The 72,089-nt window shown below is 41.4% G+C and overlaps 1 protein-coding gene and 2 non-coding genes across 3 annotated transcripts; all 3 read right to left on the minus strand.

The window, feature by feature from the left end:
* Positions 1–514: 514 nt before the first annotated feature.
* MRPL19 (mitochondrial ribosomal protein L19) lies at positions 515–8,824 on the minus strand. Its single transcript, XM_050754320.1, has 6 exons — positions 8,690–8,824; positions 8,381–8,498; positions 3,971–4,089; positions 3,568–3,702; positions 1,328–1,509; positions 515–1,187 (listed from the first exon to the last, which is right to left on the minus strand). Exons 1-6 carry the CDS (start codon positions 8,790–8,792, stop codon positions 966–968), a joined length of 879 nt encoding a protein of 292 aa, XP_050610277.1. The 5' UTR covers positions 8,793–8,824; the 3' UTR covers positions 515–965.
* A 27,526-nt stretch (positions 8,825–36,350) lies between these two features.
* LOC126934570 (small nucleolar RNA U13) lies at positions 36,351–36,456 on the minus strand. The gene has a single exon (XR_007719033.1). It is a non-coding gene; the product is annotated as a small nucleolar RNA U13 (small nucleolar RNA).
* Positions 36,457–43,442: 6,986 nt separating this feature from the next.
* LOC126934592 (small nucleolar RNA U3) lies at positions 43,443–43,657 on the minus strand. The gene has a single exon (XR_007719045.1). It is a non-coding gene; the product is annotated as a small nucleolar RNA U3 (small nucleolar RNA).
* Between the last annotated feature and the right edge of the window lie 28,432 nt (positions 43,658–72,089).

Here is a 72,089-nt window from a genome sequence, read left to right on the forward strand (position 1 = left end):
AAAAAAAAATACAAACACTATATTGAATACCCTTTATCTATGAGCAAATCCATAGATAAAGGCTTTTTGGTTATAAGAAAAGGAACTTTTACAAATCAAGAAGGGGTCTTTAAGATTTTTAAATACAATAGCAAAGAGTTGGAAGATCGAGCTAAAGAGCTAAAACACAAAGATATTGGGGTCAAGGGAGGGAGGTAAGGAAATAGATACCCAGTGCTGGATATCCAGCATCCAAAAAATAGTTTGGAGAACAAAGCCACAGAGAATAAATCATCAACCAATGCTAAGTGTTTCCCAGAACTGACAGAAGTGAGTTACTACCTTGGAAGGGTTCACCTAAAACCCAATACAATGCATAAATACAGACCCACACCAAGGCACATCATCATTAAATTTATGAGAAACAGAAATCAAAATGGCATTGGATTTCTCCATACAACAAGGGAAACAAAGAAAATGGAGCAACAATATTTTTAACTCAATAAAATTGCAGATACACCAGAATCTTCTGAGATCTTATTAAATGTTTTATTTCTGAACATTCTTAGATATTATTACTAAATGTTCGATTTCTTAACCTGATAGTGGGTACATGAATGTTTATTTTATTATTCTGTAAATCATACATTATTGTGCTTATGAATTGTTTCTCAATTTACAAAAAATCACCCCAACTATTCCCCTTGCTCGGGTTCCATGCTCATTAAAGAACATTCTGGTGATGCTCTGACTTCTATTGTAGCTTTACCTCCAATAAGCAAATGGACATCGGACCATTTGGCATGTGTAATTCTCTTTTTAGAGTAATAAACTGGTGTACAAGTTTTATTTTACAAAAAAGTATTAAAACAATGAATGTTTAGGTCACTTAATTACTATGTTCTTATAAATGAATTAAATTGGTCTCAAAATATATCCTCTTAGAGCCAATAATCTTCTGCAACTAACCAAATTCATTCTCAGAATCAAGACCTTTTCGACGCTTCAATTTCCTTCCATATTGCAGCTTCAATTTTTGAAGTATCATATTCCCTCATCATATCAAATTCAAGCCATGGCTGACTCCACTTCTGAGCTTCTTCCATTTGCTCTTCAGTTAAACAAAGATCAAATCTGATTCCTTTAATATCAAAATTTGGACGTTCCCAGCGTTTAGACCAGGGCTTAGGCTTCATTTTCACTTTCAGCTAAGGAAGATTAAAAAAAAAAAAAAAAAAAGGAATAATTAGGCTGATAGGCATAAGCAAAAATTCTTCTGAAGTTTTCATTAAGATGATTCTTTCTTATTTTATACTTGAACTTCTAGTTTCAAATGTATAACCCATACCTCATTAACAGGAACTTTCTGGGTAGGCTCTTGTGCTACTGGCTTCATATTCACATCAAAAGTGCTATATTCAGGAAGGGCATCTCGTAAGTACAGCAAGCTATCATCCAGCCGTTTCTCTAATTTGACCACTTCAATCTCGTGGACCCGAGGATTATAAAGTTCAAAGCAAATCTCAACACCTAAATAGAAAATAAAATACATTCTTACAATCTAAGTCCACATTCCTATACATGTTTCATACTACAGTAAAAGGGTTTCATAAAGGAATTAGCACAAAGTTTTGCATGTAGCAAATGTGCCATTAATTTGAAATGTTTAAGATAAAGATTACTGAAAGAAATAGAAATAAGCTAAAATCCATTTAAATATAAAGTGAGAAAGTCTGAATTGGAATGATAGTCTAAAAAAGAAAAAATGGCTTCTAGAAATATGTTGAGTCACATATCTCTTAATTCTCATAGTAGTAACATCAGAGAAAGTCTGAATTTTTCCCTATGTCATGTTTTTATCTCCCAATTACTTGAAGAAAAATCAATCTTCCATGTTAAGAGTAATAAGATTAATGGTGCAAAAGAAGTAAAATATTAAGTTCCAACTTTGGTTAGAAGCTCCTTTGATTAAGGATTAGTGGATTAAAGGGCTAGAGAGAACTAGTTTTGCTTTTTCCCTTTCACCTTTCACCATGTGAGGGCACAGTGCTTGGCCCTTCCAGAGCACACAGCAACAAGGCACCATCTTGGATGCAGGGAAGGAGGCCTCACCAAATACCAAACCTGCCAGCACCTTGAACTTAGATTTCCCAGCCTCCCGAACTGTGAGAAATAAATTTGTTCTTTCTAAATTACCCAGCCTGTAGCATTTGGTTATAACAGCACAAACAGAATAAGACACCAGAAATGTAAACCAGAGACCTGTAGCATTTTGTTATAACAGCACAAACAGAATAAGACACCAGAAATGTAAACCAGAGACTGCACAAATGCAAGCAGATGATGGTGACATGGATGAGGGTGACAGCAATGTAGAGGGAAGAACAGACAAAACTGTGATATATTTTTTGGAGATTGTGCCAAGAAAACTTGATTGACTGCATGTGTGAAAGTAAGTGGGTAGGCAGTGGTACCATTTATGGAAATAGAAAAGACTGTGAATGGAACACCATGCAAGGGGAAATAAAGGGTTCTGCTTTCAACTTATGCTGGTAAGACATCCAAATAGAGTGTTGATCAGATAGTTGCAAATGCAAATCTGGAACTTAAAAAGGGTCAGTCCTGGAGTTATAAATCTGGAAGTTATCATTATAAAGATGGTATACAAGCCATTGGACAAGAAGGAAACACTAATGCAGGAAGTAGTCATGGGGAAGGTTGAGGCAGGTTACAACAGTCAGACATACTATAGAGAATGGCAAGAGGGAGCTAATCCTTTTGGAGTATTCTGTGTCCAGTACTTCAAATTCAGTATCTCACAGTTGATTGGCTAGAACCATGTAGAGGAGAAACTATTACTATCTTAATGCTTAAAGAAAATCAAATGACTCACTCCTATGCTCATTTACTTCTATTACAAGGCCTCTCCAAGTATTTGACCTGATTTAAGGCACAAATCAATTAAGTCCTGCTGAATTCCTACACGCACAGCCCACCAGGTCATTACAGACAGCAACTGCTTTCACATTTTCAATTTCTTTGAAAACAAGAATACTTGTTGTTGGAACTTCATGAAGCATTCAACTTGATAAACTTAACTGTTCCTGCCATTTTAATTAATAATCTTGCTAGAGTTTTACTACTTGTTCCTCTGCCTATAAGGCATAGTATACAAACACAATTTTGTCATATAAGACAGTGATATTCATTTTAGGAGCAAGTAATTCATGAAGACATTATATGTTTGTCTTAAAGTTTTACTCATGGGTTATTTGCTCCTAAAATGAATATCCCCATACTGCTTTATAGTGATTTATTCCCCCCTTTGATGTTGCCATGGTTTGCAAAGTCTATTTCTAATGACTGTTGCTCCAATAATATAAGAAGCCTTCAAGAGAAAGATGTCCATCAACCATATTTAATCATTAACATCAAATCTCAATCCATTCTAAAGCCAGAGGCTCCACATCTTCCCTCAGAGTCCCCTTTTACTTTCAAATTTCAGATTTCTTATCCCAGGATGGAGAAACAAAAAGGAATCCTGAGATAACATTTTCTAGACAATAAAAATGATGAAATAAAACTTACCTTGTCCTTCGATAACATTCCTAAGGATAAAAGTAGCTCCAAGGCCTCTTCCTGATCTCTGGATGCAAATCCCCAGAAACTGGCTGATTTTTCCACTGGCATATGGGTCAGCTGTAGTAACACGAAGAATACTTCCTACAAATTCAAAAGAGAAGTGAACTTTTTTTCCAGCACACTCAGCTGAAAAGTAAACTTTATATAAGATGCAGAGACAAACAAATAGCATTGCTAGATAACTTCTTCACTTCCTAAATCTTTTAATTTAGGAATATATACTTCATATGAGCATAACCCAGATATGTAAAAAAAAATCTTCTTTTGTTTTTTAAGAAAACTAACCATCCAATCACTAAGAAACTAACCACGCAATCACTAATAATAAAAGCATATAGCTCTTACTGACCAACATAGAACTCTGGGATGTGAAGTACTTTTCTCCTTTCTAACATATCTTTTCTTTCTATTTGAAATTTCAGAGGATCTGTTCTTCCCCTTCGAGGAATGAATTCAGGACTCAAGAACCTGTGAAAAATACAAATAAATTAATTAATTAAAAGTAAACTTAAAAGGCTGCTAAAAGAAAAATTGCTGCTTTTCAAAGAAATTAAAGAATATGATATTGACGTGTTTTATTGTTCACTGTCTAAATAAAGGTCAATCTTATTTCTAAAATTGTTAATGCTCATGAAAACAGCTAACGATTCCTGAGTACTCACCTGGTATTTTGTTAAAAGCTTTGTGAAACATCTATTGCATAAATTAATCCTTCTAGCAACTATGTGGGTTTGGTGTCATCTGCTTTTTACAGAGCAAGAAACTGAAGCTTGAAAAAAGTAAATAACTAACCCATTGCTACATTAGCTATAAATCTGTCAAGTCAAGATTTAAATGTAGGTATGTTTGTCAGTCTCCAAAGCCTATAACCATTACTACAGGTCTCACACTAAGCTATACATGCTACAATAAATTATGTCAGAAAAGACATCAACATATAAATTACTAATTATAAACTGACTTTTAAAATGATCTTCCTGATCAGAGAAGATGGCCCTGGAGATGGTGCTGAAGGGCCTGCGGCATCTGCAGGCTTGTTTGCTGTATCTGCTGGCCAAGACTGTAGACCAGTTTGAGTATGATGGTTGTGACAACTGTGACACCTATTGGTAGTCCTGGTGTCTCGTGGTTATTATCTTTCTGCCCTCCTGGTACAGCAGTATCCCTTGAAGAAATCCTGAGGCTTTGTAGTGCTCTTTGCTCCCTGCCATGCTTAATAATTCTTGCTTTTCCCCCTCCTCATCTGTTTTCTTCTGTTTACTGCTCTTCCTGTACCTTAGGCCAGTCCCGCATCCTTGCATTTCACATTCTCCTAACTGGAGACCCTTGGGCCTTAGGCGACTGCTGGGTCCTAGTCTGCCTTGTTTGTGCCTCTGTAGGAGGGAAGTCCTTGCTTTTCTCCTCTGGCCTAGTAGGGGACCTTGGGTAATGTCCCATTTTTGGCCAAGATGAGGTATTTGTTTTAGAATAAAAAATTCACCATAAATTCTCATTTACTTAAATTTCCACAGAAATCCTGTTCGTGTCCCCATTTTGATTTCCCTAAGTTGCTGGTTCTCCCTCTGTAAAAAGAGAATGATTAGACCCTGCCTGTTTACCTCAGGATTGTTGTGATTGTAGAAATGAAGCTATGTGAAAACTGTGTAAATCTTATAAAGGTGAAATCCTTTTGCTTAAAAAATAATAATCTTCCTTTTTTTCTTCTTTAACTGATTTTAAGCTCATTAGAAATATTTACTCTACATAAAAAGTATAAATGACAGTACAATGAATATTCATGTCTCTACCACCCACCTCAAGAAATAAATTATCAATATTGTGGAAGCCCCAGTGTATCCCTTCCTACTCTGTAGAGTTAATTACTATCCTAAATTTGGTGATTATTCCCATGAATTTCTTTCTCTTCCTCAATTTTCTACTTTGAAAATTTTAAAGCCTACCAAAAAAATAATACAATGAACAACTGTAGATCTTTCATCTACTTTTACTAACTGCTAAAATTCTGCTGTATTTGCTTTATATATACATATCATTTTTTTCTGAACCATTTGACAAAGGTGTGGTGGCTTACATCTGTTATCCCAACACTTGAGAGGCCGAGGAGGGTAGATCATTTGAGCCCAGGAGTTCCAGACCAGGCTAGGCAACATAGTGAGACCTCATTCTCCAACAAAAAAAAATGTTAAAAATAGCCAGGCATGGTGGCGGGCACCTGTAGTCCCAGCCACTTGGGAGAATGAGTAGGGAGGGGCCTAGGAGTAGGAGGCTGCAGAGCCAAGATCATGCCACTGCACTCCAGCCTGGGTGACAAAGCAAGGCTCTGTCTCAAAAAAATGGAACAGCAAGGCATTTCATTCCTCAATAATTTAGAAGGCTTATGCTAAGAATAAGGACTTGCTCCTATATTATCATGATACCCTTATGACACCTATAAAAGTTAGCATTAATTTGATAACATAATCTAATACAGAGGTATCGAATCTTCTGGCTTCCCTGGGACACACCGGAGGAATTATCTTGAGCCACACATAAAAGACACTAACAATAGCTGGTAAGCTTAAAAAAAAAAAAAAGTCACAAAAAAATCTCATAATGTTTTAAGAAAGTTTATAAATTTGTGTTGGGCCACATTTAAAGCTGTCCTGGGCTGCGGGTTGGACAAGCGTGGTCTAATATAGGGTTCATACTCAAATGTATGCCAATATCCTGGGAAGGTATTTTACATCTATTTGTTGCCCAATTCAAAATACAATCAAGCTTCACACATCATATTTGGTCGTTAGTCTCTCAAACTAAGACTTTTCCCCATCTTTGTATTTTTATAACATTAACTTTTTTGAACAGTCAAGGCCTACTATCTTATCCCTAGATTCTGGATTGTTTCCACAGGCCTGGACTAAGGTTAAATAATTTTAGTAAGAATATCACAGAGATGATGATGTGAACAACTTATTCTGTCACATCAGGAGACACATAATATCAGCTGGTACCACTACTGGTAAAGTTACGTTTGACTGTTTGGCGAAGTTTCAGAAGGTCCCCCTTAAATTTCTTTTTACTTTACATATGCATGTATGTCTGGGCAACATATACTATTGTTTAGTATAGTTTTGTTTCTGTTTTTTCTGAGACGGAGTCTTGCTCTGTCAACCAGGCTGGAGTGCAGTGGCACGATCTCAGCTCACTGCAACCTCCGCATCCTGGGTTAAAGCAGTTCTCCTGCCTCAGCCTCCTGAGTAGCTGGGATTATAGGTGCATGCCACCACGTCTGGCTTTTTTTTTTTTGTATTTTTAGTAGAGTCGGGGGTTTCACTATGTTGGCCAGGCTGGTCTCGAACACCTGACTTCGTGATCTGCCCTCCTTGACCTCCCAAAGTGCTGGGATTACAGGTGTGAGCCACTGCACCTGGCCTATAGTTTTAAACTTCATAAAAATAGCATCCTACTACATTAATGATTCTAAAGGTTTTTTCCCACACATATTTGTGAAAATCATCCATGTTTAAAAGTTAGTTCTAGTTCATTCACTTTTCACTGCTGTACAATAAATATTCTGTCATATGAATGCATTTGCCTATTCACCTACTGTTGGTTATCTATTCTGCCTCTAAATTTTTGTTATAAAAAATACTTACATTCATTCTTGTACTTGTCTCCTTGTACATACATGTAAGAGTTTAGGTTGTGTGCTTTCTGAGTGAGAAGGTATACACAACTTAAACTTACTAAATTCTGTCAAATTGTTCTCCAGAACATATCATTTACATTCCTGTTTAAGTGAATTCTATTAAATGCCACCCTTTAAGAGATATTCCATTAATACCTTCAAAAAAAAAGCTTTATAAGGACATATTTTCTGAATTTCTAGGTTATCTAACTCCAAGTTTACTTCTATTTAAATCCGTGGAATATTTTAAATGTTAAAAATAAAATAAAATAAAATAAAAAGGGCAGGCGTGGTGCCTGTAGTTCCAGCTACTCAGGAGGCTGAGGCGGGAGGATCACTTGAACCCAGGAGTTTTGAGGCTGCAGTGAGCTAAGATCACCACTGCACTCCAGGCTGGGTGACTGAACCACACTCTATCTCAAAAATTTAGGAAACAAAAAAAAAAATCCCAGAGGTAAACCAATCAACAACCTACAGTCCTTTCAAGAAGCCTATAATCATAGCAGGTTTTTCCTCTGAAAACTGTTTTTTTAAAAAGGTTGTTACAAAGCTCTCTTTTCAGATCTTAAGTACTTTAAATTTACATGTACCTCCAAGATTACCACCATTCATTTTAGTTTTTATTCACACTGTTTTGATAAGTTTCAGACACACTTTAGAGGCAATTTTTACTGTGCCTTGTCTGCCAAAACTTCCAACCTAACCCACAACAAATTTTTTAAGTTGGCCAATCTATTCCTATCCAGGGTTGGGGTCTTTTGAGAGAAAAGAACGGCTCTTGGACGTAAACAGGTATAAACAGGATGTACCTCAGAGAAAAACTCTGGTATAGGACATATACCACAGAAGAGCTTAAAATATGGGGAATCCTTACTTGAAGTTCTGACTCAATAAAACTGCAAAGAAGTTCAATGCTGGCTTGGGGAGAAGCGAGGAAGACAGAACACTGTGGTGCACGGGTTCATGAATCCTACACACCAGCTCGTGCAGGTGAAGGTGCAGCCCCCACCTTAGAGCCAGTACCTCCAACGCGAACGCGCTCAAGCGCGCACCGACCCCAGTTGCCGGCCTGGCGCTAGGGCAGTGCCTCACCTGCGTTCCTGTTCCGCCGGGCGGCGCTTGTCCATGATGACCGGCTTCGGCGGCGGCTGGAACGCGCCGGGCTCGGAAGGCCCAGTGCTGTGCTGCCGGACAGGCCCCGCGTGGACCCCTGCGGGAGCGGACGACGAAGGTCAGGACTCTAGTGCCAGCCCTGAGATCCCGCAGAGCCCCGCAATCTCCCCCAACCCGGTGTCCCACGGAGGACCAACTCTGGGGTTGCCTCTCATCTCCAGGCTCGCCTCCCCCATCCTGACCCTGGGCCCCTAACGCGCCCCAGCTCGCAAGTCCCGCTCCTCTTACTGCAGGCGAAAGAGGCCGGCGCGGGGAACAAAGTCCTGGCGGCTTGGAAACTCCGACCTAGGCCCATTGCAGCCCCGTGCCCCGCTGCAATGCAGGACGCCATGCCAGGTAGCTTACGTCAAGACTACAACTCCCAGTAACCAGCGCGACGAGGTTGTAGCTGCGTGCCACTAGATGGCGGCTGCTGTGGGACAAAATAGATAAGTCTCTCCCCCTGCTCCTTTCCTGATGTCTTGGGAAAAGAGCAAATTTCTCTAGTTCCCCATAAGGAGCTAAGTTACACCCCTCCACAGGGGTGTTCTCCCGGCCTAGAAAGCTCTTTCCTACCTCTCTGGATCAACTCTATCTTCTCAGGCAAGCTCTCACTATGTGAAAATCCCGTTGTAGGCCTTCATTCCCACTAGATGCCTTTGTTGGCAGCTCTGATCTCATTTGCAATTCTTTCTTTCTTGTGTAATTATTAGATTAGTATTTAAATCTGCTATTATACTATAACGAGGCAAGGGAAGGGAGAAAGTCTTCTTTTTTCTCACTGTTTTATCCCAGCACCTAGAACCTACCTGGGCCCTCACTCTTTGTTTTTATTTTGTTTTGTTTTGTTTTTCTGAGACAAGGTCTTTTTCTGTTGCCCAGGCTGGATGGAGTGCAGTGGCGGGATTATGGCTCTGCAGCCTCCAACTCCTGAGCTCAGGCTGTCCTCTCACCTTAGCCTCCAGAGTAGCTGAGACTACAGTCTTGCACCATCACGCCCAGCTGATTTTACGAATTCTTTGTTGAATGCACAGAAAGGAGAATAGAACAGTTCCTGACAGAACTGCTGGCCCGTAATCCTTGAGACTACAGAAAGCCTAAACCCTTTGAGGAACCCAAATGAATTTGGGCTGGGCAACAGTGGGTATGGATAGGTGGGAGAAGCAAAGCTGAAAAGTCTTGTTAAGAAATTTGGAAAATGACTGGGCGTGGCCAGGTATGCCTGTAATCCCAGCACTTTGGGAAACCGAGGCAGGAGGATCCCTTGAGTCCATGAGTTGGAAACCAGCCTGGGCAACATAGTGAGAACTTACCTCTGCAAAACAAACATAGCCAGGCACGGTGGCTCACGCCTTTAACCCCAGCATTTTGGGAGGCCAAGGTGGGCAGATCGCCTGAGGTCAGGAGTTTGAGACTAGCCTGGCCAACATGGTGAAACCCGTTTCTACTAAAAATAAAAAAAAATGTATCCTAGTTTGGTGGCAGGCTCCTGTAATCCCAGCTACTTGGGAGACTAAGGCAGGAGAATCTCTTGAACCCAGGAGGCAGCGGTTGCAGTGAGCTGAGATTGGGCCTTTGTACTCCAGCCTGGGCAACAAGAGTGAAACTCCATCTCAAAAAAAAAAAAAAAAAAAAAAAAAAAGGAAAGAAAAAGAGAAACAAACACACAAAAAAAGAAATTTGGAATTTGTTAGCAATGGTGACACAGTATAAGGATTGAACACTTAGAGTAATGTGATTATTTAACTACATATTAGTCATTTCAGTTGTATTAATGTCCCAAATTTACCTCAAATTCAGCATATCCATACTGAGTTCATCTTGTTCACCTCCAGACTTCCTTCCCAGTATTGGCTATCTCAGGGAATGACTTCAGCATCCACTCTCTTGCCTAAGCCAAAAATTTCAGTGCCAACCTTGATTCTTCCCTATCTCCCCTTGGATGAAGTTCCAAAAAGTATGCCTGGCACCATCAAATATTTCAGGAATCCATGTACCTTCTCATCTTTGCATCCATATTACCAGTCTAGGTCACCATTTTTTCCCCTCAGGATCCCTGGAGATCCCTGCAACAGCCTTCTCATTAGTCTTCCTTCCTGTAGTTACCTCCAGTCCTTGACACAGCAACCAAAAAAGATGGCACAGAAATGAATACCCTGTTCTTGGGTTTCCCCAGTTTAAAGCCTTACTGTTTACTTTTGACAGAAATCAAATGCTCAAAAAAGCAATCAACCTCTGCAGCTTGGCTCCCATACTCCAGCTTGGCATCCTGAAAAACATGAGCTGTTACATCAGCCTGAGGAACAGGGCCATGTTTTGAGCACAGAACTCAGGGTGCTGTGAAGAAAGACAGGGCCTTGTATTTTAACTCTAGCTTCTTCAATTAGAACAAGAATTTATTCTATAAATGACAAGGAATCACACAACCAAAATTTCAGATGAGCAATATTTTGGCTCTTCTACCTACCCAGAAAAGTAGACTTCAAACTGTTAAGAGTAAAAGGGAGGAGAGGCAAAGATAATCATGACTGGCAGTGGTGAAGATTTTTCTGTATTAACCATGCCCAGAACACTTGGCCTTCACTCTTGCTAGGATTGGTGCTATGGGCAGGGGCAGAAAAATAAAAGACAGACCTTCACAGGAAGACGGCAGAATTTACTAGACATTGCCAAGCCATGCCTGCTGCCCTCCCCACTTCTACAGTTGAAGGAATAGTTGTGTAGAGTTTTACAAAACTGGAAGAATGAACCTAAAGAATCTTATTTAATTTTCTCCTATATTCTTGCTCACCCAACATCCATCAGGCCATTTTGACCTTATCTTAATGTGGAGAACAAGCTGGAGTTTAAATTATTCCACCAAACAACTTCATAGAGCAAAATCAAAGAGCACAGAGCTGGCTCAACCATTTTGTGAGCTGATTACAGGAATAGAACTTTAATTATTTACTTCTGTGTTTTACAACCATGGAAAGGAGATCATGAACATCATTATATAATGTTCAGCCAAGGGAAGAAAGTATTCCAGGCAAACTGGCTGCTTCAGGTTATTGTGACATCAGGATCTTTGTCTGTTTTGCTCATTATTACATCCTCTAGTAGAATATCTGGCACCCAATAAATATTTCTAAGTAAAATTAGGTAGATCACTCTGATTGTACTTTAGAAAACGGATGAGAAGCAGGAAATTATTGTAATATTCCAAAAGAGAGAGGTGCTAACCTGGAACAGAAAAAAAAAAAAAAATGGTTCTTAAAGTCATCTTAAAATCATCCCTAATAAGAGCCTTGACTAGCAACGTCAGCACAACCAGGGAACATGTTAAAAATACAAATTCTCAGGCCCCACCCCCAGACTTACTGAATTTAAAACTTTGGGCACAGAACCCAGTGATCTGTGCTTTAACAGATCCTCCAGGTGATTCTGATAGTTGTTCCAATTTGGGAACAATCGAGGTAGAGGCAATAGAAATAGAAAGTGTTATTTGTTTTTCTATATCTCCATCTATTTTTGAGGTAGAGTCAATAAAAAAAAAATTTCTGTAATGTACTAGCTGTGAGTCTTTGAGAGAGGTTCCCATCTCTGCTTTTGCTTCTTCATGAGTAATAGGATAGAGGTATACCTACCTCATTGAGTTGGTATAAGGATTAAATTGAGATAATGCATAAAGTTTGGGGATAAATATATAGATCATAATAAGTTATTTTTTTCCAACTTCATTGAGACATGATTGAAGATAAAATTTGTATATATTTAAGGTGTACAACATCGTGATTTGATATATGTATGCAATGTGAAATGATTACCACGGTTGAGCTAATTAACATATCCTTCACCTAATTGAAAAAAAAAAAAAAAAAAAAGCTTTTTGTAAAACTTACTTTAAAGATGCCAGCAAGAGAAAACTATAATCTGATTCATCTGTTAAATAGATTAATTTCCAAAAAAAGAATCTCCTATACCTAGAAAACCCTAAAGGTGCTACCAAAAGACTCCTAGACCTGATAAACAACTTCAGTAAAGTTTCAGGATCCAAAATTAATATGCAAAAATCTGTAGTATGTCTAGTCTATACACCAACAATATTCAAGCTGAGAACCAAATCAAGAATGCAGTCCCATTTACAATAGCCACCAAAAACATAAAATACCTGGGAATACATCTAACCAAGGAGATGAAATCTCTACAACAAGAACTACAAAACACTGCTGAAATAAATTATAGATAACACAAACAAATGGAAAAACATTCCATGCTCATGGATTGGAAGAATCAATGTCACTAAAATGTCCATACTACCCAAAGTAATTTACATATTCAACAACATTACTATTAAATTACTGTCAGGAGAAAAAAACAATTCTAAAATTCATATGGAAACAAGAAAGAGTCCAAATAGCCAAAGAAATCCTGAGCAAAAAGAGTAAAGCAGGAGGAATGACATGATCTGACTTTACACTGTACTACAAGGCTACAGTCTCCAAAACAGTATGGCACTGGTACAAAAAGAAACAAATAGACCAATGGAACACAATAGAGAATCAACAAATAAAGCCACATACCTACAACCAACTAATCTTTAACAGAGTCTACAAAAATTAGCAGTGGGGAGATGGCATCGTATTCAATAAATTGTGCTGGGAAAACTGGCTGACTATATGCTGAAGAATGAGACTAGACTGCTACCTCTCACCACATACAAAAATTAACTCCAAATGGGTTAAAAACTTACATGTACGACCTCAAACTACAAAAATCCTAGAATAAAGCCTAGGGTGTACTCTTCTGGACATTCGCCTAGACATAGAATTTATGATTAAGTCTAAAAAGCAAATGCAGCAAAAAACAAAAATTGACAATTGAGATCTAAATAAAGAGCTTCTGCACAGCAAAATAAACTATCAACAGAGTAAACAGACATCTTACAGAATGGGAGAAAATATTTGTAAACTATGCATCTGAAAAATGTTTAATTCATATTCAGAATCCATAAGAAATTTACATAATTGAACAAGAAAAAAAAACACCCTTAAAAAGTGGGGAAAGGACATGAACAGACACGTCTCAAAAGAAGACCTATAAGCAGCCAACAAACATATAAAAAGAAAGCTCAACATTACTAACCATCAGACAAATCAAAGCCAAATGAGAAACCATTTTCGCACCAGTCAGAATGGCCATTATTAAAAAGTAAAAAAATAACAGATGTTGGCAAGACTGTGAAGAAAAGGAAACATTTACACAGTGTTGGTTAATAAATTAGTTAAGCCCCTGTGGAAAGTAGTCTGGAGATTTAAAATAACTAAAAATGGAATTACCGTTTGACCGAGGAATTCCATTACTTCTACTGGCAGGGCACAGCGGATCACGCCTGTAATCCCAGCACTTTGGGAGGCCGAGGCAGGTGGATCACGAGGTCAGGAGATCGAGACCATCCTGGCTAACACGGTGAAACCCCGTCTCTACTAAAAATAAAAAAATTAACCGGGCGCGGTGGCGGGCGTCTGTAGTCCCAGCTACTTGGGAGGCTGAGGCAGGAGAATGGCGTGAACCTGGGAGGCAGAGCTTGCAGTGAGCCGAGATTGCGCCACTGCACTCCAGCCTGGATGACAGAGTGAGACTCTATCTCTAAATAAATAAATACATACATACATACATACATACATACATACATACATACATACAAAAATAAAAATCATTCTACCAAAAAGCCGTATGCACTCATATGTTCATTGCAGCATTCTTCACAATAGCAAAGACATGGAATCAAACCAGGTGCCCACCAATGGTGGATCGGATAAAGAAATGTACATATATGCCATGGAATACTACATAGCCATAAAAAGAATGAAATCATGTCCTTTTCAGGTACATAGATGCAACCAGGGGCCATTATCCTCAGTGAATTAACACTGAAACAGAAAACCAAATACTGAATGTTATCACTTCTAAGAGGGAGCTAAATGGGTACTCAGGGACATAAAGATGGGAACAATAGACACTGAGTATTCCAAGAGTGGGGAGGGTGTGAGGGGGATAAGGGCTGAAAAAGTATCTATTGGGTACTATGTTTACTATTTGGGTGATGGGATTTATAGAAGCCCAAACCTCAGCGTCACCCAATATATCCATGTAACAAACCCACACATCTAGCCACTGATTTTTTTTAATTTTTATTTTTTATGTTATTTTATTTTTGTGTGGGGAGACAGAGTATTGCTCCGTTGCCCAGGTTGGAGTGCAATGGCACGATCTTGGCTCACTGCAGCCTCCACCTCCTGGGTTCAAATGATTCTTGTACCTCAGCCTCCCAAGTAGCTGGGATTACAGATGCACACCATTACACCTGGCTAATTCTTGCATTTTTAGTAGAGGCAAAGTTTCATCTTGTTCCCCAGGCTAGTCTTAAACTTGTAGGTTCAAGTGATTCACCTGCCTAGGCTTCCCAAAGTGTTGGGATTACACCTGTGAGCCGCTGTGCCTTGCTAGCTGCTGAATGGAGGAGGAGGAGGAGGAGGAGGAGGAGGAGGAGGAGGAGGGAGGAGGAGGAGGAGGAGGAGGAGGAGGAGGAGGAGGAGGAGGAGGAGGAGGAGGAGGAGGAGGAGGAGGAGGAGGAGGAGGAGGAGGAGGAGGAGGAGGAGGAGGAGGAGGAGGAGGAGGAGGAGGAAAGAAAGAAGAAAAAAGAAGGAAGAAGAAGAAATCTCTCATTCCAAAGAAGGGGGGGAGGAGGAGGGGTGGGGGAGGAAAAAAAGAAAGAAATCTCTTATTCCAAAGAAGGGAGGGAGGGAGTGAGGAAAGGAAGGAGGAGGAAGAGGAGGAGGAGGAAAGAAAAAGAAGAAGGAAGAAGAAGAAATCTCTCATTCCAAAGAGGGATTAGTCATAATGGTAGTCTGGAAAACCAGTTACAACATGAAAAGTTAGCCAGTGCCCAGCCAGAAAAGGAAAGAGCCTTAGACAAGTAATTTGGGGAATTTCCAGGCCCACTGATGAGTCCATCCTGGGGCAGACATAAATGAAGGAAGTTGTAGACAACAGTTGTCAAGTTGTCTGATTCCATGGATGAAATAATCCCTAATAGGAGACTTAGCTTGTTGCCAATAAACACTTGAAACCTGTATTAAACTCCCTTTGTTCTGTGTTCATCAAGCAATCCCTTCCATATTTGACATTAAATTTTGCCTTCAAGGAGAGAAAGTGGTGGTCACAAAGACATAAATGTTCTGGTATTCTGGTCAGCATATTATTTTTTGTTCACTTATAAGTTAATAAACTAGCATTTAGTTTTGTCATATCAATTTCATAAGTTTGGTTCATGTAAGTCTGCCCTAAATGATGTATCTATTTCATGCTGTGCTGAAAATCAGGTTCTGGGCTTTCAAAATCAAAAGTCAGACCCAGGGCCATGACAGATTCTCCAAAGTCAATATTATCTGTGAAGCCTTGAAGTATATATTTTGCCTGGATGAAGGAACTTCGTATTGCCTCATAAGCTCACCCCCACTACACATACACTCCTTTATTCACTATCTATAACTATTTAATAAGTTGCTTCTAAATTTAACAGCCTAAAACAACAAACATTTATTGTTGTATGGTTCTGTGGGTGAGAAATCCAGAAGTAGCTTAGTTGAGTGATTTTGACACCAGGTCTTTCACAATGCTGCAATCAAGAGGTTGGCTGGGGCTATAGTCAACTCAAGGCTCAACTAAGGGAAGATCTGCTTGCCAGCTCATTCTGTGACTAGAAGCAGCCTTGCTGGCTATTGGCTGGGGACATTGGTTCCTTGCTGTATGAACCTTTCCATACAGCAGCTCGTAACAGGTACCTGGCTTCCCTCGGAGTGAGCCAACAATGGAACAAGAAGGTGAACAAGACAGAAGTCACAGTCTTTTTGTTACCTAATCTCAGAAGCAACGTGCCATCACTGTTACCGTGATTCTGTTCATTAGAAACAAGTCACTAGGTCCGGCTTACACTCAAGTGAAATGCACCCCAAAGCCAGAAATACGAGGAGGTGGGGATTATTGGAGGCCATCTTACAAGCTGCCTGCCACAAAATCATTTTCATATTCAAATGTACGAAAGTATAATATTTTTTCTACAAGCTAGCCAATGTTTCATTGCAATGACTATTAAACAACAACGCCATAGCACTTCATATTTGCTAGCCTTTTATATTTTTAAATTACATATGTAATACTAAAATATTCTTAGTATTTGTGAGCTAATTCTCTCCAGCCATCCTCAACTTAGTAAGAAATATTTATTTCCTTTTTTGCTTGGTGAATATCTTGAGCTGACTAGGATTTTTACACAGATTTGGACTTTGAGCCCTAGTCAGAAATGGATGTAGGCCTTGTTGGAAATATAGCCCATTCTTGTGGATAATTCATCACACACTGATGGCAAGTATAGGAGAGAGGGACGGTGGGGAAGACCATGATGGTGATGGAAGTAAAATGTGAGAAGAGACAGTCTAGGATGGCAAGAGAAGGTAGAGCAGATATTTCTCAATCACTCTTTCATTCATTCATTTATTCATCTGGTCGGTCAGCCTTCTATTTTATTTAACAAGTTTTATTGTTCACCTATCATGTGCCAGGGACTGGGCTAGATCCTGGAGATACAAAGTTGATAATCCTAGTGTCTTCATAATAGGATGCTATAGTGTAAAGGAAAGACTGTCAAACAATGACAACATTACCTGCTAAATAGGGAGAGAGAGGCATAGAGCACAGTGGGAATATGGGGGTCAGGGGAGTGGGAGCTGGTGATGTAATCTGATGATCTGATCTGAGTTTAAAAGTATGAATGGGGCTGAGTTCTGCAGGGTTGTAACTAAGTAAATATCTAGCCTGGAAACATAGTCTGTTCCATTGCTTCACAGAGGAGCAAACCTGGAAAAAAGGAACAAGAAAAAATGTTATTGACACAGGAAGGACAAAGTAGGAATAAAAATTTTAAAAAACCAATTTAAAACAGTTACACATGTGTATGAGAATTTATGATGTGAGTAAACTGGCACTTAAAATCAGTGTGGAGGCCAGGTGCAGTGGCCCATGCTTGTAATCCTAGCACTTTGGGAGGCTGAGGCCTTTGGGTCACTTGAGGCCAAGAGTTTAAGATCAGTCTGGCCAACACGGCGAAAATTCATCTCCACTAAAAATACAAAAATTGGCTGGGCGTGGTGGCACACACCTGTAATCCCAGAACTTTGGGAGGCTGAGGCACAGAATCACTTGAATTGGGGAGGTAGAGGTTGCAGTGAGCTGAGACCGTGCCACTGCACTCTACCCTGGGTGACAGAGCGAGACTCTGTCTTAAATAATAATAACAATAAATAAAATAAATGTGGAAAGGATGGAAAAACGATGTTCAGACAATTAGATATCTGGTGGAAAAAAATATGAATTGATCCATACTTCACAATTTTGGAAAATCAGTATCTTATATTTCTATTTACTTGATATGCATAAAGAACTTCTGGAAGAATATCATATATATAAGAATATATATATAAGAATAATATCATATATATAAGATTTATATATATATCCCACAAATGAAAGAACTTACCTTCCCTAGGATAGAAAAGGCTTAGAAAAAGAAGAAACAAGGTTGGAGCTAGCACTTTCACTGTATGCATTTTTGTATTGTTTGACTATGAACCTTATAATTATCTATTCTAGAAATTGAATTTTGAAAAATGAAAACTTATGGATGGAATGAAGACATAACTATGAGAAAAAAACATGCAAGACATTGTAAGTAAAAATAAATTGTAACGCCTTTTTAAATAGAATGAAAAAACCCCAAAGCCATGAAGAGAGAGATTGATAAGTTTGACCCCCTTACCACTGAAATCTTCTAGATGAAAAACAGATATCATAAACAAATTTTAAACACTAGTGATTGCCAAGTGCAGTGGCTCATGCCTGTAAATCCCAGCACTTTGGGAGGCCAAGGTGGGTGGATCATATGAGATAAGTAGTTTGAGACCAGCCTGACCAACATGGCAAAACCTCGTTTCTACCAAAAATACAGAGATTACCCAGGCACGGTGGCACATGCCTGTAGTCCCAGCTACTCGAGAGGCTGAGTGAGGCAGGAGAATCGCTTGAACCTGGGAGGCGGAGGTTTCAGTGAGCCGAGATCGCACCACTGCACTCCAGCCTGGAGGACAAAGCAAGACCCTGTCTCAAAAAATAAATAAGTACATAAAACACCAGTGATCAACTTGGAAACATTTCTTTCAAATTGTAGAAGAGATAAATGATTAATATTAAGAAATTACACCATTGACTGGAAAAAATATTGAAAGATTGACGATGTCAAGCGGAGGAGACATAAATTATAACATTTTAACCCAGCTGCTCTACCTCTTATTCACAGTAAATATAAACTCACCGCAAGCTCTGAAATGTTCTAGTGGATGACAGTCATGCCAGAAGTGTTCATTCAATTGTTCAACAAAATCTTGGGGGAAAAAAAACCAGTGTTCATTATAATGGGAATGACTAACCCAAATGTGGCAATTCAATAATACAAAAAATTATGACAGAATTAATAATTAACTGGATCTATATATCATTTTTATGATAGTTATGGTGATATAAATTATGATAAAATCATAAATAACATATTTACTTACTTTATTACATCTATAAGTATAAGCAACCAAGGGCAAAATCACCCATTTCTGGGAATGATAAAGCCCCTAGTCAAGACATGCACTAGGGCTTAACCTACAAATCTTGGTATTGAAATGCATTTAGAATGTTATTTCACAGTAGAAAGGCATTCCCTTTAGAGGTGCGGCCAAGGCCCACCCCACAGAGTCCTGCAGCTTCTATCTGTACAGAGGAGAGGGCTGAGTAATAGTATCAATTCATTATTGTTTAGATGGAGTTTTTAGACTTCAAATAGTTATTAATCACAAAGTTCTATTCCCAATGTCACAATTTGTACATCTTCTCCTACGAACTTACCCGGGAAAATATCAATTATATTTCTTGATAATTGCTTGCAATTGGCTCTTGGGGTAAACTTCATAAAATTTTACTTGATAAAGTCTACAATTCTTTTTTTTAAATTTTTTTTATGATTATAATTTAAGTTCTAGGGTACATGTGCGTAACGTGCAGGTTTGTTACATATGTATACTTGTGCCATGTTGGTGTGCTGCACCCATCAACTCATCAGCACCCATCAATTCATCATTTACATCAGGTATAACTCCCAATGCCATCTCTCCCCCCTCCCCGCTCCCCATAATAGGCCATGGTGTGTGATGTCCCCCTTCCAAAGTCCAAGTGATCTCATTTCCCACCTATGAGTGAGAACATGTGGTGTTTGGTTTTCTGTTCTTGCAATAGTTTGCTGAGAATGATGGTTTCCAGCTGCATCCATGTCCCTACAAAGGACACAAACTCATCCTTTTCTATGGCTGCATAGTATTCCATGGAATATATGTGCCACATTTTCTTAATCCAGTCTGTCACTGATGGACATTTGGGTTAATTCCAAGTCTTTGCTATTGTGAATAGTGCCGCAATGAACATATGTGTGCATGTGTCTTTATAGCACCATGACTTATAATCCTTTGGGTATATACCCAGTAATGGGATGGTTGGGTCATATGGTACTTCTAGTTCTAGATCCTTGAGGAATCGCCATACTGTTTTCGAAAATGGTTGAACTAGTTTACAATCCCACCAACAGTGTAAAAGTGTTCCTATTTCTCCACATCCTCTCCAGCACCTGTTGTTTCCTGACTATTTAATGATTGCTATTCTAACTGGTGTGAGATGGTATCTCATTGTGGTTTTGATTTGCATTTCTCTGATGGCCAGTGATGACGAGCATTTTATCCATGTGCCTGTTGGCTGTATGCATGTCTTCTTTTGAGACATGTCTGTTCATATCCCTTGCCCACTTTTTGATGGGGTTCTTTGTTTTTTTCTTGTAAATTTGTTTGAGTTCCTTGTAGGTTCTGGATATTAGCCCTTTCTCAGATGAGTAGATTGCAAAAACTTTCTCCCACTCTGTAGGTTGCCTGTTCACTCTGATGGTAGTTTCTTTTGCTGTGCAGAAGCTCTTTAGTTTAATTAGATCCCATTTGTCAATTTTGGCTTTTGTTGCCGTTGCTTTTGGTGTTTTAGACATGAAGTCCTTGCCCATGCCTATGTCCTGAATGGTATTACCTAGGTTTTCTTCTAGGGATTTTATGGTATTAGGTCTAACATTTAAGTCTCTAATCCATCTTGAATTAATTTTTGTATAAGGAGTAAGGAAAGGATCCAGTTTCAGCTTTCTACTTACGGCTAGCCAGTTTTCCCAGCACCATTTATTAAATAGGGAATCCTTTCCCCATTTCTTCTTTTTGTCAGGTTTGTGAAAGATCAGATGGCTGTAGATGTGTGGTATTATTTCTAAGGACTCTGTTCTGTTCCATTGGTCTATATGTCTGTTTTGGTACCAGTTCCCTGCTGTTTTGGTTACTGTAGCCTTGTAGTATAGTTTGAAGTCAGGTAGTGTGATGCCTCCAGCTTTGTTCTTTTTGCTTAGGATTGTCTTGGCAATGCAGGCTCTTTTTTGGTTCCATATGAACTTTAAAGCAGTTTTTTTCCAATTCTGTGAAGAAAGTCATTGGTAGCTTGATGGGAATGGCATTGAATCTATAAATTACCCATTTTCACGATATTGATTCTTCCTATCCATGATCATGGTATGTTCTTCCATTTGTTTGTGTCCTCTTTTATTTCACTGAGCAGTCGTTTGTAGTTCTCCTTGAAGAGGTCCTTTATATCCCTTGTAAGTTGGATTCCTAGGTATTTTATTCTCTTTGAAGCAATTGTGAATGGAAGTTCATTCCTGATTTGGCTCTCTGTTTGTCTCTTACTGGTGTATAAGAATGCTTGTGATTTTTGCACATTAATTTTGTATCCTGAGACTGCTGAAGTTGCTTATCAGCCTAAGGAGATTTTGGGCTGAGACAATGGGGTTTTCTAAATATACAATCATGTCATCTGCAAACAGGGACAATTTGACTTCTTCTTTTCCTAACTGAATACCCTTTATTTCTTTCTCCTGCCTGATTGCCCTGGCCAGAACTTCTAACATTATGTTGAATAGGAGTGGTGAGAGAGGGCATCCCTGTCTTGTGCCAGTTTTCAAAGGGAATCCTTCCAGTTTTTGCCCATTCAGTATGATATTGGCTGTGGGTTTGTCATAAATAGCTCTTATTATTTTGAGATATGTTCCATCAATACCGAATTTATTGAGAGTTTTTAGCATGAAGCGCTGTTGAATTTTGTCAAGGACCGTTTCTATGTCTATTGACATAATCAAGTTGTTTTTTGTCTTTGGTTCTGTTTATATGCTGGATTACGTTTATTGATTTGCGTATGTTGAACCAGCCTTGCATCCCAGGGATGAAAACCACTTGATCATGGTGGATAAGCTTTTTGATGTGCTGCCGGATTCGGTTAGCCAGTATTTTATTGAGGATTTTTGTATCGATGTTCATCAGGGATATTGGTCTAAAATTCTCTTTTTTTGTTGTGTCTCTGCCAGGCTTTGGTATCAGGATGATGTTGGCCTCATAAAATGAGTTAGGGAGGATTCCCTCTTTTTCTATTGATTGGAATAGTTTCAGAAGGGATGGTACCAGCTCCTCCTTGTACCTCTGGGAGATTCAGCTGTGAATCCATCTGGTCCTGGACCTTTTTTGGTTGGTAGGCTATTAATTATTGCCTCAATTTCAGAGGCTGCTATTGGTCTATTCAGGGATTCAACTTTTTCCTGATTTAGTCTTGGGAGAGTGTAAGTGTCCAGGAAATTATCCATTTCTTCTAGATTTTCTAGTTTATTTTTGTAGAGGTGTTTATAGTATTCTCTGATGGTAGTTTGTATATCTGTGGGGTCGGTAGTGATATCTCCTTTATCATTTTTTATTGTGTCTATTTGATTCTTCTCTCTTTTCTTCTTTATTAGTCTTGCTAGCAGTCTATCAATTTTGTTGATCTTTTGAAAAAACAACTCCTGGATTCATTGATTTTTTGGAGGGTTTTTTGTGTCTCTATCTCCTTCAGTTCTGCTCTGATCTTAGTTATTTCTTGCCTTCTGCTAGCTTTTGAATGTGTTTGCTCTTGCTTCTCTAGTTCTTTTAATTGTGATGTATAGTGTCAATTTTAGATCTTTCCAGCTTTCTCTTGTGGGCATTTAGCGCTATAAATTTCCCTCTACACACTGCTTTAAATGTGTCCCAGAGATTCTGGTATGTTGTATCTTTGTTCTCATTGGTTTCAAAGAACATCTTTATTTCTGCCTTCATTTCGTTATGTACCCAGTAGTCATTCAGGAGCAGGTTGTTCAGTTTCCATGTAGTCGAGTGGTTTTGATTGAGTTTCTTAGTCCTGAGTTCTAGTTTGATTGCACTGTGGTCTGAGAGACAGTTTGTTATAATTTCTGTTCTTGTACATTTGCTGAGGAGTGCTTTACTTCCAATTATGTGGTCAATTTTGCAATATGTGTGATGTGGTGCTGAGAAGAGTATATATTCTGTTGATTTTGGGTGGAGAGTTCTGGAGATGTCTATTAGGTCCTCTTGGTGCAGAGATGAGTTCAATTCCTGGATATGCTTGTTAACTTTCTGTCTCTTTGATCAGTCTAATGTTGACAGTGGGGTGTTGAAGTCTCCCATTATTATTGTATGGGAGTCTAAGTCTCTTTGTAAGTCTCTAAGGACTTGCTTTATGAATCTGGGTGCTCCTGTATTGGGGGCATATATATTTAGGATAGTGAGCTCTTCCTGTTTAAATGATCCCTTTACCATTATGTAATGGCCTTCTTTGTCTCTTTTGATCTTTGATGGTTTAAAGTCTGTTTTATCAGAGACTAGGATTGCAACCCCTGCTTTTTTTTGTTCTCCATTTGCTTGGTAGATCTTCCTCCATCCCTTTATTTTGAGCCTGTGTGTGTCTCTGCATGTGAGATGTGTCCCCTGAATACAGCAAACTGATGGGTCTTGACTCTTTATCCAGTTTGCCAGTCTGTGTCTTTCAATTGGACCATTTAGTTCATTTACATTTAAGGTTAATATTGTTCTGTGGGAACTTGATCCTGTCATTATATTAACTGTTTTTTTTGCTCATTAGTTGATGCAGTTTCTTCCTAGCATCGATGGTCTTTACATTTTGGCATGTTTTTGCAATGGCAGATACCGGTTGTTCCTTTCCATGTTTAGTGCTTCCTTCAGGGTCTCTTGTAAGGCAGGCCTGGTGTTGACAAAATCTCTAAGCATTTGCTTTTCTGTAAAGGATTTTATTTCTCCTTCACTGATGAAACTTCGTTTGGCTGGATATGAAATTCTGGGTTGAAAATTCTTTTCTTTTAGAATATTGAATATTGGCCCCCACTCTCTTCTGGCTTGTAGAGTTTCTGCTGAGATTTCTGCTGTTAGTCTGATGGGCTTCCCTTTGTGGGTAACCCGGCCTTTCTCTCTGGCTGCCCTTAACAGTTTTTCCTTCATTTCAACTTTGGAGAATCTGACAATTATGTGTCTTGGAGTTGCTCTTCTCGAGGAGTATCTTTGTGGTGTTCTCTATATTTCCTGAATTTGAATGTTGGCCTGCCTTACTAGGTTGGGGAAGTTCTCCTGGATGATATCCTGCAGAGTGTTTTCCAACTTGGTTCCATTTTTCCCCTCACTTTCAGGCACCCCAATGAGACGTAGATTTGGTCTTTTCACATAATCCCATACTTCTTGAAGGCTTTGTTCATTTCTTTTTCCTCTTTTTTCTTTAGACTTCTCTTCTCACTTCATTTCATTCATTTGATCCTCAGTTGCTGATACTCTTTCTTCCAGTTGATCGAGTCAGTTACTGAAGCTTGTGCATTTGTCACGTATTTCTCGTGTCATGGTTTTTATCTCTGTCAGTTCGTTTATGGCCTTCTCTGCATTGATTATTCTAGTTATCCATTCTTCCATTCTTTTTTCAAGATTTTTCGTTTCTTTGCACTGGGTACGTAATTCCTCCTTTATTTCTGAGAAGTTTGATGGAATGAAGCCTTCTTCTCTCAACTTATCAAAGTCATTCTCCATCTAGCTTTGATCCATTGCTGGCGATGAGCTGCAACTCCTTTGGAGGGAGAGATGCACTCTTATTTTTTGAATTTCCAGCTTTTCTGCGCTGCTTTTTCCCCATCTTTGTGGTTTTATCTGCTGCTGGTCTTTGATGATGGTGAGGTACTGATGGGGTTTTGGTGTGGGTGTCCTTTCTGTTAGTTTTCCTTCTAACAGTCAGGACCCTCAGCTGTAGGTCTGTTGGAGATTGCTTGAGGTCCACTTCAGACCCTGTTTGCCTGCATATCAGCAGCAGAGGCTGCAGAAGATAGAATATTGCTGAACAGCAAGTGTACCTGTCTGATTCTTCCTTTGGAAGCTTCGTCTCAGGGGTGTACCCCGCCATGTGAGGTGTGGGATGTTGGTCTGCACCTAGTGGGGGATGTCTCCCAGTTAGGCTACTCAGGGGTCAGGGACCCACTTGAGCAGGCAGTCTGTTCGTTCTCAGATCTGAACCTCCGTGTTAGGAGATCCACTGCTCTCTTCAAAGCTGTCAGACAGGGTTGTTTGCATCTGCAGAGGTTTTGGCTGGTTTTTTTTGTTATTGTTTAGCTGTGTCCTGTCCCCAGAGGTGGAGTCTACAGACACAGGCAGGCCTCCTTGAGCTGCAGTGGGCTCCAACCAGTTGGAGCTTTGCAGCAGCTTTGTTTACCTACTTAAGCCTCAGCAATGGCGGGCGCCCCTCCCCCAGCCTCGCTGCTGCCTTGGAGTTAGATCGCAGACTGCTCTGCTAGCAATGAGGGAGGCTCCGTGGGCATGGGACCCTCCCGGCCACTTGTGGGATATAATCTCCTGGTGTGCCATTTGCTAAGATCGTTGGTAAAGCGCAGTATTGGGGTGGGAGTTACCCGATTTTCCAGGTGTTGTGTGTCTCAGTTCCCCTGGCTAGGAAAAGGGATTTCCTTCCCCCTTGCACTTCCCAGGTGAGGCAATGCTGGTCTCTCTCACTGGTCAGACTGCAGCAGCTGACCAGCACTGATTGTCCTGCACTCCCTAGTGAGATGAACCCGGTACCTCAGTTGAAAATGCAGAAATCACCCGTCTTCTGTGTCGCTCGTGCTGGGAGCTGGAGACTGGAGCTGTTCCTATTCTGCAATTCTTTCTTTCTTTCCCCTCCTTCCTTCCTTCCCTCCCTCCCTCCCTCCCTCCCTCCCTACCTCCCTCCCTCCTTCCTTCCTTCCTTCCTTCCTTCCTTCCTTCCTTCCTTCCTTTTCTTGAAATGGAGTCTCACTGATGCCAGGCTGGAGTGCAGTGGCATGATCTCAGCTCATTGCAACTTCTACCTCCTGGGTTCAAACGATTCTCCTGCCTCAGCCTACCAAGTAGCTGGGACCACAGGCATGTGCCAAAGTCTATAATTCTTTCTAATAAACTTTCCATTGCTCAAGGAGTTTTCTAGAGGGGTCTATGAAAATATTTTTTTCCAAAATAGTGAGATTGCAACCAGCTAACCCTTAGTGAAATGTGTATCTAAAAAAATGCCAAGGTAGGAGGATTCATATCAATTATGCCTACACTTTTAGAGAGGGAGAGAATGTGAGCTGACCAGTTACCACCTATAATGGTCATATACAGAGAAACTGTTGAGTTTCTTTCTTTTCTTATTTCATTAGTGGGTTTTCCTGATGGCCAGTGATGATGAGCATTTTTTCATGTGTCTGTTGGCTGCATAAATGTCTTCTTTTGAGAAGTGTCTGTTTATATCCTTTGCCCACTTTTTGATGGAGTTCCTTGATTTTTCTTGTAAATTTTTTTAAGTTCTTTGTAGATTCTGGATATTAGCCCTTTGTCAGATGGGTAGATTGTAAAAATTTTCTCCCATTCTGTAGGTTGCCTATTCACTTTGATGGTAGTTTCTTTTGCTGTGCAGAAGCTCTTTAGTTTAATTAGATCCCATTTGTCAATTTTGGCTTTTGTTGCCATTGCTTTTCGTGTTTTAGTCATGAAGTCCTTGCCCATGCCTATGTCCTGAATGGAATTGCCTAAGTTTTCTTCTAGGGTTTTTATGGTTTTAGATCTAACATTTAAGTCTTTAATCCATCTTGAATTACTTTTTCTGTAAGGTGTAAGGAAGGGATCCAGTTTCAGCTTTCTACTTAAGGCTAGCCAGTTTTCCCAGCACCATTTATTAAATAGGGAATCCTTTCTCCATTTCTTGTTTTCGTCAGGTTTGTCAAAGATCAGATGGTTGTAGATGTGTGGTATTAATTCTGAGGACTCTGTACTGTTCTGTTGGTCTATATCTCTGTTTTGGTACCAGTACCATGCTGTTTTGGGTCCTGTAGCTTTGTAGTATAGTTTGAAGTCAGGTAGCATGATGCCTCCAGCTTTGTTCTTTTTGCTTAGGATTGTCTTGGCAATGTGGATTCTTTTTTGGTTCCATATGAACTTTAAAGTGTTTTTTTCCAATTCTGTGAAGAAAGTCATTGGTAGCTTGATGGGGATGGCATTGAATCTATAAATTACCTTGGGCAGTATGGCCATTTTCACAATATTGATTCTTCCTACCCATGAGGATGGGATGTTCTTCCATTTGTTTGTGTCCTCTTTTATTCCGTTGAGCAGTGGTTTGTAGTTCTACTTGAAGAGGTCCTTCACATCCCTTGTAAGTTGGATTCCTAGGTATTTTACTCTCTTTGAAGCAGTTGTGAATGGGGGTTCACTCATTTGGCTCTCTGTTTGTCTGTTTTTGGTATACAACAATGCTTGTGATTTTTGCACATTGATTTTGTATCCTGAGACTTTCCTGAAGTTGCTTATCAGCCTAAGGAGATTTTGGGCTGAGATGATGGGGTTTTCTAAATATACAATCATGTCGTTTGCAAACAGGGACAATTTGACTTCCTCTTTTCCTAATTGAATACCCTTTATTTCTTTCTCCTGCCTGATTGCCCTGGCCAGAACTTCCAACACTATGTTGAATAGGAGTGGTGAGAGAGGGCATCCCTGTCTTGTGCCAGTTTTCAAAAGGAATGCTTCCAGTTTTTGCCCATTCAGTATGATATGGGCTGTGGATTTGTCATAAATAGCTCTCATTATTTTGAGATACGTCCCATCAATACCTAGTTTATTGAGAGTTTTTAGCATGAAGAGCTGTTGAGTTCTGTTGAGGGGCTTTTCTGCATCTATTTAGATAATGATGTGATTTTTGTCTTTGGTTCTGTTTATATGCTGGGTTACGTTTATTGATTTGCGTATGTTGAACCAGCCTTGCATCCCAGGGATGAAGCCAACTTGATCATGGTGGATAAGGTTTTTGATGTGCTGCTGGATTTGGTTTGCCAGTATTTTACTGAGGATTTTTGCATCAATGTTCATCAGGGATATTGGTCTAAAATTCTCTTTTTTTGTTATATCTCTGCCAGGCTTTGATATCAGGATGATGCTGGCATCATAAAATGAGTTAGGGAGGGTTCCCTCTTTTTCTATTGATTGGAATAGTTTCAGAAGAGATGGTACCAGCTCCTCTTTGTACCTCTGGTAGAATTCAACTGTGAATCTGTCTGGTCCTGGACTTTTTATTGGTTGGTAGACTACTAATTATTGCCTCAATTTCAGAGCCTTTTATTGATCTATTCAGGGATTCAACTTCTTCCTGGTTTAGTCGTGGAAGGGTGTATGTGTATAGGAATTTATCCGTTTCTTCTAGATTTTCTACTTTATTTGCATAGAGATGTTTATAGTATTCTCTGATGGTAGTTTGTATTTCTGTGGGATCGGTGGTGATATCCCCTTTATCATTTTTTTATTGCATCTATTTGATTCCTAGCTCTTTTTTTCTTTATTAGTCTTGCTAGTGGTCTATCAATTTTGTTGATCTTTTCAAAAAAAGAGGTCCTGGATTCATTGATTTTTTGAAGGGCTTTTGCATCTCCATCTCCTTCAGTTCTGCTCTGATCTTAGTTATTTCTTGCCTTCTGCTAGCTTTTGAATGTGTTTGCTCTTGCTTCTCTAGTTCTTTTAGGTGTAATGTTAGGGTGTCGATTTTAGATCTTTCCTGCTTTCTCTTGTGGGTATTTAGTGCTATAACTTTCCCTCTACACACTGCTTTAAATGTGTCCCAGAGATTCTGGTATGTTGTGTCTTTATTCTCATTAGTTTCAAAGAACATCTTTATTTCTGCCTTCATTTTATTATGTACCCAGTAGTCCTTCAGGAGCAGGTTGTTCAGTTTCCATGTAGTTGTGTGGTTTTGAGTGAGTTTCTTAACCTGAGTTCTTATTTGATTGCACTGTGGTCTGAGAGACAGTTTGTTATCATTTCTGTTCTTTTACATTTGCTGAGGAGTGCTTTACTTCCAACTGTGTGGTCAATTTTGGAATCAGTGCACTGTGGTGCTGAGAATAATGTATATTCTATTGATTTGGAGTGGAGAGTTCTGTAGATATCTGTTAGGTCTGCTTGGTGCAGAGCTGAGTTCAATTCCCGGATATCCTCGTTAACTTTCTGTCTCATTGATCTAATGTTGACAGTGGGATGTTGAAGTCCCATTATTATTGTGTGGGAGTCTGAGTCTCTTTGTAGGTCTCTAAGAACTTGCTTTATGAATCTGGGTGCTCCTGTATTGGGTGCATATATATTTTGGATAGTTAGCTCTTCTTGTTGAATTGATCCCTTTGCCTTTATGTAATGGCCTTCTTTGTCTCTTTTGATCTTTGTTGTTTTAAAGTCTGTTTTATCAGAGACTAGGATTGCAATGCCTGCTTTTTCTTTTTGTTTTCCCTTTGCTTCGTAGATCTTCCTCCATCCCTTTATTTTGAGCCTATGTGTGTCTCTGCACGTGAGATGGGTCTGCTGAATACAGCACACTGATGGATCTTGACTCTTTATCCAATTTGCCAGTCTGTGTCTTTTGATTGAGACATTTAGCCCATTTACATTTAAGGTTAATATTGTTATTTTTGTGTATTTGATCCTGTCATTATGATGTTAGCTGGTTATTTTGCTCATTAGTTGGTGCCATTTCTTCCTAGCATCGATGGTCTTTACAACTTGACATCTTTTTGCAGTGGCTGGTACCGTTTGTTCCTTTCCATGTTTAGTGCTTCCTTCAGGAGCTCCTATAAGGCACACCTGGTGGTGACAAAATCTCTCAGCATTTGCTTGTCTGTAAAGGATTTTATTTCTCCTTCACTTGTGAAGCTTAGTTTGGCTGGATATGAAATTCTGAGTTGAAAATTCTTTTCTTTAAGAATGTTGAATATTGACCCCCATTCTCTTCTGGCTTGTAGAGTTTCTGCCAAGAGATCTGCTGTTAGTCTGATGGGCTTCCCTTTGTGGGTAACCTGACCTTTCTCTCTGGCTGCCCTTAACCTTTTTTCCTTCATTTCAACTTTGGTGAATCTGACAATTATGTGTCTTGGAGTTGCTCTTCTCGAGGAGTATCTTTGTGGCATTCTCTGTATTTCCTGAATTTGAATGTTGGCCTGCCTTACTAGGTTTGGGAAGTTCTCCTGGATGATATCCTGAAGAGTGTTTTCCAACTTGGTTCCATTTTCACTGTCACTTTCAGGTACACCAGTCAGACATAGATTTGGTCTCTTTACATAGTCCCATATTTCTTGGAGGCTTTGTTCATTTCCTTTTACTCTTTTTTTCTCTAAACTTCTTTTCTCACTTCATTTCATTCATTTGATCTTCAATCACTGATACCCTTTCTTCCACTTCATCAAATCGGCTACTGAAGCTTGCGCATGCATCACGTAGTCTCATGCCATGGTTTTCAGCTCCATCAGGTCATTTAAGGTGTTCTCTATGCTGTTTATTCTAGTTATCCATTTGTCTAATCTTTTTTCAAGGTTTTTAGATTCTTTGTAATGGGTTCAAACATCCTCCTTTAGCTCAGAGAAGTTTCTTATTACTGATCTTCTGAGGCTTACTTCTGTCAGCTCATCAAAGTCATTCTCCGTCCAGCTTTATTCCATTGCTGGCGAGGAACTGTGTTCCTTTGGAGGAGAAGAGGTGCTCTGATCTTTGGAATTTTCAGCTTTTCTGCTTTGTTTTCTCCCCATCTTTGTGGTTTGATCTACCTTTGGTCTTTGATGTTGGTGATGTACAGATGGGGTTTTGGTGTGGATGTTCTTTCTGTTTGTTATTTTTCCTTCTAACGGTCAGGACCCTCTCAGCTGCAGGTCTGTTGGAGTTTGCTGGAGGTCCACTCCACACCCTGTTTGCCTGGGTATCACCAGTTAGGCTGCAGAACAGCAAATATTGCAGAACAGCAAATATTGCTGCCTGATCCTTTCTCTGGAAACTTCATCTCAGAGGGTAACCCAGCTGTATGAGGTGTCAGTCAGCCCCTACTGGGAGGTGTCTCTCAGTTAGGCTACTCGGGGGTCAAGGTCCACTTGAGGAGGCAGTCTGTCCGTTCTCAGATCTCAGACTCCATGCTGGGAGAACCACTACTCTCTTCAAAGCTGTTAGACAGGGACGTTTAAGTCTGTAGAAGTTTCTGCTGCCTTTTGTTCAGTTATGCCCTGCCCCCAGAGGTGGCATCCACAGAGGCAGGCAGGCCTCCTTGAGCTGCGGTGGGCTCCACCCAGTTTGAGCTTCCTGGATGCTTTATTTACCTAGTCAAGTCTCAGCAATGGCAGACGCCCCTTCACCAGCCTCACTGCCGCCTTACAGTTTAATCTCGGACTGCCATGCTAGCAGTGAGCCAGGCTCCTTGGGTGTAGGACCCTCCGAGCCAGGTGTGGGATATACTGTCTTGGTGTGCCGTTTGCTAAGACTGTTGGAGAAGCACAGTATTAGGGTGGGAGAGCCCCGATTTTCCAGGTACTGTCTGTCATGGCTTCCCTTGGCTAGGAAAGGGACTTCCCCAACCCCTTGCGCTTCCCAGGTGAAGCAATTCCCTGGCCTGCTTCGGTTCACACTCTGTGGGCTGCACCCACTGTCCAACAAGCCCCAGTGAGATGAACCCGGTACCTCATTTGGAAATGCAGAAATCACCTGTCTTCTGCATCACTCATGCTGGGAGCTGTAGACTGTAGCTGTTCCTATTTGGCCATCTTGGAACCTTCTCAATATATTGATCTTTTTTCTTTTTGTTATACACCCAGTTGAAGGATTGTGGGATTTTATGATAGTTCTGTTTTTAGTTTGTTAAGGAACCTACATACTGTTCTCCACAGTGCTGTACTACCTACCAACAGCACTAGTATTCCCTTTTTCTCTGCATCCTCACCAGCATCCATTATTTTGGTCTATTTTTGCTCTTTTTGATAATAAGCATTCTAACTGAGGTGAGATGATATCTCATTGTGGTTTTGATTTACATTTTTCTGATGAATAGTGTTGTTGAGCATTTTTTCATACATTTTTTGGCCATTTGTGTATATTATTTGAGGAATGTCTATGCACGTCTTTTGCTCATTTTAAATTTGGATTATTTGTGGGTTTTTTGCTATTGACTTGTGTTCCTGTTTTCTCTAATTCTGTAGGTTGTCTCTTCACTTTGTTAATTGTATCCTTTGCTATGCAGAAGTGTTTTCGTTTGATGTAATCCCATTTGCCTATATTTGTTTTTATTGCCTTGCTTTTGAGGTCTTATCCAAAAAATCTTTGCCCAGACCAATGTCCTGTAGTGTTTCCCCAATGTTTACTTCTAGTAGTTTCATAGTTTCAGATCTTCCATATAAGTTGTCAATCCATTTTGAGTTGATTTTTGTACATGGTAAAAGATGAGGACCCACTGTAGCTTTTCTACAGGGTCCCTTTAGAGTGTTTCTTTCTACAATTGAATGCCTGGCACCACCCACCCAAGATGATAAGCTGGAGAAGAAACATTGGAGCATAAATAGAAAGTTTTGATATGCCACCATATTTTGCTTAGTAACCCAATTCTTATTAAGACTACATCACTACTTAGTTAAGCCTTGCCACCACGTTGTAGGCTGTGTTATTCTGGAATGACAAGAAAACTGAGGATTACAGAAGAGCAATGACTTGGCAAAGGTCATACGGTACGTGTGTTGGGTGTTCCACATAGTCAGCAGATAAATAACATGTACCTACTATAAGCTAGTCACAGAGATGGACAAAGAGAAATAATTTTCTCTGAAGACAACATTATAATACAAAATGATAATTGCTGGGAGAGTGCGTGTTCTGTGGGCTGCCATAGCACGTGGGAATGCATTTTGCCCAGGCAAGGTCAGTTGGGAAAGTTTCTCAAAAGAAAGGAGATTTGAACTGAGTCTTGAGGATATAACACTATATACTGTACATAACCAGGGAAGCAAGAAAAGGTTAAGATTAATCAGAAGAAATTAGAGAATGGTATCCTCCCTTCTCGCCCCATGCATGAGACTCTGGTTAGAAGACAGATGTAGAATATTGTGTTATCCTGGAGTCTTCATTATGTTGGACAACAAGTTTTGTAGAAAGCTGAAGGTTACTGCTTTGAACAATATACATATATTTTTAAACCAGCAGCAAATACTTAAAAATGCATTACAGATATCCTTATTACCAAAACAGATCCTTATAATTTTCCCTAGATTGTTCCTCCTCCTGGTTCTCAGTTTCATGAAATAGCAAATCAGACTCCCTGAACACCCTCCTAAATGGAGTCCCCCATTATTCCTGTTTTCTATTTTCACAGTATTTAGCGCACATGATATATTTTCAGTGGTTTGTTTGCTGCTTTTTCATTTTCCTCCCCTACTCAACTGTAAGTCTTAAAATCAGGAATCCAGCTTGGTTTATTTGTTTGCATTTTACCTGAGCAGAAAATGAGGGTGGGAGGTGGACTGGGTTTAGGGAATGAGGGAATTTGGAAGTCGTAATAATGAGTATAAGCTTCTTCAGGAGGGCACTGAGGAGTGTTCAGATAATTTTTTAAAAAAGAATGACAAGGCCAGGCTTCCATCTCAGAAAGTTTCCTGTCACTGCAGAATGGAGAATGGGCTGGAGCTGCAGCTTAGGGAGCTGATTTAAGAGGTAGAGGCAGTGATCCCTGCAAGATGTGACAGTGCTCTGGATTCATGTGCCTGGGGCTGAATGAGAAGTGGTAGTACGAGTAGGCATTGAGGACAGGGAATTAACAAGCCCTGGTGATTGACAGGTTATGGGGGAAGCCCCTGGACTCCTTCCTGGGAATTCGGTGGATGGTGGTATTTCTGCTGAGATAGGGGATGGGAGAAGGAGCAGATTTGTGAGAACAGACTGCGTGTGTGCTGGAAACATTGAGCTTAGGGTGCATGTCTGTCACACACAAGGAAAGAAGTCCACTAAAGGGCTGGAAGTGAACCTGAAGTTGAGACAGACCTGGGCAAGAGAGGCAACAAGTGGAGCCATCTGGTTGAGGCAACCCAGGAGGGGCTGCGTGTGAGACAGGAAAGGGTCAGGACAGAGCCCTGGAGCACAGCAACTTCAAAGGTATATGTGGTTGAAATGAGCAGCAGGGATGCAGAGAAGGAGCCATCTGAAAGGGAGTCGAAGGGAATCAGGAAGGCAGCGAGCTGATGAAAGCAAGGTGGTAGGAGAGGGCTGGCTGACAGCCAAAGATGTCCTGAGATGCCCAGGCAGAGGAAGCTGAAAACTGGCCTTTGAATATATAATTGTTCCCTTCCACATCACTCCTTGAACTGTATGGGGCCACTTGTATGCAAATTTTCTTCTCTCTCTGCCACCCCTGTGACAGCAATACTAACCCCTCCGCTTCCTCCATCTCCTCAGCCTACTCCACGTGAAGACGATGAGGATGAAGACCTTTATAATGATCCATTTCCACTTAATGAATTGTAAATATATTTTCCCTTCCTTATGATTTTCTTAATCACATTTTCTTTTCTCTAGCTTACTTTAATGTAAGAATGCCATATATAATACCAATAACATATGAAATATGTGTTAATTAACTGTTTATGTTATCAGTAAGATTCTTAGTAAAGTTTTTGGGGAGTCAAAAGTTATACACAGATTTTCTTTTTTTCTTTCTTTTTTTTTTTTTTTTTTTTGAGATGGAGTTTCACTCCTGTTGCCCAAGCTGGAGTGCAATGGCACGATCTCGGCTCACCACAACCTCCACGTCCTCCCGGGTTCAAGCGATTCTCCTGCCTCAGCCTCCCAAGTAGCTGGGATTACAGGCATGCACCACCACACCCGGCTAATTTTGTATTTTTAGTAGAGACTTGGTTTCTCCGTGTTGGTCAGGCTGGTCTCGAACTGCTGACCTCAGGTGATCTGCCCACCTTGGCCTCCCAAAGTGCTGGGATTACAGGAGTGAGCCACCATGCCCTGCCTATACACAGACTTTCAACTGTGTGGGAGGGGGTTGGTGTCCCAACCCCCATATTGTTCAAGGTCAACTGTAGTGCCAGACACTTGAATGATATCATTAGTGTGAGAACTGTTTAGTTTTTAGTGTCGGAACTGTTTGGTTTCCATTTATTGCCAGTTTTTACGTATTTATTTACTACCTTCACTTTTTAGGGGGGGCACAGGAGTTGAGGAATAAAACATTGACTACGGATGTTACAGAGTAACTTGCTGAGATAGAAGTTCATTGGTTTTAGCATTCTCCAAGCTGACCCCTAGGCAGGTCTCCTTCGAGTTTCTAAAAATGTGAGTTGGTGAGTTCCTCCTTCCTACCCACCCGCTAACCCAAGTCCAGAGCTTATGAATTTTAGGACCCTGAGAAGATAATGCTTCCCCCTAAGAAGAAAAGATAGAGGTCAGTGTTTAGAGAAGGCAAGGTTGAAGCCTCTGGACCTAGGAAAATCAGCAGCTTTAGCTGCCATTGAAGAATGAGGGATGGGGGATGAGGAATGCACAGTGTGTGGACAGAGACCTGTGCCCACTACCAGGCATATGCGAGGCTACATGGGGAGCTCACTGCAGATGCCAACCATGGAAAGAGATGGCTGCAGGGCACATCCTCAGTCTAAGCAGGAGAATTATTTTTACTAGAAAATTGAATTTTGCTGAGAGCTGAGGAATACAAGCTTGAGAAATATAGTATTTTTAAAATCTGAAATGAACTATTAAATGTAATGACTTAGAATCCCATTTTTTGTCTTTTGTTTAGAGAAACGTATCAGTGGTTTTTAATCAGGGCTACCAAGAGAATCTTGGAAGGAAATAACAATTTGTTAGAAAAGAATACTTTCTAATTTTATAATCATAGCAACTGATTTGCTATTATAAAAGTAACACATAATTGAAGGAACTGGGATTTGATGTTACCCTACTTAAAAGTAAATAAGTTAGCATCTTGATTCATGAACATTGGTAGAAGACATAGACTCTTGGGTCGGAGACAAGCACTTTATTATTCATGACATAACATGAGCATCAGTATGTTTGCAAAGGTTCCCCTTGTCCCCAAGTCCCAGATGGGTGACACCACAGGCCCAGATGAATGGTGCACACATAGTAGGTTTATTTCGCAGAAAAGGAGCACTGAGCTTAAGGAATACGCTGCTTTTATAGGAAGCAATAAATACACCTGTTCTTTGTTTCAAGTGACACAAACCTCATCCTTCATGGTTAGCCACAGCAAAGCCACACCTGAGAAATGTCCTGGGTAAAGAGGGCAGAGGGCCTTGCATTCTTGGTATACCCAGCAATACGTGTGGGAGCTCAAAAAACAAACAAATAATATTTACTATAGGAAATGTGCATTATAATAACAATAACAAAACCCACTTACTACTTATATTATCCAGAAACTACAAATGGTTAATTTAGTCCTACAAACTAAATCCAGAGTTGAGAGAAGCTTATGGGCAGCTGCTGGAGTTACACTTGAAGTTCAGGTGATAATATTATTTTTTTCATGTCAAATGAGTAAGGTGTCAATGTTGTAATAAGGTTAGAGGGAGGCACATCTCACACAGGAGTGGGAAAACCCAGTCATCCTCATGCTTATGATCATAAAAGGATCTAGGTGATAATATTTATGAAGCAAATATTCCTGTTAGGACAGCTGAAGTTCATCAAATACCTTTGAGCTCACTACTTGGGGTTGGGATTAGTCTTTCAGGTTGAAGTCACTAAGGAACCCATGGTTCATTTCCTTAAATTTCAAGGACTGTCCTGATGTCTCAGAGATAGCACTGTCTGTGAATATGGTGAGGGCTTCCTTGCATAGGCAGTCTAAGATTGTCTGCTTCTAAGCTCTTGCCTCTTCCCAAGCATGTAGTGAAATCTGAGCCAGTCACAACAAAACGGATTAGAATAAGTCTTGATTACCACAGCAGGCAGGCTATCCACCTTCTTCTTCTTCTTCTTCTTTTTTTTTTTTGACGGAGTCTTGTTCTGTCCCCCAGGCTGGAGTGCAGTGGAATAATCACAGCTCACTACAACCTCTGCCTCCCAGGCTCAAGGGATTCTGCGATCTCAGCCTGCTGTGTAGCTGGGACTGTGGGCACCTGCCACCTTGCCTAATTTTTGTATTTTGATAGAGATAGGATTTTGCCATGTTGGCAAGGCTGGTCTCAAACTCCTGCCCTCAAATAATCCACCTGCCTCGGCCTCCCAAAGTGCTGAGATTACAGGCGTAAGCCACTGTGCCTGGCCTGTACCTTCAATTCTGAGCTCAGAAAACTCCCTGTTCCTCAAGCTTTGAGGCCTATTTACTTTGCTTCATCATGTATTCATTATTAACCCTTCCTTCATCCTGTTTAGTAAATATATATTGAGTTACTACTAGACCGGGAGCTCCGCGAAGCAAGGAGGGCACATTCTTTCTGCCCTCGGGACACCAAAGCCAGGGAAATCTCATGCAAGCATTTTTTTGGATGAACTCTGGAATATTGTATGGAAACAAACCAAGTGTTTGCTATGCTGTTAGTCGACTAAAATATGCAATTTGTGTGTGTGTGTGTGTTTAAAAAAAAGTGGCCAAACAAAACCCTATATTACCATTCAAAATTAAATTTGCAGGAAAAATAATTGCTTGATCTGTATAGAATGCTTGAACATGCTTATATCCCTTGAAATTATTAGCAAAGATGCACTCGTGATTTTAAAAATGTAACAAAAAATGAATAAATTATACAAGAAAACATCAACAGATCTCTTGATAGTCTTTTTAAAAAGGATGAAAAGATCCAGATTGAACAACTAACTAAAACTTAGATCTTAGAAGTTAATGACTTAGGTTGTATTCTCTGCCTTTCACTTGCCCAAAGGAAAAAGAGAACAGTACTTAGGTGACAGCCCAGGCTAGCCATGTGCGTGCTCTCAGCATTAACGCTGAGGTATGAGTATTAATGCTGTTGGTATGAGTGAGCTGCAGGTCCAGAAATACCTCTCCAGTAACACACTTTGGAAATAATCCCTCACCAGGTAGCCATGTCACTTATATTAGTTGTAAAACACACCACTCACTTTTTGCTAGTGATAAAGTGATTACTTCATTGATGTTTTGGAAAACTGCAGCAACATACTGTCTTAGCAAATGCTTTGAAACAACAAGTTGTTTTTATTTTTAGAGAAGAGTGTTTTGAACACTATTGATTAGTATTTAAGAAAGTTTTATGGGCATGGTGGCTCATGCCTGTAATCCCAGCACTTTGGGAGGTCAAGGCAAGAGGATTGCTTGAACCCAGGAGTTGGAGACCAGCCTGGGCAACATAGAAAGACTCCTATCTCTACAAATCATTTTTAAAAAATTAGCTGTGTGTGGTGGCATGTGCCTGTGATCCCAACTACTCAGGAGGCTGAGGCAGGAGCATTGCCTGAAGCTGGGAGTTTGAGGCTGCAGTGAGCCATGATTGTGCCACTGCACTCAAGCCTGGGTGACAGAGAGAGACCCTGTCTCAAAACGAACAAACAAAAATAGCCGATTACTAGCCACTAGATTTTAGCCAATAGCACTAACATTCCTTAGGCCAGCTTATCAAAAAAAGATATGAAATGCTGGCGATTGTAGGGACCAAATTTTGTAGTGAATAAGCCTTTGATGTGGCAGAAATCTAAACAGTATTCGATTGAGGCTACGCCCTACCCTTGCCTCTACTGACGAGACAAAAGCTGATGGGCCTTGGTACCCAGCCAACCAAGGGAGTGCGTTCAGGTCAAGGGCATGCTCAAGAGAACTCTTTGTGTTAGCTATTATTAATGGTTCCCAATTTATAGGAAGAACATTAGTTTAATAACTTGTCCGAGGTCACTTTGCTCAGCTAAATGAGTGATGAGTGTTTGATTCAAACCAGGCCTATCAAATCCCTAAATCTGTGCTTTTCAGGGCCGGGAAGAGGAAAAGTTTGCTAAGGCAGAAATCAGAGGGTGGAACGATAATCCTTACCTCTTCCCTCCCCAGCCAGAGCAGCTCTGGCTGAGATCACATTTGAAGAAATCCTTTTGCTGTTAAGAAGAAAATAAGGAAAAAAAAGAAAAAAAAAAAAGGAAAGAAAAGAAAAATTCCAGCCTTGCACTAGTCTGAGATATTTTGAGGCTGAATTAAATAAAACCAGATGTTAATTTATTATCAAAATTCTCAGCCTATAACAGTAGTTCTCAAATCTTGTGTACTTAAGAATCTGCTTGAGTGCTTGTTTAACCTGGAGAGTCTTAAGCTCCACCCTCAGAGACTGGATTGAATAGGTCTGGTTTGGGGTAAAGCACAGGAATTTGCAATTTTCACAGGTGTCCCAGGAGCATTGGATACAGGTGGTTACAGAACTACATTTTGAAAAACTGAACAAAGATGTTTTGAAAATAAAAAGAAAAATGTAGGCAGAGAGTGCCAGAAGTGGTTTGATCTCACCCATTTGGCATAAGTGCTACTCCCTTTGGAAAGCCCTCTGTGAATGACTCAGCAAGGCCTGTCTTAAATCGTGAATCTGTTCCCTGGTTTGACATTGGAGAGAGAGTAGTTACTGTCATGGAAAGGAGAAAGTGAGTCTTAGGGCTCAGTCCTTAGCCTGTAAGGGAGACTACCAAACAGGGAAAAAGAAGGAAAAGCTCAGGAGTGCTCCAAAGCCAACAGAAGAATATGTGAGCAGAAACAAAAGAAATGAACAGAGCAATTTTCCTCCTGAACGATATTGAGTAGAATTTCTTAGGAAGGCAGAGGCAGGGGCCACACTGCTACCCATTAAATCATGGCCTGACAGCCAGTCACAGGCCAGTCCCTTTCAGCCAAGAGCAATGTTCTGAGAACCCTTCCCACTTGGACTCAACATCACATCCCTGGCAAGGCTTCAGGACAAGAATATGAGCTCCAGGAAGCATCAATGATGGGGTTGGTGGCAGCCCAGATTTTTGTTGCAGAAGGAGCTAGATGCAGTAGTCTGTAGGTAGGGAGAGGGCGAAGTTGAATTTGCTGAGGATTTCATATAACACTGAAAAGATCATAATCCATATCAAGTTCATGTCCTTGATGACATTAAGTGAGATCCCATAGTTGTGGCCTCCCATGCACATGTGATAGAACTTGATGATAAGTTAGTTTCACTGTCTTTCCTACTCCCTGCTATTTTCCCCAGGAGACACATGGGTTATGAAGGCTCCAGCGTTACTGAATTTGTACTCGGCTTGCCGAGGTTTGGTTCAGCTCCACGTCAGGGAGGGCCCACATGGAGACTCAAGATCAGCCTGGACTCTCCGCATCCTGGATTCTCAAGGTCCCAGGTAAGCTGCCCTGGGGTACCATGGCTGACTTAGGAACCAGGGGTCTGTGTGTGTTGCTGGAGCATTTCCTTCAGATGCTACTAATCCATGTGAACAGGTAGTCCATGAGTGGTTTCTAAGCCTGCCTGTTCCCTGTCTCTCGTGTGTGAATTTTTTCCATACCTGTTTCTTACATGTGCAGAGACTCTTGGTTTGCTGGGCATCCCCATACAATCTCCCCACAGTGACCTCAAATTCACAATGTTCTAAACTACATTAACATTTCCTACCTAAGCAGACCTGCTCTGTATTTCTATCTTGGATGAAACAGCCACCCAGCTGCACATACCATATCCTCGGGAATCTTCATTGACTCCTCCCTCTTGCTTACCCTGATCATCCAACTGAGACCAAGTCCTGTGGAGACTACCCCATAAATAATTCTTCAACCCATTCTCTCCCCTGGAGCCTTTGCCACTGCTCTGGTTCAGTCTTCATTTTCCCAGTAGATTTGCAAATGCTTCCTTACCAATCTCTCTTCTGGGGTTTCTCAAATAATGTGTTCTTGGCATTTTCAGAAGGACAATTGTACATTTGTGCAAAATGTTTCTGACATTATATATATGTATCTATCTATCTATCTATCTATCTATATTTTTTTCGGACAGAGTCTCCCTCTGTGGAGGCTGGAGTGCAGTGTGCAATAGCACAATCTGTCACCCAGCCTGGAGTGCAGTGGCACCATCTCAGCTCACTGCAACCTCTGCCCACTGGGTTCAAGCAATTCTTGTGCCCTAGCCTCCCAGGTAGCTGGGACTACAGGCCTGTGCCATCACGCCCAGCTAATTTTTGTATTTTTAGTAGTGATGGGGTTTCACCATGTTGGTCAGGCTGGTTTTGAACTCCTGACCTCAAGCAATCCACCCACCACAGCCTCCCAAACTGCTGGGGTTACAGGCGTGAGCCATTGTGCCCCGGCCCCATATGATCTTTTTGCATCTGTGGCCTGAATGCTGGAAATGTTGATAGTACCTTTTAATTGTAGGAACCAACCTCTCCTTCCGCGAGTGGTGCTAGAAAAGAGTTAAGTTCTGGCCAGGGACTCAGGGATGTGAAAGGACAAATTAGAGCCACAGGAGCCATTGGGGTGATCTGAGCAAAATCTGAAGGCAGGAGCCTGTGCTTTGGGTGGGGCTTCTATACCCTCCTAGCGTAGGAATGCAGCTCCCCCAGGGAGCTTTGATGCAGCACACATTGTATCTTTACCCCATGCCATGTCCTCCTTCAATTGTGTCTTCTATCACCTTTATTTTCTACTAATTCTACACAGTACCTCTAGGAGACTGATTTCACTTGTTACATCCTCCAAATATCATGTAAATGCCAATTTCTCCCAAACTTGCATATCTACTTCAAGGTATCTCTTCTCAGGGCTAGGCACAGTGGCTCATGCCTGTAATTCTAGCACTTTGGGAGACCAAGGCAAGAGGATTATTTGAGGCCAGGAGTTTGAGACTAGCCTGGGAAATATAGCGAGACCCTGCCTCTACAAAAATAAAAGAAAAAAAATAGCCAGTTGTAGTGGTGCATGCCTTTAGTCCTTGCTTATCAGGAGCCTGAGGTGGGAGAATCACTTGAGCCCAAGAGTTTGAGGCTGCAGTCAGCTATGATCGTGCCACTGCACTCCAGCCTGGGTAACGGAGTGAGAACATGTTTCTAAAAAAATAAAAATTTAAGCTGGGCATGGTGGCTCACACCTGTAATCCCAGCACTTTGGGAGGCTGAGGCGGGTGGATCACTTGAGGTCAGGAGTTCAAGACCAGCCTGGCCAACATGGTGAAACCCCATTTCTACTAAAAATACAAAAAATTAGCCAGGTGTGGTGGCACATGCCTGTAATCCCAGCTACTCGGGAGGCTGAGACATGAGAATCATTTGAACCTGGGAGGCGGAGGTTGCAGTGAGCCAAGATCACACCACCACACCCCAGCCTTGGTGACAGAGGGAGACTCTGTCTCGAAATTTTTTTTTAATAAAAATAAAGATTTAAAAAATAAAAAATTAGATATTTCTTCTCAGCTCAAGACCTTTGAATATATTAAAAATTTAGTATGTGACAAAACTGCCTATTCAAATCAGTACAGAAAGGTAAACTATTAAAAAATAGTGTTTATGCACTCAGGAAAAAAGTTAAGGTAGATCCTTGAACCATTTATAGAAACATATACTTGATTGTTGAATAAATATAAACATAAAGTCATAGAAAAAATACAAAGGTACGTAAAGTCTTCTTAAAACATAAATTTAAAGAAACATGAAAGAAGAGATTGATAAGCCTGGTTATATCAATATTGATAACTTCTGAATATCACTTCATAAACAAAATTAAAGACTAGGCTGGTCCAACCAAGAATTAATATCCAGAATATACAAAGACCTGTATGCAAAAAAGAAAAACATGCACAATTCAGTATTGAACTGCATACATATATTAATATTTGCAGAAGAAAATAATATGAATGACCATGAAATATAATAATTTCAATCTAGTTAGTAATAAGGGGAATTAAATTAGAGCAGTAATAAGATATTGTTTCTTCTGTCCAGGTTGAAAGAGAGAAAGAGTGAGACTGACAGAAAGAGGCAGAGAGAAAGAACGGAAGTGGGGATCAGATATTTACTCCACACACAGTTGACAGGGGGTATAAAATCTCAGTGGTGAATTGAAAGAAATTTTGGTAGTAGCCTAGAATTTAAAATATAGATACTCTTTGACCCAGCAATTCCACATCTTATTTACTTTCAAGGAAAACTCATGGATATGCAGAAAACATACAACGATATTCATTGCAAACACTGCTTGTTCTAGCAAAGAATTGAAAAATCTGAGAGAAAACCAATGGTTAAATATACTATGGCACATCACTGGCTAAATAAATATACTATAACTTATTCATATCTTAAGATACTATACAGAAGATAAAAACTAATTAGATACATATGTACTGATGTTCAGTGAGAAGACATGTTTAAAAGTAAAATAGTATCATATATTGTTATATAAAAATAAGCCGAGAACTAACTGCTTTACTTGACAAAGGACGTGTTTGGTAAAGGGTGAGCAAACCAAGAAAGAGATACACCTTCAATTTATCTTTTTGAGAGTTTTGTTGCCAAATGCATCCTTAGTATTGCCATAAGAAAACTGAAATAAAGAAGATACTAGATGTTACCCCTTTCCTTTATGGAAAAGTGAAAGGAACAATCCCTGAGAGTGAAGAACAAAATACAAGCAATTACATCAGAAAGGAACCCTGCAGCTTGTGTTCTCTCTCTCTCTTATCCTTGCCCAAGGAGCAGAGCGATCATCGACAGCAAGCAGTGGCTACCACCAGGTGGCACCACCTACCTGCCAGCTTCTTGCTCAGAAGAGCTGCTGCAGCTTTTCATTGAGTTTCTCCCCACTCTGTTCAGAAACATTTCTCTAGTAACCTACTGTAGAATTGATCCCCAAACGTATAAAGATCTGCCCTCTGCCTTACTTGGCACTGGGAATTTTATTCCTATTTTGTTGATGGACAGATTTCTCCCACCTCCATCCCTACAACCAATATATATATTTTTAAAATGCATAATTACATATATAATAAATATAGTATGTGTATATAATATATAATTACATAAATTATATAACATATATACATCTAAACATATACATATATACACATATGTGTATATGTATATATTATATATAGTATCTATATGTTATATACATATATAATATACATGTATATATACATATATAATTACATTTCACAAATTTAGCATATATCATATGTAATATGTAATATATTTAATTATATTTTATATGTGTATATATGCATGTAATTATATTATATATGTATATATAATTTATATTTTATATACAAATTATATGTACATATATTATATATATATATAATTCCATTCTACAAATTTAACAAATGCCTTGGGCTCTTAAGTATTATTTCTGGGCTGGGCATGGTGGCTCGCACCTGCAATCCCAGCCCTTTTGGGAGCATTGCTTGAGGCCAGGTGTTTGAAGCCAGTCTGGGCAACATAGCAAGAACCCGCCTCTACAAATGTTTCTTTAATTAAAAAAAATTTTTTTTGAGTTTAAGTCACAAAGTTCCTAATTAGCATAGCACCCTCCAACTGACAGTCAAAGACATCACTATCCACCTGACAGCACTCCCCTAATGCTTTCAGGACATTACTCCCTGCTCTGTAGCTCTCAGCACACAGGACCCAGGTCCCCAGTTAGGGTAGGGCTCTTCTCTGTGGTGAGGAGATACTAGAAAGATGATGTTTTCTCCTCAGAAACAAACCATGTATGTCTTGCTCAAGTGTAGATTGGAGGTTATTTCTAATTCTCCTTTGTGTCAGGAGTTCAGTGCCACTGAAAATTTTTAATGCTCAAAATGGCAAAAATTACATCCTATCATGTTCCCTTGGATATCCAAATGTACATGATGAGTTGGCAGTTGATATAAGAGTCTGTCTGGGGTACAACAGAGTGATCTGGAGATACAAGTAAACACAACTATTAGAATAGTTTGAGATACTAATTGATGCTTTCTTCCCTTGCATATTTCATTTAAAAAAATTCTGAACTTTCCCCCTTACCACTTCCATTCAAGAAGATGGACCTGTTTAAATCAATTGCCTTAGGGGAGGAGCACAACAGCAAAAGACAATCTGCTGACCTCTGGCTAAAGCCCACACTCAGATGCCTCTGAGGCTGAACATCATAGCAGAGGGAATGCCTTTGAGTCGAAAATCAGAGTTCCCTTCAGTGGTGTGGGGCTGGGAGGATGTCTGGTGTTGGCGTCTGAAAGGTTAGGAAGATCCCAGAAAGGAATGGCCATAGCCTTCTAGTGATTTCCAAGCACCAGAGGTGCAGAGCAGTGGGTAGGTCCTGAGGAGAGAGGCCATGCATGGTACTACCTGGGCAGAGTTCTTGGGAGAGTGGGGAAGAGCAAAGGATGATAGGATTCCAGAGGGTCTTAGGGGGCCTGAGGCCAGTGAGCAGGTAGCAAGGGGAAATAGATGTTTTTTGTTTTGTTTTGTTTGATATAGGGTCTTTTTCAGTTGCCCAGGCTGGAGTCTAGTGGCACAATCTTAGCTGGGACTACAGTTGCATACCACCACACCTGGCTAATGTTTCAATTTTGTGTGGAGATGGAGTCTCACCATGTTACCCAGGCTGGTCTGGAGCTCCTGGGGTGAAGTGAAAAGCCCACCTCTGCTTCCCAAAGTGCTGGCATTGCAGGCGTGAGCTGTGCCGCCCAGCAAGATAACGTTGATTCTCAAGAAAGGCACAGAGGAAGTAGAGAGCTGCTGCCTCACTGGAAAGGACTAAGGTGGCCTCTATATGGCTGGGGTCAGGGTAAACCTGAAGATATTGGGATTCAATTTCTACTCTTCCCATGGAAAAGAGGCAAGGGTGAGGCTCCACATAGAAATTAAGTTAAATCTAAATGAAGATCTATTCCTTTTACATAAATCTGAGGACTGAGAGTCCTCCTTAAAACAGAGACAGGTCTTGTTTCCTTATCAGTGCTGCACAATAATGATAATTTATAGGGAACCTCCCAGAACATTTATGCTTTTTCCATCATGAGGTGGCCAGATGGCTCCCTGGTTTCCTAAATGAAGTCTGGAAAAAGTTACAGATGTGGAAAGAGACAAAACAGTCTAAAACTACAAGCAACAGGAGGCACTGGGCATTGGAGGTTGGCTGCAAGTAAAGAATAAACATAGAACACTTCAATTAAATGATCATGTAGTCACTCATCCTTTATGCTTTGGCATCTTTTAGGAAATCTTCCACTGCTTTCACCCAAGCCTTCTTATCTTCTTAGCAACACATTTCGCTTAGCTGGTATCGTATTCCTATCTTTGGCTTCAACTAACACCTCTTCTTGGTGGCTTCTTGATCTACTTCTTCCCAAACACCTAAACTAAGCTTTGGGTACAGACCTGAAACTGCCTGCTGGCCTCATTCCAGGACACATCCTTTGGGCAATAAAATTTAACATGTCCAGATCATAACTTATTTGGTTTCATTTCTCTGGCCAAATAATAAGACAAAAACCACAAAGGCATTGAAAAAAAAATAAAACATTTATTAAAGTGCCTGGCAAGGAGTACACGTCAGTGAATACATCCACTGAGAACTTTGCAGAGGGGAAAAGTTAGGAGGGTTTGAGTGCTAGGAAAGGAAGAGTTCAGGCTAGGATGCTATTTAAGGATTGAATGAGTCCATGTGTCTTTTCCATTGTTCACTGGTCAGCAAAGATCTTCCAGTAGTTCTGTTAGGTCTGTCTTCTTAGGGTCACTCAATTTCATGGTTCTTTCTCAATCAGTTGGGATGAAATACCTAATTTTATGTTGTCATCTCCTGGGGCAAGTATAAGTGGAAAATTTCCCTTTGACAATTTTACCTCCTTTTTGCCATTAAAGTCATTGTTTGTTTTGCATCTAAACACTGCTTTTTTTCTACCTGTAGAATAGATCCTCAAAATGAGATTTCTAGTCCAATAGGTATGTGGATTTGTGATTTCATTAGAAATTGTCCAAGTAACGGCTGAGGGCGGTGGCTCCCACCTGTAATCCCAGCACTTTGGGAGGCCAAGGCAGGTGGATCATCTGAGGTCAGGAGTTTGAGATCAGCCTGGCCAACCTGGTGAAACCCTGTCTCTACTAAAAATAATAACTAAAAAATTAGCTGGGCATAGTGGCATGCACCAGTAATCCCAGCTACTCAGGAGGCTGAGGCAGGAGAATCACTTGAACCTGGGAGGCAGAGGTTGCAGTAGCCAAAATCACACCACTGCACTCCAGCCTGGGCAGCAGAGTGACACTTCGTCTCAAACAAACAAACAAAAATTGTGCAGGTATCTTTCAAAAGTGTAGAGATTTACTCACCACCAACAATCATAGGCATTTTTATTTCCTTCCTCTTTATCACTTCTGCATGTTAGCCCTTTTAAATTTTTGTTACAAATATGCAACTAGAAGAAATAATACCCAGTGTTCAATAGATCAATAGTTAATATACATAGTTAATATTAATATAATACATATAATATATAGACATATATAGTTAATATTAATCTATCATACATTTCAAAATAGCTAAAAGAGAACAATTTGAATGTTCCTAGCATGAAAAAAAAATAACCATTGAAGGTGATAGATATCCCAGTTACCCTGCTGATTACATGAACATATCAAATTATCACAAGCACCCTGAAAACATGTTTCAATTTAAATCAATAAAAATAGGAATCTTTTTTATTAAAATTATTTAAATATTTGCCAATCTTAGATGTGCAAACTATTTCATTTTTGTATTAATTTACATCTCCCTAGTAGTGAGATTGAATTTCCTGTTGTAGGTTTGTTAGTTATATGCATTTATTCATTTTTTCAATTGCCTGTTCAAATCCTTTGCTCATTTTTCTATTAGTCTGTTTTAAAATAAATTTGTAGGCATTCTTTGTATATTAGGTATAGTAACCTGTGTAACACATGTATTGAAAGTATTTTGTCTGCCCTATCATTTGTGTTTTCTTTCTGGTAACTTTTATCATAAACATTAAAAAATACTAGTCTAACATACCAATCTAATCATTTATGACCTCTGGATTTTATGTCTTCTTAGGGAGTCCTCATTCTCAAAATTTTACACCAATTCTTCCCATATGTAAATAAAATACCCTCATCATATATGATTTTCATTTTTTTATAGTGTTCTTCTTCTTTGTCTTGGTAGGGCACCCAAAGAGATGAGTTGGTTTCTTCCTGCAGTCTGGTAGCCCCTCGGATTCTTGGAGATGCTTCAGTTGACTAGAGCTTCCTATCTGATTTCAGCAGTCCATGTGGTGATGTCAGATGCCAAGGCAGAGCCAGCCTTTGGTGAATGGAGATGTGAATGGGAAAGCAGAGAAGGGGGGCACGGATATGTGGATGTGGCTAGATACTGCATGGAATTCAGCCTCCCACAGTGGAAGTGAAGTGGAATAAAGTGGGTGCTGAGGACCCACTTCGGGAAGGCCTCAGGTGCCCGCTGCATGTGGGGTCAGAGTGACTGATGCTTTGTGTCTCCGAATGATAAACCTCATGGAAGGTAGTGAAAGATCAGAGAGTTCTTCCTCCAGATCTGAGACAATGACTCCTTTCTTTGCTCATGCCCATAGTGTTTAGACTTTTTCTGCCTTACAAGTGCATGTGATAGAAGAGGCTGCATTTCCTTGTTTCTCTTCCCTCCCAGATATCAGCAACACCTCTGGCCACTCTCCAAGGTGTTGGAGTTGCACCCCGCCCTCTGGCTGTGTCCACAGTGCAGAGATACTCTTTAGACACTTATATCTAGATAAAGACCTTGATACATATTGGGCCATTAGGCAGCTTGTGGACTGCTTTTCACTTCACCCTAGCTGGCCATGTGTGAGATAGAGCACTATTGACAAGCAGCTCTCATTTGGGGGAATGCACGAGGGGAGGAACTAGATCTTTGCCTTTCGAACCTAGAAACTCCCACCATCACCTCAGTTATCTAGATTCAAACCTTCTGCTGAGCTGTGGAGTAATGTAATTCTGCCAAAGAATGTTTGTCTCTATCCTTTGTCTCATTCCTGAAATCCTACACATGAATCTAGCACAGAATGTTTCTGCAGCAGACCTCAGGAGGGCTGCCTTCATCACATAGCAGATGACTAGCCTTGCCTCCCTTACTCTGCCTCCTCTTGCTCAATTCAAGTCCCTACTTTGGAAACACTTCTCTTGCTATGCCTTGGAACCCTCTCCAGAACATGATGCTTTTCTATTTTTCCTTCAGCTCCATTTTGCATGGCAAAATTTGGGCAAAGGTTGCTCATGTAAGTACTTCCTTAGAATCAACTAACCATGCCTACTTCCTGACTAGTTCAGGGAAGGAGTCTATCACACGGAAGGGGGAACTTTGGAAGGAGACTAAGGAAATACAAGTAGAAGCAGTGGAGAAAAACCAGGAGAGAGTAATGGCATAGAAGCCAATGGAAAAAAGAATTTCAGGAAGGAAGGAGTTTTCTATCTTTGGAAAACGAAATCTCCCTGGCAGAGAGGATGAGAACAATGGACATTTCAAGGTACCTGCCTGCATGGTTTGTGTTCCTAACTGGAGCAGTGCCTACCAAGGTGGAGCAGGGTGGGCAAGGGTACCAGTGGGAGTGGGTCCTACTGGGCAAGGGTAACAGTGGGAGTGGGTCCTACTGGGCAAGGGTAACAGTGGGAGTAGTTCCAGTGGGGAGGAGTATTTTATTGCTGAGACTGTTTAGAATTGCTGGTACATGGTGATAATAGAAAGCAGATGAATATTCAGTTGAGTTTATTATTGCTTTTACATTATTTACACCCAGGCACTCCCTTATGGCACCCAGGGTGGACCACTCCCATCCTCCATCACCCCCTTAGTACACCGCTGAAATTTATTTTGTCCAAAATGGATGAGTCTGGGACAGGCAGAGGCCCAGAACTACAAGGAAGGCGAACTCGACTATTTTCTGCTTAATAAAGCAAACTATTGATTTTTAAGGCATACCAGAGGAGAGAGGCATGCCTGACCCAGAAAACAGAGAAACAGAGAATATTAGGAGAAAGAGAACAGCTAGACTTACGGTGACATACATCTTCTCCATTATCCCAAATTCTGGGGAAAAGCCTTGTGGATTGGCTTGGGTTGGGGTGAATGACGAATCCTGGAAATGGGGTGAAGAAAAGAGACAACCCATCACAGGAAACAAACACAAGTGATATCATGAGTTCATGAAAAGCTAAGACTCAGAGCCAAAGTGACCATGAAGAACCTCGGGAGTCTTGGAGGGGCACTGGACTTCACATGGCATCATGTAAGAGCAGAACCTTTGGAACGTGAGTGTAAAGAGGCAGAAATCCATTTGCTTCTTCATGGCTTCTCTGTAGTAAGAGGGACAGGTGAGTGGGCCCAGGTGCACTCAGAGAAAGGAAGTGTAGAGCAGGCAGCCCTGGCCTGGCCTCTCGAGATCTTAAGCTCAGGTACAGAAGATCCGTGATGCTGACAGACCAATCAAAGAGATCCGCAGTGGAAGCCTACCAGCAATGCAGTGTGGGTTAGCATGGTGGGTCCCTTCTGATGAATTTCTTAAGAACCAAACATGGCAGACAGAGCAGTAGAAACAAATTTGGGATCTTGGTTTCAAACATTAACCATAGTATGCCTTCAACAAAAGTCAGTTGCATTAATTAAAATGACCCAATAGGAGTGAAAAGTGGTGGGAAAAAATAGGATATAAGCACTCAAATTTACATATTTAGAGGTGGGTAGAGTTGAGCTCAAATAGGTCCTAGGAGCAATGACTCAGTGGACGCAAAACAAACAATTACCGAGCAACTACTTTGTGTAAAACTTTGCAGTAGGGACTAGAAATAAAAAATTTCTTAAGACCTTGTCCTTAACCTGTGGAGTTTCTGTTACAAAGCATGTCATTATCACATGGGTGAGTTGTGCCCTCCTCTCACTTTTTCTTCTCTACCAGGATTTCCTGACCATCTTTCAAGATTCAGTTCAAATCTCACTTTCTTGATGAAACTACCCAACAATGCCAACAACAACAACAAAAAATTAGCTATCTCCCTCTTTGCTTCTAAAGACTTCTTTTAAACTCATATCATTTAAACTTTATTGCTGTTTCTATACTTGTCTTCCTTGGTAGACAGTATAGAAGAGAAACATTTTGTGTTGTTTAGATTTGCCTCTGTTAGATTTCATGATGTTTACTTATTTATTTATTTATTTAATTATACTTTAAGTTCTAGGGTACATGTGCACAATGTGCAGGTTTGTTACATTTGTATACTTGTGCCATGTTGGTGTGCTGCACCCATCAACTCGTCAGCACCCATCAACTCGTCATTTACATCAGGTATAACTCCCAATGCCATCCTTCCCCCTGCCCCCCTCCCCATAACAGGCCCCGGTGTGTGATGTTCCCCTTCCTGAGTCCAAGTGATCTAACTGATCAATTCCCACCTATGAGTGAGAACATGCGGTGTTTGGTTTTCTGTTCTTGCAATAGCTTACTGAGAATGATGGTTTCCAGCTGCATCCATGTCCCTACAAAGGGCACGAACTCATCCTTTTTTATGGCTGCATAGTATTCCATGGTGTATATGTGCCACATTTTCTTAATCCAGTCTGTCACTGATGGACATTTGGGTTGATTCCAAGTCTTTGCTATTGTGAATAGTGCCGCAATGAACATACATGGGCATGTGTCTTTATAGCAGCATGATTTATAATCCTTTGGGTATATACCCAGTAACGGGATGGCTGGGTCATATGCTATTTCTAGTTCTAGATCCTTGAGGAATTGCGATACTGTTTTCCACAATGGTTGAACCAGTTTACAATCCCAGCAACAATGTAAAAGTGTTCCTATTTCTCCACATCCTCTCCAGCACCTGTTGTTTCCTGACTTTTGAATGATTGCCATTCTAACTGGTGTGAGATGGTATCTCATTGTGGTTTTGATTTGCATTTCTCTGATGGCCAGTGATGACGAGCATTTTTTCATGTGCCTGTTGGCTGTATGCATGTCTTCTTTTGAGAAATGTCTATTCATATCCTTTGCCCACTTTTTGATGGGGTTGTTTGTTTTTTTCTTGTAAATTTGTTTGAGTTCTTTGTAGGTTCTGGATATTAGCCCTTCGTCAGATGAGTAAATTGCAAAAATTTTCTCCCATTCTGTAGGTTGCCTATTCACTTTGATGGTAGTTTCTTTTGCTGTGCAGAAGCTCTTTAGTTTAATTAGATCCCATTTGTCAATTTTGGCTTTTGTTGCCATTGTTTTTGGTGTTTTAGACATGAAGTCCTTGCCCATACCTATGTACTGAATGGTATTACCTAGGTTTTCTTCTAGGGTTTTTATGGTTTTATGTCTAACATTTAAGTCTCTAATCCATCTTGAATTAATTTTTGTATAATGAGTAAGGAAAGGATCCAGTTTCAGCTTTCTACTTATGGCTAGCCAATTTTCCCAGGACCATTTATTAAATAGGGAATCCTTTCCCCATTTCTTGTTTTTCTCAGGTTTGTCAAAGATCAGATGGCTGTAGATGTGTGGTTTTATTTCTGAGAGCTCTGTACTGTTCCATTAGTCTATATCTCTGTTTTGGTACCAGTACTGTGCTGTTTTGGTACCAGTACCATGCTGTTTTAGTTACTGTAGCCTCGTAGTATAGTTTGAAGTCAGGTGGCAGGATGCCTCCAGCTTGTTCTTTTGACTTAGGATTGTCTTGGCAATGCGGGGTCTTGTTTGGTTCCATATGAACTTTAAAGCAGTTTTTTTCCAAATCTGTGAAGAAAGTCATTGGTAGCTTAATGGGGATGGCATTAAATCTATAAATTACCTTGGGCAGTATGGCCATTTTCATGATATTGATTCTTCCTATCCATGAGCATGGTATGTTCTTCCATTTGTTTGTGTCCTCTTTTATTTCACTGAGCAGTGGTTTGTAGTTCTCCTTGAAGAGGTCCTTTTCATCCCTTGTAAGTTGGATTCCTAGGTATTTTATTCTTTTGAAGAAATTGTGAATGGAAGTTCATTCATGATTTGGCTCTCTGTTTGTCTGTTACTGGTGTATAAGAATGCTTGTGATTTTTGCACATTAATTTTGTATCCTGAGACTTTGCTGAAGTTGCTTATCAGCTTAAGGAGATTTTGGGCTGAGACAATGGGGTTTTCTAAATATACAATCATGTCATCTGCAAACAGGGACAATTTGACTTCTTCTTTTCCTAACTGAATACCCTTTATTTCTTTCTCTTGCCTGATTGCCCTAGCCAGAAGTTCCAACACTATGTTGAATAGGAGTGGTGAGAGAGGGCATCCCTGTCTTGTGCCAGTTTTCAAAGGGAATGCTTCCAGTTTTTGCCCATTCAGTATGATATTGGCTGTGGGTTTGTCATAAATAGCTCTTATTCTTTTGAGATACGTTCCATCAATACCGAATTTATTGAGAGAGTTTTTAGCATGAAGGGCTGTTGAATTTTGTCAAAGACCTTTTCTGCATCTATTGAGATAATCATGTGGTTCTTGTCTTTGGTTCTGTTTATATGCTGGGTTACGTTTATTGATTTGCATATGTTGAACCAGCCTTGCATCCCAGGGATGAAGCCCACTTGATCATGGTGGATAAGCTTTTTGATGTGCTGCTGGATTCGGTTTACCAGTATTTTGTTGAGGATTTTTGCATCGATGTTCATTGGGGATATTGGTCTAAAATTCTCTTTTTTTGTTGTGTCTCTGCCAGGCTTTGGTATCAGGATGATGTTGGCCTCATAAAATGAGTTAGGGAGGATTCCCTCTTTTTCTATTGATTGGAATAGTTTCAGAAGGAATGGTACCAGCTCCTCCTTGTACCTCCAGTAGAATTCGGCTGTGAATCCGTCTGGTCCTGGACTTTTTTTGGTTGGTAGGCTATTAATTATTGCCTCAATTTCAGAGGCTGCTATTGGTCTATTCAGGGATTCAACTTCTTCCTGGTTTAGTCTTGGGAGAGTGTAAGTGTCCAGAAATTTTCCATTTCTTCTAGGTTTTCTAGTTTATTTGCATAGAGGTGTTTATAGTATTCTCTGATGGTAGTTTGTATTTCTGTGGGGTCGGTGGTGATATCCCCTTTATCATTTTTTATTGTGTCTATTTGATTCCTTGCTCTTTTTTTCTTTATTAGTCTTGCTAGCGGTCTATCAATTTTGTTGATCTTTTCAAAAAACCAGCTCCTGGATTCACTGATATTTTGGAGGGTTTTTTGTGTCTCTATCTCCTTCAGTTCTGTTCTGATCTTAGTTATTTCTTGCCTTCTGCTAGTTTTTGAATGTGTTTGCTCTTGCTTCTCTAGTTCTTTTAATTGTAATGTTAGAGTGTCAATTTTAGATCTTTCCAGCTTTCTCTTGTGGGCATTTAGTGCTATAAATTTCCCTCTACACACTGCTTTAAATGTGTCCCAGAGATTCTGGTGTGTTGTATCTTTGTTCTCATTGGTTTCAAAGAACATCTTTATTTCTGCCTTCATTTCGTTATGTACCCAGTAGTCATTCAGGAGCAGGTTGTTCAGTTTCCATGTAGTTGAGCGGTTTTGATTGAGTTTCTTAGTTGAGTTCTAGTTTGATTGCACTGTGGTCTGAGAGACAGTTTGTTATAATTTCTGTTCTTTTACATTTGCTGAGGAGTGCTTTACTTCCAACTATGTGCTCAATTTTGGAATAAGTGTGATGTGGTGCTGAGAAGTATGTATATTCTGTGGATTTGGGGTGGACAGTTCTGTAGATGTCTATTAGGTCCGCTTGGTGCAGAGTTGAGTTCAATTCCTGGATATGCTTGCTAACTTTCTGTCTCATTGATCTGTCTAATGTTGACAGTGGGGTGTTGAAGTCTCCCATTATTATTGTATGGGAGTCTAAGTCTCTTTGTAAGTCTCTAAGGACTTGCTTTATGAATCTGGGTGCTCCTGTATTGGGCACATATATATTTAGGATAGTTAGCTCTTCCTGTTTAAATGATCCCTTTACCATTATGTAATGGCCTTCTTTGTCTCTTTTGATCTTTGATGGTTTAAAGTCTGTTTTATCAGAGACTAGGATTGCAACCCCTGCTTTTTTTTGTTCTCCATTTGCTTGGTAGATCTTCCTCCATCCCTTTAGTTTGAGCCTGCGTGTGTCTCTGCTTATGAGATGGGTCTCCTGAATGCAGTACACTGATGGGTCTTGACTCTTTATCCAATTTGCCAGTCTGTGTCTTTTAATTGGACCATTTAGACCATTTACATTTAAGGTTAATATTGTTATGTGTGAACTTGATCCTGTCATTGTGATATTAGCTGGTTATTTTGCTTGTTAGTTGATGCAGTTTCCTCCTAGCATCAATGGTCTTTACATTTTGGCATGTTTTTGCAATGGCTGGTACCTGTTATTCCTTTCCATGTTTAGTGCTTCCTTCATGATCTCTTGTAGGGCAGGCCTGGTGGTGACAAAATCTCTCAACATTTGCTTGTCTGTAAAGGATTTTATTTCTCCTTCACTGATGAAACTTCGTTTGGCTGGATATGAAATTCTGGTTTGAAAATTCTTTTCTTGAAGACTGTTAAATATTGGCCTCCACTCTCTTCTGGCTTGTAGAGTTTCTGCCGAGAGATCTGCTGTTAGTCTGATGGGCTTCCCTTTGTGGGTGACCCGACCTTTCTCTCTGGCTGCCCTTAACATTTTTTCCTTCATTTCAACTTTGGTGAATCTGACAATTATGTGTCTTGGAGTTGCTCTTCTCGAGGAGTATCTTTGTGGTGTCTTTGTATTTCCTGAATTTGAATGTTGGCCTGCCTTACTAGGTTGGGGAAGTTCTCCTGGATGATATCCTGAAAAGTGTTTTCCAACTTGGTTCCATTTTCCCCCTCACTTTCAGGCACCCCAATCAGATGTAGATTTGGTCTTTTCACATAATCTCACATTTCTTTGAGGCTTTGTTCATTTTTTTTTCCTTTTTTTCTCTAGACTTCTCTTCTCACTTCATTTCATTCATTTGATCTTCAATCATTGATACTCTTTCTTCCAGTTGATCGAGTCGGTTACTGAAGCTTGTGCATTTGTCACGTATTTCTCGTGTCATGGTTTTTATCTCTGTCAGTTTGTTTATGGCCTTCTCTCCATTGATTATTCTAGTTATCCATTCTTCCATTCGTTTTTCAAGATTTTTAGTTTATTTGCGCTGTGTAGGTAGTTCCTCCTTTAGCTCTGAGACGTTTGATCGACTGAATCCTTCACCTCTCAACTCCTCAAAGTTATTCTCCGTCCAACTTTGATCTGTTGTTGGTGATGAGCAACTTTCTTTTGGAGGGGGAGATGCTATCTGATTTATTGTATTTCCAGCTTTTCTGCCCTGCTTTTTCCCCATCTTTATGGTTTTATCTGCCTTTGGTCTTTGATGATGGTGATGTACTGATGGGATTTTGGTGTGGGTGTCCTTTCTGTTTGTTAGTTTTCCTTATAACAGTCAGGACCCTCAGCTGTAGGTCTCTTGGAGATTGCTTGAGGTCCACTCCAGACCCTGTTTGCCTGGGTATCAGCAACAGAGGCTGCAGAAGATAGAATATTGCTGAACAGCGAGTGCTGCTGTCTGATTCTTGCTCTGGAAGCTTCATCTCAGGGGTGTACTCCACTGTGTGAGGTGTGAGGTGTCGGTCTGCGCCTAGTGGGGGATGTCTCCCAGTTAGGTTACTCAGGGGTCAGGGATCCACTTGAGCAGGCAGTCTGACCATTCTCAGATCTCAACCTCTGTGCTCGGAGATCCACTGCTCTCTTCAAAGCTGTCAGACAGCTGTCAGACTCCACCCAGAGGTGGATTCTACAGAGACAGGCAGGCCTCCTGGAGCTGCGGTGGGCTCCACCCAGTTCGAGCTTCCCGGAGGCTTTGTTTACCCACTTAAGCCTCAGCAATGGTGGGCGCCCCTCCCCCAGCCTCGCTGCCACCTTACAGTTAGATCTCAGACTGCTGTGCTAGCAATGAGGGAGGCTCCGTGGGCGTGGGACCCTCTGGGCCAGGTGCGGGATATAATGTCCTGGTGTGCCGTTTGATAAGACCCTTGGTAAAGCACAGTATTAGGGTGGGAGTTACCTGATTTTCCAGGTGTTGTGTGTCACAGTTTCCCTTGGCTAGGAAAAGGGATTCCCTTCCCCCTTGCGCTTCCCAGGTGAGGCGATGCCTTGCCCTGCTTCAGCTCTCCCTGGTCGCTGGTCGGGCTGCACCAGCTGACCAGCACCAATTGTCTGACACTCCCCAGTGAGATGAACCCGGTACCTCAGTTGAAAATGCAGATATCACCCGTCTTCTGTGTCGCTCAAGCTGGGAGCTGGAGGCTGGAGCTGTTCCTATTTGGCCATCTTGCTCCTGACCTCATAATGTTTATTAACATGTGTGCATTGACCCATAAGTGGGGTGTGAAATTGGTAGATTTTTGACTGGTATTTTAAAATACTGGAGTAGAAGAGAAAGGAAACCCTCAAAGTGATTCACACATTAAGAATGAGTAATGCTTCATGAAATTTGTTTCTATTATTTATGTGAGTGTCTTGAGTCACAATGTAAAATATTTTTACTAAGTATCATTTTAAAAAATCATTAAATACTGGAGGCTCAGTAATTTGGGATAGACTATAGGAAGAAAGCTAGACCTAGAGATTCTAAAGTTTTCAGATTATAAATAGATCTATACTATACATAGAAAGCAATGGGTTACACAAGTTTATAGCTTAAACAAACTAATAAAATAGCAAGCATGTCTATACATTAAGGCGGAAGTCAGCAAACTATTTCTGTAAAGATAGTAAATGTTTTAGGTTTTATAGACTATAAGTTTCCTGTCATGATTCTGTAACTCTACCATTATAGCATAAAAGCAGCCACAGATGATGTGTAATGGGATGAGTATGGCTGGGTTCCAATAAAATTTGAATTTTACATAATTTTCATGTGTCAGGAAACAATCTTTTGATTTGTTTCAACCATGTATGAATGTAAAAACCATTCTTACCTCATGGTGTTTTAAAAGATAGTGTATTAATAGAAAATTTTAGCTCCAGTAAGGCCAACGGATTGAGAGACGATTTGCCTTCAAAAACAGTTTGTTGACCAGGTGCAGTGGCTCATCCCAGTAATCCCAGCCCTTTGGGAGGCCAAGGTGGGTGGATCATTTGGGGTCAGGAGTTTCAGATCAGCCTGGCCAACATGGTGAAACCCTGTCTCTACTAAAAATACAAAAGTATCTGGGTGTGGTGGTGCACATCTGTAGTCCCAGTTACTCAAGAGGCTGAACTAAGAGAATCACTTGAACCTGGGAGATGGAGGCTGCAGTGAGCCAAGATCACACCACTGCACTCCAGCCTGGGCAACAGAGTGAGACTCTGTCTCAAAACAACCAAACAAAAAAGAAGAAAGAAAATATAATTTGTTACTTGTTACTCACACCTCCCAAGAGGAGGAGGCATGTCACACCTTGGGGGCCCACAGAGGACCTGTGTGTTGGAAGCACTGCAGTTGGTCAGGAGGCAAAGGGAGAGGGAAAGATTGCTAGAGCCTTTATTGTGATTTTTGTAGAAAGGAATGGGGTAAGCTAGATACGCAGGTTTAAGCTTGGCTAGTTTGAATAATTACAGTGGGCTCTGGGGATAAAAGCTATGCCTGGTTGTCTGATACCTGGTGCTGGGGTGATTAGGGCAGGTGGATAAATGCCTGGAGTGTGAAAGCTCAATAAAGGGGGTGATTTGGGTTGTGGGCTCTGGATTTGGTTGGTTTGTATTTGAAAATCACACTCATGGGTGAGTTTATCTTTAGGAATTGGCTAATCCTAGGAGAGGCAGTCTCCAGTGTCACCAAGGCTCTGATGTCAAAGCCTCAGAATATAGAAAAGATGAGGTTAACCTATACAAATAGGTGATGGGCTGGGTTTGGCTCATGGGCTATAGATTGCCAACCCATGGGCTAAGAGAAGGAAGATAATGTCAAATACCAAACACACAGTTGTAAAAAATAAATTAAGAGTAAATTAGGAATATCTCATGAAGCTTCTTATCTTTGCCAGTAAACACTGAAGAAATTGTCATTTATCATAAATGTTGAGCATCTCTAATCTGAAAATCCAAAAGCGTAAATTCTTTGAGCACTGACATACACAAGTGGAAAATTTCACAGCCCATCTCAGGTGGTGGGCCCCAGTCAAAACACAGTCAACACTTGGTTTCATGCACAAAATTACTAAAATATTGTATCAAATTAACTTCAGGCTAGGTGTACAAGATGTATATGAAACGTAAGTGAATTTTGCATTTAGACTTGGGTCTTATCCCCACATATCTCATTCAGTAAATGTAAATACTTCAAAATCTGAAAAACCCAAATCTGAAACATTTCTGTCCCAGAAATTTCAGATAAGAAATACTCAACCTGTAATAAGAAACAACCTGTATCCACTTAAACTTAAGGAAGACTTTTCCCTGATTTGAGCAATTATTCTGTTCATTCTGCTCCTGTAGCCCCCCAAACATAAATATTTCCTTACCTGCTCTTTTCTCATCTTCACTGAGAAGGGAAATAGCCAGAACAGACATGGAATTCTCCGAGTATTTAGGAGATTATATCTTCCCAAGCCCTCTCTTAAATTAGTAGTATGATCTCTTTTTTGTGTTCTCATCATTTTATCCAAGGCTAAATTAACATTTTTGGAGCTTCTAATCTAATTATACCATTGTGAATTCCTTGAGGGCAAGGATGATTTTTTTTTCATGTTACTTCCTTGCTCAAATTCTCTCACTGTCTTCTCATTGCAGTTGGGAGACAATCCCATGTCTGTTCATGACCCTACACCCTCCCCAATCTAGTGCCCTTTCCGGCCTGTTGTTTCAGACGCATCTCTTGACAAGTTCTCCCATTTTCAGTAGCCATGTTGTTGGTCTTCTGATGGAGAAATGTGTTGGGTCTTTTTATTGGCTGTTCTTTCCATCTGCAATAACTTCCACCCTTTCCCCCATCTCATTCCTAATTCTTGAGGTCTTACCCTTCTCATCAGACTGTTTTCCTCCAAGTCTTTCCCTCAGCTGCCTGTGATCTTCCTTCACAGAACATTTTACAGTTTGTATGTGTACAATTATAAACTTCATCACATTCTGATGCTGGTCTCTTCCATTAGGCCTCAGACCCTTGAGGGCTGAAGGTCTGGTATACAGTAGTGACTCAATAAACATTCATGGAACGAATGAATGAGCAAAAGCAAATGCAGGGCCCCTTGAGGAACAGTGAGGAGTCTGGAGCACAGGGTGAAGAGTGATCACTGTGCTGTGTATATTGGTTTGTAGATATTTCTATTAGTTTTGAAAATCCTCATTCACATTTGACAGCATTTTGAAGCAACAGCAGCCTAGCAGAAAATGCTTCATGCAAACTCTGTGAAAGAATTCTCAGCCTGTATAGGAAGATAAGGAATCAGACAGAACTTTAGGGCATTTTAAGGATGATCATAGGTGTGCATGTAGGGGTAGGGCAAGATCCCTTACTGATGATCCCTCCACTCAGAGAGCAGGGGAAGGTGAGGCTCATAATCCTTATTTAGTGTAGTTTGGCAAAACTCTTAATAAACACTATTATGGTTTGAATGTGTTCCTCAAATTTTATGTGTTGGAAACTCAGTCCCCAAATTTATGTTTTAATGGCATTTGCAGGTGAGGCCTTTGAGAGGTAGTTAGGATTAGATAAGATCATCAGGGTGGGGCCCCCATCATGGGACTGGTGGCTTTATAGGAAGGGGAAGAGAGACCTGAGCAGATATGCTCTTGCTCTTTCACTATGCAATGCCCTTCACCATGTTTTGATGTAGTAAAAAGGCCATTGCCAGATGCCAGTGCCATGCTCTTGGACTTCCCAGCCTCCAGAACTGTAAGAAATAAATTTCTCTTTTTTGTAAGTTACCCAGTCTGTGTTATTCTGTTATTAACAACAAAAAATGGACTAAAACAGACACTTTAGACATTTTCCCCAACAGTATTCTTGCCATATTTACTTCAACATCATCAAGACATCAACTGATGGCTTTACTGATCAGCATAATTGCTCCATTATTATCCTACTGGATGTTGTGAGTAAATGAGAACTTTTACAATGGTTGGTGGATCCAGGGTTCTCCCTGTTTTTCATTATGTTCATATGTGTGTGTGTGTGTGTGTGTGTGTACGCTCATTACAAAATGGTAACTTCATTTCTAAGAAATGAATGCACTGTCCACACCCAGATTTCACTCCATCCTGTACTTTTCTTTGCATAATGCTGATTGGATAGCTTAAGTATAGTGTGAGCATGTGGACTCCAGAGCCATGGTGCTAGGGTTTATGTGTTATGATTTGTGGCCTTGAGCACCTCATTTAACTTCTCTGGACCTTTGTCCTCATTGGGAAAACAGGGGTAACAATAGCACCTATTTTCTATAAATGTTATGAAGACTTAATAAGCCAATGTAATACAATATTTAGAATGGTGTCTGAAACATACCAAAGCCAAAGTAAATATTAGTTAATATTATGATTTGTGTATGAAATTAATATCTAAACAGATAAAATATAGTGAGCCTAACCTGACACAAGATGGTTAGAAAACTCATTTACAGTGTTGTGTAAATTTACACAGTTTAGAAAGTTTTCCATTCAAAATAATTAAAACAGTTCTGTTGCTCAAAACAGCACCCTGCAGTATTTGGGAAAACCCAGTTCTCCAAACCTTGTGGGGCCTCAGAAAGGCCAAGGTTTGACCCTTTAGGCTGCCTCCAGTGGGGATCTCTCAGGAGGGCTGGTGGCTTGAGGATAACTATAATTCTTTTTTTTTTTTTCACATGGTCTCCCTCTGTCACCTAGGCTGGATAATTCACAACAGCCTCAAGCTCCCTGGCTCAAGTGATCCTCCCACCTCAGCATCCTGAGGAGCTGGGACTGCCAGCACGTGCCACCACAGCTGACAATTTATTTTTAGTTTTTATGGAGACAAGGTCTCACAATGTTGCCCAGGTTGGTCTTTAACTCCTGGGCTCAAGCCTCCCAAAGTGCTAGGATTACAGACATGAGCCACTGCGCCCAACTCATAATCTTATTTAGCACAAGATAAAAACACATACACACAAGTCCTCTTTACTGCTTATACAAAGTCATTTTTAAAGTGAACTTTCTGTCTTATTAGCATATAGCTCAGAGCAGGGGCAGGAAGAAGAAACCTGTGGTGTGGACTCCAGGCTTGATGTTCACATCTGCCCTTCCTATGAGGACCACTGTGTCTCTACAGTGTTCTTCACTGCACAAAAAATTTGTTTAATCCTTACAGCTACTCCTGGAATGGGCACATTTATGCCCTTTTTAATGATGAAGGAGTGAGATTTATAGAGGGGTGATGATGTGTCCAATGCCACACATCAGAGTGTTGGGTCATTCATTTATTCAATGTGTCAAGTAGACCTGGGGACAAGGAGCTGAATAACTCCCTCAAAAAGGCTCAGAGTATGCTATAAGGAAACCATCACGATACCCTATAGTGGTTGCTGGAGTGTAGGGGCTGTCAGTGGGCTGGGGGAGCGCTCGCAAATAACATTTTACTTGGGAAAGAAAGGTCCCCAGAAGTGGAGCAATTGTGCTAAGTCTTAAAATAGAAAAGCCACTTTGACAGGTGATAAAAGTGAGGAATTTAGGCCTCCAGACTCAAATTGTAATATATGTAAAGGTGACCCATGACTCACTAACTAAAATATATATATTTAATCTTAAATGACTACTTTTTACATATAATTTGCCTATTATTAAAAATTTTGAAAAGTACAGAATAAAGAAAAACAAAAATTTTGGTGTACATATTTTAGCCGTTTTTTCTGCACAGGAAGTCATGTGTGGCCGGGTGTGGTGGCTCATACTGTAATCCCAGCACTTTAGGAGGCCGAGGCAAGAGGATCTCTGGAGCTCAGGAGTTTGAGACCAGTCGAGGCAACATGGCAAAAACCTGTCTCTACAAAAAAAATACAAAAATTAGCCCGGTGTGATGGCATGCACACCTGTCCCAGCTACTCAAGAGGCTGAGGTGGGAGGGTTGCTTAAGTCCAGGTGGATAAGGCTGCAGTGAGCCATCATAGTACCACTGAACTCCATTCTGAGTGACGGGAAGATCTTGTCTCAAATAAATAAAGTGAAAAGTCATATATATGTAACTTAGGAGGCTATCACGAACATTCTCCTGTGTCAGTAACGACGCACCTTCGACACCATTGTTAATATCTGCCTAGTGTTAAATCATGTGGTTGCACCATACTTCATTTGGCTGAGGCCCTACTGGTGGACATTTAGGCCAGAGAATGAACAAATCTGAAGCTGTGCCAAGCTGCACTGGAGAATGTGGTGAGTAGAGGCAGCTGGGGACAAATCAGTATAATTATTTGTGACCCACCTCTGCCTTTCTTATAAACTATTTGCTTTAGATTTAGCTGCAATTTTGAAAGCTAATCTGGGTGTTTTGCAAGAAAAAAAGATAAATAGAAGTACCTTCTGGAGCCTGGTAAGGTAGAAATTGGTTGTGTGCAGTGAAGTCTCAGAGCTTGCTGAAGTGGCCTCTAGGAGCAGGTGGAGATAGGAAAATGCTAGGGAAATGTCATCTCCCTGACGACGAGTTCATCATGCCATGTGGGTAGATTGTGAGATGCAATATAACCTTGAAAGAAACCATAGAATATTCACATTGAAGATGAAATTTATGTTCACAAAAGTATGGTGTGATTACATCTTAATATAACTTTGAAAAGTTCTCTGAGTTCCAACATAAACATGAATACTTTCAAGAGTTGCAGTGGTATGACCTTGAAATCAACATACCTTGGATGCTTCTTGCCTATCTTCCTCCTTTCTCCACCCTTGTCCAATTTTTTGAGTGCCTACTTTGTGCCGTGTGCTTTGCAGGCACGAAGGATACATAGGGTAAATATGCAGGCATTCCCTCAAGGACCTTATTCATAGGTCCTTAGGAGCAGTCGGCTATAGAAACAAATACATAAATACATGTGTAAGTGCAATGTACAAAGGTCCCAGAGGATCATAACTTCACTTAGGGACATCAGAAAAATTCACAGAGTAGTTGACATTTGAACTGAGTCTTACCAGAGAACAAGTGAGAAATGCTTGTGCAAAGGCACCAACAGGAAATCGCAAGAATTACATGCACAGACAGAAGTGTGGAGCGCCTAGAGTCTCAGGGGTAGACTAGAGGTAGAGCTGAGACTGGAGACAGCAGGGCCTTCTACTGCCTGGAGAGGGTCTTAGATTTTCTCCTATATGCAATGAGGAGCCACCAAAGGATTCCTTGTGAAGTCATGGTCTTTCTCTGACCCTTGCCTTCAAGCATACTCTACCCTAAAATGGCCTTCCCAAACCCACCCTCATTTTCATCTGGTTAACTGATTCATCCTTTTCGTTTCAGCTCAGATATCACCTCCTCCAAGAGTCTTTACTTATCTGCCCCCCTGCAGGCCCTTCCCAGCACCACACAGATCCCTAATCCCTTACCACACTGCACTGGAACTATTGGTATAGCTTATGGGTGTCTCTGGGCTGTGATTGTCCAGTTTGATTTTTTCCAGCCCAGTTCCCAGCACAGAGCTTGTCCTGGAAAGACCACGTTTGCTTTCAGATCCCGGCAGCTTCTCTGCTCTGCGTCACAGAGGCTGACCCTTGCAAGCTACATTTCCCAGGCTCACTTGGGGGTTGGCTTCCTGCTGGGTTTGGCCAATGGGAGGTGCTGGTGGGAGGAAGGGAAAGGTCAGAGTATTTCTCTCCCCTTTGCTCTGCTTGGAGAGGCACCACTGACAATGTCCGTATCTCCTCTAAGGCTCCATCTCCTACTGGACAACTCCTGTCTCCAAGGCTCAAGCTCCTGCCAAGTGGCCACTGCTTCCAGCTCTGACAACACCATCTTCCTCCTTTTGTCCCTTTAGCATTGGGGATGTTAATAGCCTCCTGCTGTTGCCAGTTCTGGCTTCATTGTCTCCTGCTTGGCTTTTCAGCTCTCCCTACACCATTGTAACTAGTTCTTTGTATTCAGTTTCCTGTTGAACTCCCTGGAATGACCACTGCATCTCAACTGGACATTGATACACATAGTGTTCAACAGAGAGGACTGCTCAGTCAATGCATATTGGGTGAATGCTTAGGGAGGGCGCTGTCCTTGGAGTGGGGAGCCAGATGAGTGAGGGGAGCAGATTTGATGTAGGGAGAACATTTGGGAGCTACTGTATTTGTTAAAGTGGTGAGGTCTGAGCTGAGGCAGAAGCAGCAGAAACTAAGAGGAAGGGAGAGAATCCAAGGATGCTGATGATGTGAGGGGTAAGAGACAGAGGCAGCAGCTATGACAGCTCTCAGGGTTCTGGCTTTGGCCCTTGGGTGTAAGAGTGTGACCATTCACTAGGACATGGAACACATCTGAGCCTTTGCAGGTCTGGAGGAGCTTGAGAGAGGCACTTCATTCTCTCCCCTTCTCTGTGGTCTCATCTCTAAACTGCAAGTCATGCCTCAGCTGTGCAGGGTAGGACCCCGGCCCACCGTTCTGAGTTAGAAATGCGGGGGCTACGGTTGATAACTGAAGAAATGTGAACAGTTGAGAAGTAGAATAATTGATGGATAAGATGTAATAATGGAATGTGTTCTGTTAAGTGAATATACCCCAAGTCAGAGACACCCTTTGTAGTTCTGACACCACTAATCGGCATTCATAAGTCATTGCCCACCCTGATCTGGTCTCCCTCACCTGTAAAATGAACATAATGTCAGGGTCCCACCTCTATGTAAGGACAGGATGAGAGTTGGGAGGGAAGATGGACTTCAGATGATGGTGATTACTGATTGATCTGTCCCAGCAGCAGCAGGGAGGATGAAGGAGCTAAGTCAGAGAGGAATGGATGCTGGAGAGGCTACAGAGGCAGGGGCAGGATGTGAGAAGAGGAGAGACATGAGGTACTAGAGAGGGGCTGGTACCATGAAGATGGTTGGAGGACAGTGGTGGGAGATTGTTGAAGGATGGTGGTGGGAGATGGTTGGAGGATGGTGGTGGGAGGTGGTTGGAGGATGGTGGTGGGAGGTGGTTGGAGGATGGTGGTGGGAGGTGGTTGGAGGATGGTGGTGGGAGGTGACTGGAGGATGATGGTGGGAGATGGTTGCAGGATAGTGGTGGGAGATGGTTGGAGGATGGTGGTGGGAGATGGTCGGAGGATGGTGGTGGGAGATGGTTGGAGATTGGTCATGGGAGATGATGGAGGTTGGTGGTGGGAGATGGTAGGAAGGTGATGGTGGGACATGATGGAGGATGGTGGTGGGAGATTGTTGGAGGGTGGTGGTGGGAGATGGTTGGAGGATGGTGGTGGGAGATGGTTGGAGGATAGTGGTGGGAGATGGTTGAAGGATGATGGTGGGAGATGGTTGGAGGATGGTGGTGGGAGATGGTTGGAGAGTGATGGTGGGAGATGGTTAGAGTTTGGTGGTAGAAGATGGTTGGAGGGTAATGGTGGGAGATGATGGAGGATGGTGGTGAGAAATGGTTGGAGGATGGTGGTGGGAGATGGTTGGAGGATGGTGGTGGGAGATGGTTGGAGGGTGATGGTAGGAGATGGTTGGAGGGCGATGGTGGGAGATGATGGAGGACGATGGTGGGAGCCGATGGAGGATGGTGGTGAGAAATGGTTGGAGGATGGTGGTGGGAGATGGTTGGAGGATGGTGGTGGGACATGGTTGGCGGGTGATGGTGGGAGATGATGGAGGATGATGGTGGGAGATGGTTGGAGGATGGTGTTGGGAGATGGTTGGAGGATGGTGGTGGGTGATGGTGGGAGATGGTTGGAGGGTGATGGTGGGAGATGATAGAGGATGGTGGTGGTGGGAAATGGTTGGAGGATGGTGGTGGGAGATGGTTGGAGGATGGTGGTGGGGGATGATTGGAGGGTGGTGATGGGAGATGATGTAGGGTGGTGGTGGGAGATGGTTGAAGGATGGTGGTGGGAGATGGTTGGAGGATGGTGGTGGTAAGGTAGGGGCTCTATCTCCTCCTTCTCCTCTTCTGTCCTTCAAAGCGTCCAGCACAGACAAAATTCCAGATAAAGATTTGTTGTACATATCACAACCTGAATGTTGAGCAAACCCAAGTGTGTCCTAATCAAAACCCATCTTTCGTTTTGGCCTCCTACCATCCTTTTAAAATTTATTTGCCCTGGACTCTTGACTTTTCTGCTCACAATCAGGTAGTAACAATATTACAATTACTTAGTTGCAAATAGTCTATAAGAGGCTAGTTTGTGTAATACTAAGAACTCAGAACCTGGCTGAACCTGTAATTCCAGCACTTTGGGAGGTCAACCTGGGAGGATTGCTTGAGTCCAGGAGTTTGAGACCAGCCTGGGCAAGACGCTGAAACCACTTTCTGCAAAATAAATAATAATAACAATTTAGTCAGGCACAGAGGCTTGCACTTGTAATGCCAGCTACTGGAGAGGCTGACGTGGAAGGATCCTTTGAGCCCAGTAGTTAAGGCTACAGTGAGCTATGATTACACCACTGGATGACAGATCAGGACCCTGTCTCTTAAATGGGAACCTAAATTATCATTCAGTCTTGTTTCCTCCTTCTAGCTGGAGAGAAGGCATGGAAAACCCTGCTTTCTGAGAAGACACAATGGTCGACTTATCTTGTTCTCAGCTCATGTTCCCCAAACTTGCTAAAGAAGGTTGGCAATGAGGCTGGAGGCAGGTTCATTAGGAAACAAGGGCAGGGTCTCCTGCAGTGGGGACCTGTGTCTGATGGAGCCTGCCTGCAAGGCTGATATCTGAAGCTGACCTCTTCTCCAGTGGTGCATTCCTGGGCTCTTTAGAGGCTCCCTGCTTGTGCCTCTGACCACAGCTCTGTGATGTGGGCAGTGCATTCAGCCTTCTGGATGTCTTCTTCCTCTACCTCTAAACCCCTGATTCAATGATGGCCCATTCAGCACTGAATCTCACTGTTGGGGGCCCCTCTACCCCCAAGGCTGTGCTCTCAGGCAGGTCTTACAACTGCACCATCTGGCTTTCCCACCTCTTCGTGGTCTGGGAAGCACATATTCCTGTTCTGAGGTATTCTGGGAGTGCAGCCCAGTTCCAGAGAAGTATTGTCTATGCTGTTGCACAGGCTTCCTCAGTCGTCTCAATGTGAGTCAGACATGCATTTTCTGTGCCCCCAGCCTGTGAGAACACAGTGCAAGGCCGCTTACTGCTCCCAAGGAAGCCCTCTCACTAGGTTTGGTGAAGGAGGCATCCCCTTCACACTCTTCCAAAGGGAAGTGGAGACTTGTCAACAGTGCATTCCAAAGAACCTTTCGCAGTTCCCCTGCCTTCCCTCCTCTGTGGATGCTTATACAGATCCTTCTATGTTCTCAAGGAGGGGACAGTGTTCAAGTATTGTTGAAGCTGTTCTGGGAAATTTTCTTTGTGAATTGTACATATTTGGAGCCGTCTTACACTCGAACATACTTGTGCCTCGGTGGAGGCAGGGAAAGTCCTGTCTAACGGATCTGCAGTGGGTATGAAAACCCTAACAGGGTTCCCGGTGGCAATTCAGAAATTCTCAACCCACTCACTCCTTTCCGCATTCACTCATTTACTCATACGACGTTTGTTCTTTGAACCAGGAACCAGGAAACATCCCAGGGCCTGGACAGCCCTAATGTTTAAGCAGTCTTTATTTCATTCTCTTTGAATTGTCTTCAAGTCATCAATTTTTAGAGTGGAGCTACTACTGCCTGGGACTAAATTCAGCTGCTCCACACACTTGGAGTGAAAATGTGAGCAGACCTGTCTCATTTTTTCCAAATTGCATGGCAAGTAGTGTCCCGTTACCCCGTTATCATAAAAAGAGCATCTCCTCGAGACTCACCTGTCAAGGTCCAGGTGTGTGTGAGAACCGGGATGCGCTGTCTGCCGCTGCCTGCCGCTGCCACACGGTGGCGTCGTTGGACGGTGCCTCAGCCTTCCACAAAGCGGCTTTTGTCCGTATCCCTGCACAGCCGCCGAGGTTCTCTAGGGAGGATGACCCCATTCCCTCAGCGGTAACCTCAGCCAGGGGTGACCTCCACTTGAGCTCACGAGGTTGCAGCTCAGCTGAGTTCCGCCGCCAGTTTCCTTTCACAGTCTCCTTCCAGGTGCCAGCTCGTCCCAGGAGCCCCAGCGCAGCGCAGGCTCCCATGAATCCCAGGGTTCTTTTGTTGTCAACTCAAAACACAGAGTCCTGTTACCACCTCCCCTTCCTGGACAACAGAGCTACTTGCCATCCATCTAGACGTCTGAGAAAAGTACCCTCAGTGACCTCTTAGGGCATCCCAGGGTGCTCGACCTCCTCCCCGCCCCTTCTCCTCTCCCCCAGGTTAGCACCCCTCATGGAAGCCAGGCTGGTTTTCCCTCCTGGTCTACAAGCCAAAGAAGCTGGCGCTATTTTCACCAGGAAAGCGGACTACAGATTTAATTTTTAAATCTTTTACAAGCACCCCTCTTGTAAGTCACCTGCCTAAGACAGAGTAACAATGTGTCTAACATGCTTTGAACTCTAGAACAGTCCGTGGCCCTGACCTTCAGAGTAGAGCTCTGGGAGCACATTTGAAAATCGTATAGGAGGCTGACCCTTCTGACTGTTAAGGAAGTGACTTTGGATTCCAAGAGCTTGTTCATGCATGACAATTAGTTTTTAAAGCTTCTAAGAGCAAAGGGTAGACTCCCTGGAGATGCAGAGTTTGGAATCCAGTGTTTTTGCATCAGACATGGAAGTCAGAGAGAGTGCTGGCTGTCATGCCAGGCACTAAGCCATATCCCCCCCTTTGCTGAGTAGGAGCCAGTCACTGAAGGGAGCAGAGGGCTCTTAGGGTGAGACAGTCCAGCTCACAATCAGATAACATGAGCTGCCATCCTTGGACATAAGTTATATGCAAAGCATTTTGAGGAGCACTTTGTCTCTGTTATTTCTAATCCTCATGACCACACCATTTGGAAAGTATTATTATACCCATTTTACACACGAGGAAAACGTGGCTTGGAGAGGTTAAGGAACTAGTCCAATGTCACACAGCTCATTATTAGCTGAGCTGGGATTCAAGATCTTGAGACTCTAAAACTCATTCTCTTCTCATAATTAAATGTTGCCTCTGAGAATGGTGTCCATGTTGGAAGAGGACGGTAAAGAGAAGGTAGTTGGGAATGGATCTCACCAGATAGTAGATTTCCTTGTGAGATTTCAAGTTGTGACAAATGATAACTTTGAATATAAGTCAGTCATGAAAATGGATCTGACATGCAGTCCCTGGAGAAAGAGAATCAGTGGTTAGGAGCAAAGGGCACAGAATAAACTTGCCCACATGTTTTCCTTGGTAGTGGGTGGGTTTCTTCTTCATCTGACTGTCCTCATCACATTTCTGTGCCTTCATCCTCCCACCCTCATCCCCCTGCAGAAAGTCTGACAAGTGACCTTTTCTGGACAAGGCTTTCTTTCCCTGATGCCTCCCAGCAAACACACACATGTGGTTAGGCACTCTCTCCTCAGCATTCGCATTGTTCTTGCCCATGCATCAGTACAGCAGGTATTATTCTAAGTACAGTCATTGTTTGTGTAGGCCTGGGGCTGCCACACCTGGAAGGGAATATTTTACCCAAGACGAGAGCAGATGCCAGGAATCATCTGAGCTCCACTCATTCAAGAACAAGGAGATCTGAAGGAAACCTGCAGAACCCCACAACCAAAGAGGGCTATGGTCATGGGTGAAGCAGGGACCATGAATAGGAACCTGGACAGGTTGATGGGAGCAATACTAACAAGTTAGGCCTGAAGGGGCAGCATCTAGCATGGTGCCAGCACATAGATGGTCCTCAGGAAGTGAGTGATAAATCGGGGAGGAATGGATGGTACATATGAATAGCCTTTATTAAGCCGAATCTCAGGCTGTATTTGTTACAGGCAGTTACCACAGTCTGGGTTGAAGTCATAATTCTCTCAAGAACTTGTCATCCTCCTGGAACTTTCCACTATATTTCTCAACTGATTTCCCCGTGAGTTTGACTAAGGATGTGGACCACTTGAGTTGGTAAACCACACCAACCATCCCGGCCACACTACAAGCAGCAGCAGCTCCCTATCCAGGCTCCTGTTTGCAGAGCTGGAAATGGCTGAGCCCTGCATGGTGGTACAGCATGACTCAACCTCCTTGTTTGAGGGCCAGCCCCCACTCCTGGCCATGAATCTAACTGAGCCTAAAACCCCCTTGTTTTTCTAAGTGGGTGTTGGGAATTTCCTTGGTTAAGCCTCCAGGTCTTCCCTCCTTCCGGATTTAATGAGCTCATTTATTTTACTTTTTCACTTAGCAGGTTTTAGGGCCAGTTAATGAGTGGCAGGGTTCTCTTTAAAAGCCAAGTTGGGCCGGAGCTCAGGGCACTTTTCTTGCCATTTCCCACTCTCAAGTCCCCAGTGTCTCTGGAAGTCTCTCCACAACGCTGGCAACTGCCCTTCCCACTGCAATCCCCATATATGGAAATTTCTGGAACATAAGGACAGGGAAACCTCTGAATATTTTTGTGGTTGTTTTGTTGTTTGTTTTGCTTTGTTTTGTTTTTTTCCCTCCACACATTTTTCTGGGATGGTTGTTTCAATATGAGCTTGTGCTTTCAAAACAGAAGGAGGTGTGGATACATCAGGAAAAGAGATCCATTTTTAAATGCAGGGCCTCCACTCCGAGTTCTGTCTGAAGTATTTGGTAGATTTTTGGGGTGGGGCAAGCTGATTGTGAATTCCAGGGAGACTTGCCAGACGCTGTTTAAACCTCCTTTGTGTGCAGTTGGCTGTAAAGAGCTGCCAGGAGGGCGCACTAGTGGAAAGGAACTTGGAAGCCAACCTTCAGCCCAGAGAGAATGAGAAAGAATCCAGGGTCCATGTGGCGCGAATACATGCCTGCAGCAACTCAGTGACTGACTCAGTTCCTAGAAGCTACTCTCGGTAATGCCTTCTCTGCTTCTAGGTTGAATCATATACTGGAGAAAGCTTAGTCCAAAGAGTCCCCTGTACCTTTGTCCGTCCATCCACCCATCCAGTAAATAAAGACTGAGCATTTACTGTGGGTCAGATACTGAGCTAGGCACTAGGGCATCAGGAGGAACAACTGGCCACAGTCCTAATGAATGCCCATAGGTCAGAAGAGTGAAGATTCCTGTGTGGTGGGAATGACAGACAGTGGGGGAGGCACTAGAGGATAAGTCATAGAAACCTCAGCATGTCACACTTGGATAGCTTGCAG

The sequence above is a fragment of the Macaca thibetana genome, chromosome 13 (genome assembly GCF_024542745.1).
Source record: "Macaca thibetana thibetana isolate TM-01 chromosome 13, ASM2454274v1, whole genome shotgun sequence".
Classification (NCBI taxonomy): domain Eukaryota; kingdom Metazoa; phylum Chordata; class Mammalia; order Primates; family Cercopithecidae; genus Macaca; species Macaca thibetana.

Coding starts and splice junctions, on each gene's coding strand:
- MRPL19 (XM_050754320.1), bottom strand. CDS start 8,792: ATGGCGTCCTGCATTGCAGCGGGGCACGGGGCTGCAATGGGCCTAGGT. Junction 3,703..3,970: donor CATCCCAGAGTTCTATGTTG/GTCAGTAAGAGC, acceptor TTGAATTTGTAG/GAAGTATTCTTCGTGTTACT. Junction 1,188..1,327: donor AGAAAGTTCCTGTTAATGAG/GTATGGGTTATA, acceptor AATCTTCCTTAG/CTGAAAGTGAAAATGAAGCC.